The sequence below is a fragment of the Rattus norvegicus genome, chromosome 1 (assembly GCF_021556685.1).
Source record: "Rattus norvegicus strain SHRSP/BbbUtx chromosome 1, alternate assembly SHRSP_T2T, whole genome shotgun sequence".
Classification (NCBI taxonomy): Eukaryota; Metazoa; Chordata; class Mammalia; order Rodentia; family Muridae; genus Rattus; species Rattus norvegicus.
The window spans coordinates 175,309,960-175,382,048 of record NC_141534.1 but is presented as its reverse complement, the minus strand read 5'-3'; the positions used below and the strand labels follow the sequence as shown (position 1 = coordinate 175,382,048).

At 38.1% G+C, this 72,089-nt stretch overlaps 1 protein-coding gene and 1 pseudogene across 1 annotated transcript; both read right to left on the bottom strand.

Annotated features, from left to right (window-relative positions):
* Or5p75-ps1 (olfactory receptor family 5 subfamily P member 75, pseudogene 1) lies at positions 33,311 to 34,254 on the bottom strand (annotated as a pseudogene).
* Positions 50,809 to 51,754, bottom strand: Or5p78c (olfactory receptor family 5 subfamily P member 78C). Its single transcript, NM_001000733.1, is given in 2 exon segments — positions 50,809 to 51,209; positions 51,211 to 51,754. Coding segments are annotated over 2 exon segments (945 nt in total).
* Between the last annotated feature and the right edge of the window lie 20,335 nt (positions 51,755 to 72,089).

Sequence of the window (72,089 nt, the reverse complement as noted above, 5' to 3'; positions counted from 1 at the left end):
TTTACAGGTATCCAACACTCAGATTATGTTGTATTTGGGACCTAGCATATGACTGTATGCATGTCAGGCAGGTATTCTACCAATTGGGCTACATTCACATAGACACACACACACACACACACACACACACACACACACCCCACGTCACAATCTTCTGTTTTACAGATGAGAGTGAGCAGAAATTGAGGAGCTTAAAGTATTTTTGTAAAAGTAAATTTATGGGTTACATAATAATTTAAGATTATGTCTCAGGGGGTTGTGGATTTAGCTCAATGGTAGAGCGCTTGCCTAGCAAGCACAAGGCCCTGGGTTTGGTCCCCAGCGCCGAAAAAAAGAAAGAAAAAAAAAAGATTATGTCTCAGGTCATATTGGATATCAAAATGTATAGTTTGGTTGACTCTTAACAATGAGGCTTCACAACCAGATATGAAAAAAATCATTCATCCATTCCTTTAAAAAATATTTGTTGTGTTCTAGAAACTAGATGAACAGTGTAAATAGGTCAAGTGAAGTAGGTATTTTAGGAAATTTTCATTTTGTTAGATAAGCCACAAGAGAATAAATTAACACATTACATACCTTGACATTTCACTTGGTAGCCCCAGATACCACACCAACCCAACACCAAGTTTGACAGTCTCATCGTGTTATTAAAATCAATGTCAGACATATTGATTCTCATTAAGCACAGCCCCTTTGATTTAAAATAACATAACCCAAAGAAGAAAATGCATAAATAAGCAAATATAATCTGCTGAATTCCCTTACTGTTGATCTGTGTATATTATTTTATTGCTGACCATTTTATATTGGGACTACTTTTTAGGAGAGACTAAGTCTCTCTTTAGTAACAGCCTAATCAACAGAAGCAAACCACTTCTGTATCAGAAACTTGTGTGGCTTACAACTACTACAACTACTACTACTACTACTACTACTACTACTACTACTACTACTACTACTACTACTACTGCTACATTACTAGATCAGAATAACTCCTAATTATATTCTAAAACTCATTATTGCTCCAACAGATAACTGACACTCTCATTCTACATCAAAGAAACTTCTCTTTGCAGCAGGTGAAGACTATTACAGAAACCACAACTGGTGTTAATTCAGAGATCTAATGATCATGGGGAAACCAGCCCAATGGTTTTATTTATAACACAAGTCTTTCATCCAAGGTTCAGGAAATGTCTTGAAAGGGGATAGGAAGGATCAAAGAGTAAGAGGACTAATAAGTCAGCTGTGATAATCTGTCTCCTAGAACTGACAGGGAAACTATATCCATAATATCAATTCAGAAATGTGACTGACTAGGTAATATATGAACACAGACAGCACCAGTTCCTCATGCCCAAGTGGAGGGGTGAATTTCATAGGGTTCCACCCTTAGACATATTTTTAATTAACTTTTTGATACTTTCTATACACAAGTACATTGATTACATTATTTCCAAATAAATCAAAGTAGAAAGATTCCTGGAAATAAAATTCTTCATGCCCTCCTCTTAGTCCATTTCTACCTTCTTTGTAATTAGCCAAATGGTGAATACCAAGAATTCCCTTATATCTTCCTCACTATCATTTCAACCATTTCATCTAATACATCTCCATTCCTTTTTGACTATCTGGTAAACAGCAGAACATATTTTTATCAAACATCTTTAAGTCATCTCTTAGCTGTGACCTGAGAAAGCTAACTGTGTCCTCCATCCTCATTTCTTTCTGCTCTTTCCAGACTATTCTTAAACCTGTTGTTTGCTTGTCTGAGCCCTTCTCACAGACCATCTTCATCTTCTTGGCATTTGAATACTTGTTACAGGCACAGGTTTCCCTGATTTTCTCTATACCACTTCTTTCAGCCATTTCTTCTAGCCCATCTCCATCTCTTTGTGGTTACATTGTGCCCCATTGAACATCTCTTTCCCTGAGACAACACAGACACTTCAGTTACACAAGACTCAACCATTCCTTCAACCCAATGCCATTGCTTGGTGAGTCAACACTAACCAGAAGAACTTCTCTCTACCAGGGGACCCCACAGATTGACAAAGTAGGAACCACATTAGAGCAGCCTCAACCAAAGAAGAAAGCATCTGCTGCACAATTATGAGACTAGATAGCTACACAAAGAAACATAATTGTCCTAATTCCAGATGCCTCAATTCCAGCACCAGTGAAATATAAGTAAACAAGACAACATGGATTCTACCAGAATCAACAACCCTCTTCTATAAATGCTGAGAAAAGTAATTTAGCTAAAACATAGCATAAGAACCTCAAATCAGCAATTATGAGTATTTTCGAGAACTTTAAAGATGATATTAATAAATGTCTTAATGAAGACTGAGATTATACAAGTAGTTAAATGAAACAAAATAATTCATGTTATCAAAGTAAATTTTAACAAAGGAATGGAATTGCCAAATAAAAGCCAAACTGAAATAATGCTTGAAATGAAAAAATCATAGGATGTCAGACAAAAAGCTCTTAGTTGGGTCTTATGAACTGATTAAAAGATGATGTGAAAGAGAAAAATTCATGGGTATAGATATGGATTTGACTTAATTATTTACATGCAGCTATTTAGGAAAGCCCCTACTTCCAGGAATGGGTTACATCTTGTTGAGTCTTTAGCCAAAGGGGTACCATAGATCTTCCTCAAATATTGCAAACTATTGCCAAGGCTATTGATTACTTTCCACAAACTGACAGGAAGTCCCTATTGTTGGCATGCCTAAAGTGACCAAGAATTTGTGACTAAGATAAGTTTTGGTGTCTTTTTTTCAGTAATTTTTTAAAATTTTATTCACTTTATATCCTGATCACAGTCCCCCATTCTTCTCTCCTCCTAGTTCTGCCTTTAAAAATTCTTCCTACCACTTCCCCCTCCCATTCTCCTCAAAAAAGAGAAAGACACCTACCCTTGGGTACTACCCTGTTCTGGGACACTTAGTTCCAGCAAAACTAAGCATATTCTTTCCACTGAGCCCAAACAGAACCAGCCCAGTTATAGGAAGAGAATCCAATGGCAAGAAACAGAGTCAGAGATAACCACAACTCCAATTCTTAGGGGACTCACTTCAAGACCAAGTTACACATCTGCTCCACATGTTTAGGGATGTCTAGATCCAGTCCCTGCATGCTATTCGGCTGATGACTCAGTCTCTGTGAGCCCCATAGGGTCAGTTAGTTGACTTTGTAGATCTTCATGTGGTATCAGTGACACCCCAAATCCCATTCAATTCTATTCCCCACTCTGCCACAAAATTCCCAGAGCTCTGACTAATGTTTGGCTGTCGTTCTTCTATTTCCATCTGCTGACTGATGAGGCCTCTCAGGAGACAGTTATATTAGGCTCTTGTCAGAAATCATAGCAAAGTACCATTAATAGTGTCAGAAGTTGGCCCTCAAACATGAGAAGGGACTCAAATTTGGGCAGTCATTGGTTCGCAGTTCCCTCAATCTTCGCTTCATCCCTATGCATGTGCATCTTATAGCCAGAACAAATTTGGTGTTGTAAGTTTTATGGTTGGGTCAATGTCCTTCTTTACTCACTGAAGTCCAGCCTAGCTATAGGAGGTGGCCACTATATACTCTGATCTTTGCAACTCTTTGACTGCAGGATAGAAATGATTTTGCGTATTCTTCCTTCCCATTGTTTATCCTAGAGTTTTTTCTATATTGCCTGTTGTTTGGTATCTAGTACAGCTATGTTCATGTAAGTAGCTTTTTTTCTCTGTATATTAGAGGCCTCTTCTAGTCAAATTTTACTTTGTAATTTGTTGTCTAGATAGGTACTTTTACCCTGTGGGGAGTCTCCAGGTTTTACCCAGTCAGCTGCATAACATTTTAGCTTGAGGATTCTTTAGAAGTGGGAGAAGGAAGAAAAGGACTGAGATCTGTACAGATAAAAGACTTGTTTTTATAATTTAAAAATCTATGTATTAATCAGAGAAGAACATACATGTGTGTTCATGGGATCTACAGCAGTGTGTTGCAGAGGTTGATCCAACTGTTGATTTCAGGCTCAATTGATAAGATTTAAATCAGATCATCAAGGGTGGTTATGCATTTTTCTGTCAGAGGTGAGACTCCTGCAACCTGCCCTTTTTAGCTTGTCACTGTTTTATCTGTCTTCTTCTTACAACTGTATTCCAAGGCTGTCTCTCACTCTAAACTATGAAAGGTTAAATTCAACATCTCTAACTTGTTGTTGTAGCATGTTCTCAAGGCTCCAAGAGCACATTAGTTTTAAGCAACTGGTTGCTTGTCAAGATGCTGCCTAGCTTCTGTTTTCTCATTCCTAAAGAATGAAAAATCTTATTTCTCTCTACTGGTAATCCATCTGTCAGAGATATCAGTCTTACTAAAACCAATAACTGTATTTAAAGTCTTTGAGGGCCATGGGCTTATCTTGAAGATAGAACCATCCGTTCTTTTCACCAGGGCTGCCTTACTCATCTGTTAAAAGAGTTCCTCCTTTTCTCTGGCTGGTTATCTAACTGCTGGAAATATGCTCCGAATAGTTAATAAATAGCTTTTAGGTATAACACCTGCTTTCAAAATTATTTAATTTATTTTTTTTGTAATCCTCATATTATTTCATAATGTTCCCTTTTGTTCTTCTCTCCAGATCTCCCCAAATAATGTTGCTTGCTCTCTTTCAAATTCATTTTTTTACTTGTTTCCCTATGTATATGTATATGGCTATATCCTGTATAATGTAGGCAGAATCCTGCCTATTCTGTATAATGTTTCTTATAAGTATGTTTCTGAAATGACCATTTTATATTAGACAACCAATTGGTTGCTCATTCCTGGGGAAGATTATCTCTTTCACTCTCAGCATTTCTTAGTTGATTGTACTTATTCAGGTGGAATTGAGGCCTCAGGGGCTACTCTCCATCATCTTTACCAGGACTATTGCTATTTTCCTTGTTCATCTCATGTTTAGGCAGAAACAAAAGAAAGAATAAGAAGCATACATAAAATAAAATAAAACTGCAATAATAGACTAATACAACAGCAGCAAATACCAAAACAAATTAAAATGAAAACTTCCATAGATAAACACATATATGAAGACACTATAAGTGAAGTTAGAAAATACTGGGGGAGACAGAGTCACAAATAGCCATCTCGGGTAACTTAAAGAATCATCTAGAACTGGGATTGGGTTATATATAATTGGGGTTGCTGGCAAAAGGGATCCCATGGGAAACCCCAAATTACCAAGGATGTTTCTAAGACTATAGGTGGCTCTCCACAAATTGAGAGCAAAGCTACTTTGCTAATGAGAATACCTATATTGTACATGGAGATGTCTTTCTAATGCCTACATGGAGTCTTCACCTCTATGTTCTAGCATATTTGATATAGGAATATATTCTACATGCTATGGTTAATGTAAACTTGAATCTAGACATAAAATTATTATCTATAATGTTGTATCTCCTATCAGATATGGGATGGTAATAGTGGCATAAAGTTTACAGGAGTAACTAACCAATTGTACTGACTGGTTGTGTCAACTTGACACAAGCTGGAGTTATCACAAAAAAAGGAGACTTCCTTGAGGAAATCCCTCTATGACATCCAGCTGTAAGGCATTTTCTCAATTAGTGATAAAGAGTGGGAGGGCCCATTGTGGGTGGTGCCATCCCTGGGCTGATAATCTTGGGTTCTATAAGAAAGAAAACTGAGTGAGCCAGGCAAAGCCAACCCGGTAGTAACATCCGCCTATAGCCTCTGCATCAGTTCTTGCTTCCTGACCTGCTTGAGTTCCAGTCCTGACTTCTTTTCGTGATGAAAAACAATGTGGAAGCGGCAGCTGAATAAACCACTTCCTTTTCAACTTGCTTCCGGGTCATTTTTTTTTTTTTTTTTTTTTGGTGCAAGAATAGAAACCCTGATTAAGATATCACGGTAGGCTTAGATTTTTCAAAACCTACTTTAATTATGATTATTTAACCCTCAGTCTCCCTTTCAGCCAATCACACACCAGAGGTAGCAGAAAGAAAAGGTAAATAGAAAATGGGTGCTGTAGACCTATTTAGAAATAATTCTTTGGAGTGATCCCAGTCTTCATTGTCAGCCATCCAGTCTACTAGCAAGACAGCAAACATGAATCAGCAGTAGTGGCTTAATGCAGAAGAAAGCACAAGGCTACCCTGATCATCATGAGTCTGCAGAAGTGCTAAGAAACAGCAGGAATACCACCAGAACTTCTTTTTTTTCTATTTTTTTTATTATTAACTTGAGTATTTCTTATTTACAATTCGAGTGTTATTCCCTTTCCCGGTTTACGGGCCAACATCCCCCTAACCCCTCCCCCTCCCCTTCTTTATGGGTGTTCCCCTCCCCAGCCTCCCCCCATTGCCACCCTCCCCCCAACAATCACACAGAACTTCTTTGGTGTGTTTCTCTCTCTGAAAACATGACAAGTGAAGATCAGTGAAGAAAACAAGCCAAACCAATGCCAGAGCGTTATCGGTGAATACCAGCATCAGGGAAACTCAATAAAGACCAGCAAAGAGTTGCAAAGCAAGCAAATGCAAGGGTATCATCTACTGTCTGCTGGGTTATACTTACATTATTTCCAAACATCCCATGTCTTCTCAGATGTCTGTTCCAACAAAGCATCACATGCCTTTCACCAGGCCATTTTGAGAAAAACACCATGTGTCTTCTTTAGCAAAAAACTTTCTCATGTGTCTGCTTCAGCAAAATATCCTCTTGTATGTCTGCTTCAGACACATGACACAACTAAGTCTCTAATGAAACCAGAAATTTCCACTTTAGACCAATGTCTAAGATATCTTAAAGCCCACTTCACAAGATAAAAGGCAAATATGTTACTTCTTGGGTGACCAAGAAACAGACCAGATTGCCCACGAACCTAGAAGTAAAGTATATTGGTTTAAAAGAAGAAAACATGTAGTGATAAAATGATTCCTAATAATCTATTTTATACATAGATCAATGTCTTATTCAGCTATTATCAGAGAAGATGCCTCTTGCCACAGATGGGAACAAATATAAAGACACACAGTAAAATATTTTGCAGAGTGAGAGATCTTGGCTACAGATAGGCTATATCCATCAAATTTCTCCCTTTAGAGCTCAGAAAACACCACAGAAAAGGAGGCAGAAACAGTATAAAAGTAAGAGGGAAAGAAGGACTCTGAAAAAATAAGACCCTTTAAATTAAAAGTAGAAAAGCTCATATGAACTCATAGAGATTGAAGAAGTACGCACAGGACCTGCATAGTCTTTACCAGGTCCTTTATTTATGTATTATGGCTTTTAGTTTAGTGTTTATCTAGGATTCCCTAGTAAGTAAAACAAAAATGTCAGCAAGCCAGTGATGGTCAGGACTAGTTGAGCAAGGAGGATCAGTTGAGATAGCAACCAAGGTGGGTTACTATAGATGGCAGTGAGCTGCAGGAGAATTACTCTACAGTGTTCCCTCTAAGGGAATAAAGCTTCATTCATTGGGCCAGCACTCCCTGTGACTGGGGAGAAATTCTCTGAATTCCTTAAATTTGGTGTGAGGGGAGGCTGAAGAGAAGCCCCTGTGGCTTACCCTGTGGGGTAAGCACAGTCAAACTCCCTTGTTCCACCTCTGCAAGTGGCCACGCCCTGTGGCAGAGCAGATGCATGACTTGAAACCCTACAAAGAACCATCTCTTTCATCAAGGATCACCATGGGAGGGAGTGAGCTTCATAGCAAGGAGCCTTGCTTAAATCTCTCTGAAAATGCCTTCTGTCCTCTAACTGCTCTGTACTCTCAGCACCAAACCAGGTTTTGCCCCTGTCCCTGGGCTTTTCTGCCTGGCTCCTAAACTTCGTGGGAGGGGAGCATGAACCCTCAGACCCCTGTACCCAACTTGCTGCAATACACCAGTGGTCTCTCGGGATATAGGATACTGAGAACCAGAGCATCTGTCGCAGACCCTGCTGTTTCTCATCTGGGGAAACATGGGCTGGGCCCTGTTCTGCTTCCTTTGAGTGGCTTGTTGGTGGGAGTTAGGCACTCCAGTGGCAAGGCAGACACAGCCCAACAACAACAACATATATATATATATATATATATATATATATATATATATATACACACATAGAACCATATATACAGATATACATACATGCATATATACACATATTCACATATACACCCCTTTGGTGGATGAATGGAGTAAACGCTAATGAAGTGTCTCAAACTACTTCACTTACTCATACATGCACATGTTTGGTGAGTGGAACAAAGCTTCAACAAGATCCAACAATTTTTTTTCTCCCACAGCTTATATAGTCCAGAGAAATCTGTCAAGAAGTATAGAGTTACAATGTGATTATATTCTATTTTTGTTTCAGAGAATGATTATTAAAAATAGTATGTTCCCTAATACCTTTACATGAGAAAAATTATATAGTACAGGTAAAAAAAATTCTCAAGAACCCATGTACATTGGTAACTAAGCAACTTGTTACAGATTAACAAAGTGTGAGCAAGTAATTTTCTCAACTAGTTTTTCTTTCTGGCAGGTGGCAATTTTCAATGACAAAAAAGAGATCAATTATTTTATTATTTATCTTTAAAAGATATATATATATACATATACATATATATGTACATATATTCAGTCATTTCTACTTTAAATACTTACATTGCACATATACTCATGAGCAATTTTTATTAAATCTTATCTGGAAGCTGAGGGCAAAAATAGGTATGCATATTACCTTGATCACAAGCCCAGTTTCAGCAAGAGTCATGTCAGACAGTGCTGCCATTGTTCATGTTCCATGACCTCAGAAGTTTCCTAGCTCAACTAATAATATTGTGTTTTTCTGAACCTTATATTGTTCTCTAAGATTTTTTATACCAGAGCCTCTAGAAAAAAATTTTAATCTAACTTCACTAACAATTTATTTTTCCAAATGCTTTCTAATTTGGGTGGTAATTGCTGGCAATTGACCTTTTCCTAGTGTGGCGATTGAATTATTAATCTTCCTCAGCAGTGATTCTTGAAAAAGATCAAGCACTATTATTGTGAGTTTCAGTGATACTGCTCAGTGAGAGGCTGAGAGCCGACTTAGAGTTTTCATATAATTCTTACATTGAGAGGAATTGTGAAGGCAGTAAATACAACAAACTGCACAGCAGCATTAAGTCCTCAGGACTCATAATCCTCAGAGCTCTGCCTCTCTGAGTCACAGCCATCATGATTGTGCTATTGGATCACATCCCCTGAGTTCTAGAGTCATTTATTGTTCATCTTGCAGAGCCCTTGACAAAACATTATGATCAAATATTTTAAAAGATTATTATAATTTAATTATAGGCATTTAGACTATAATGTTAAAATACTAACATAATTTTGGGAAGGGGCAATACCTCCTGGACTCTATTTCCTATATTGGTGACTCTGCCTTCCCACCCTTCATGGCTCCTGGCTCCCACATGAGACTGTGTATTCTGATTTAGTTTTACTTAATTCATACTGAAAATTGTACAATACAATAACCCAAACTGTGGGTGAAATAATTCAGTTGGCATTATAACCTAATCTTCCTCATGGTAGATCAACTTTTCATCAAATGATGAAGCAGATTTGTTAGGACGGAGTGTAACTGATTTCTTATGTTGGTATTCAGATTTATTTTGAATAGAAGTCATGAGAAAGAGTAATCATTTTATAGAGTAAAATATTCAACCCATGAGCTTTATAGAATACTGCCTTCCCAGACAAACTCATTTCTCTTTTGTGAAATAGAGGGAATACTCATTCATTGCTGTGGGAGTACAAACTCATACAGCCACTATAGAAACCAGTGTAGCAGTTCCTAAGGAAGATTAGAATCTGTCTCAAGATCCAGATATATCACTTTTGAGCATTTTCTTGTCAGTGTTCTATTGTTGTGAAGAGACAACATGACTACAGCAGTTCTAGAAAAAAATATTTCCTTGGGGCATACTTATAGTTTAAGATATTTACTCCATTATCATCATGTTGAAGCACATGGCAGCATGTAGGCAGACATGATCTTAGAGAAGTAGCTCTGACTTCTATATTCAGAGCTTCTGGGAGAAAAAAGACAGTGATGCTAGGCCTAGTTTGAACTGTTAAAAACCAAATCCCAGCTCCAGTGACACCTTGACAGGGCTATATCTACTCAAAAATGGCCATACCTTCAAATCCCTCTCAGATAGTGCTACCCAATGACCATGCATTCAAATACGTTAGCCTATGGGGGCAATTCTTTTTCAAACCACTATAGGCATATACTCAAAGATGCTCAGAGACACTTGTCAACCATGACCATTGCTACTCTATTGCCAGATATTGTGAGCCCCAAGATTGTGATCTTTAAAAACTTTTATAGTATGGCTCAGTAGCACACACCTTTAACCCAAAATTGTCCTCTTTTTTATAAACAAGTCCTTCTTGTGTGGCTAAATCCTAAAACATACTTTTAATTCTAGAGCTAAATAAAACCAACCCTAAGTCAAGAGACAGAGTAAATTACCAGCAAACAGAAAGTGAGCTTAAGTAAATAGAAAGAAGAGTCTTGGAGTAGAAGGAATTTTAATACAGTTTGGAGAAGGAAAAAGAGCCTTTTCCTTCTTGAACAGCTGTGGAGTTTTTTCCTTCCAGGTTATTAAAAGGATAGAAAGGTCAGCTAGGTTCTTTTTCTGCCTTTCTTAGCTAGCAGGCTTTTATGAGAAGCATCTAGCCCTTCATTCTTCATTTGGTAAACTGAATGGCTGAGTTTTTTTTTAAATGCAATACTGCTCTATTCATAACAGCCAGAGATTGGAAATCACTTGCCTTAATTAGGGTTTCTATTATTGTAAATGACCATTGAAACTCTTATAAGGAAATATTTGGGTGGCCGACATATCAGAGATTTAGTCTGTTACCATCTTGCTGGCAAGTACAGGAATATGCAGGGGGACATGGTGCTGAAGACGTAGCTACGAATTCTGTACTTGGATCAATAGGCCAAGGAAGAGAGTGAGACACTTGGCCTGGCTTGAGTGTTTGAGAACTCAAAAACTGCCTCCAGTGATAGACTTCCTCCAACAATGCCATACCTATTCCAACAAAAACTGTACTTACAAATAGTGAGGTTCTCTGTGAGCTCATGAGGGACATTTTCACTCAAATCACCATTCAAGCAATATGTCCCTCAAGAAAGAATGAATAGAAAATTGTAGTATATTCTCACAATGGAGGATTGCTCACCAGTTAAAAACATGACATTATAAAATTTGAAAGTAGTTGAATCAATATAGAAAATATAATCTTTCTTTAAATTTTTATTTTTTTTTGTTTTTAAAAATACAGTATTTTTATTAATTAGTTGTGCTATTTATTTACGTCCCAAATGTAGTTCCCTTCCAAAGTTCTTCTGCTTCTCCCTTCACCTCTGAGATTGTGCCCCATCCCAGACCCAGTATCCCCCTTTTCTGGAGCATGCAATTAGGCACATCCTCTCCCACTGAGGTCAGGCAAGGCCGTTCTCTACTTCATATTTGCCTGGGGCCTCAGATGAGACCACTGGTCTTTGATTGGTCACTTATTCTCTGAGAGCTCCCAGAAGTCCAGGTCAGTTGACAATATTGGTATTCCAATGGTGTTACCATCTACTTCACTTCCTTCAATTCTTCCCTAATTCTTCCATAAGGGTCCCCACCTTTGTCCAGTGCTAGTGTGTGAATATTTGCATCTGTCTCTGTCAGCTTCAGGTAGAGCCTCTCAGAGGACAGCCACGCTAGGCTCCTGTCTTCAAGTACGACATAGCAGCAGTTAATAGTGTCAGAGTTTGGTGTTCACCTATAGGATGAATCCTGTGAGGTGGGTCACTGGTTGGCCATTTCTTCAGTGTCTGCTCCATTTTGGTCCTGTATTTCATTTATACAGAAACAATTTTGGATAGAAAAATTTGAAGGTAGGTTGATTTCCCCCTCCTTCCCCTGGGAGACTTGTCTAACTATTGGAAGTGGTCTCTTCAGGTTCAATGTCCCATTGTTGGATATTTCAGCAAAGGTCACCTACATTGCCTATTGGGAACTTCTCACATCCCATGTCTGTGGGACTTTCTAGAAATTCACCCTGCTCCCCAACTCCACTCCTTTTAATAAATTTGTATTTATTTTTATTGGATATTTTATATATTTTAAATTGTATGTATTTCAAACATTTCTAATGTTATCCCCCTTCCCCCCTCTCCCATCTTCCCTCTCCCTTTCCTTGCTTCTATGAAGATGCTCCTACTCCCACCCACCCACTCCCACCTCAACGCCCTAGTATTTCCCTACACTGGGAAATGAGCTTTCACAGGAATTAGGGCTTCTCCTCCTATTGATGCCAGACAATGCCATCCTCTGTTACATATGTGGCGGGAGCCAAGGGTCCCTACATGTATACTCTTTGGTTGGTGGCTTAGTCCCTAGGAAGTCTGAGGGGTCTGGTTGTTGATATTGTTCTTCATCCTATGGGGTTGCAAACACCTTCAGCTAATTCAGTACTTTCTCTAACTCCTCCATTGGGATCGCAGTGCTCAGTCTGACAGTTAGGTGCAAGTATTCTCATCTGTAACAGTAAGGTTCTGGCAGAACCTCTCAGGAGACATCCATATCAGGTTCCAACTTCACTCCTAACGCCTATTTCCATTCATTCTCCTGTCACTCCAGGCTTCTCTCCTGCCTTCCATAACTGATCCTCCTCTCATTTACCCCTCTTTTCCCCGTCTCATACCCAGGACAATCCCTCCCTCTGTCGTCCATGACTGGTTTGTTCCCCCTGCTAAGTGGGAATGAAACATCCTCACTTGGGCATTCCTTCTTTTTTTTTATAAGTATTTATTTTCCATGGATATGCAGTATGTAAGCCTGCCCTGAAGTAGGGGAAATGCCTGCACAAGACATAGATAACAGAAGGCTTGAACCTTTTGTTTGTTTGTTCAGTCAGTTTGGTTTGAGGGGGTTGGTTTTTGTTTTGTTTTTGTTTTTGTTTTTGTTTTTGTTTTTGTTTTTTTTACATTTTATTTTTTTATTAACTTGAGTATTTCTTATATACATTTCCAGTGTTATTCCCTTTCCCGGTATCCGGGCAAACATCCCCCTCCCCCCTCCCCTTCCTTTTGGGTGTTCCCCTCCCAACCCTCCCCCCATTGCCGCCCTCCCCCCATAGTCTAGTACACTGGGGGTTCAATCTTAGCAGGACCCAGGGCTTCCCCTTCCACTGGTGATCTTACTAGGCTATTCATTGCTACCTATGAGGTCAGAGTCCAGGGTCAGTCCATGTATAGTCTTTAGGTAGTGGCTTAGTCCCTGGAAGCTCTGGTTGCTTGGCATTGTTGTTCATATGGGGTCTCGAGCCCCTTCAAGCTCTTCCAGTTCTTTCTCTGATTCCTTCAACGGGGGTCCTATTCTCAGTTCAGTGGTTTGCTGCTGGCATTCGCCTCTGTATTTGCTGTATTCTGGCTGTGTCTCTCAGGAGCGATCTACATCCGGCTCCTGTCAGTCTGCACTTCTTTGCTTCATCCATCTTGTCTAATTGGGTGGCTGTATATGTATGGGCCACATGTGGGGCAGGCTCTGAATGGGTGTTCCTTCAGTCTCTGTTTTAATCTTTGCCTCTCTCTTCCCTGCCAAGGGTATTCTTGTTCCCCTTTTAAAGAAGGAGTGAAGCATTCACATTTTGATCATCCGTCTTGAGTTTCATTTGTTCTAGGCATCTAGGGTAATTCAAGCATTTGGGCTAATAGCCACTTATCAATGAGTGCATACCATGTATGTCTTTCTATGATTGGGTTAGCTCACTCAGGATGATATTTTCCAGTTCCAACCATTTGCCTACGAATTTGATAAAGTCGTTGTTTTTGATAGCTGAGTAATATTCCATTGTGTAGATGTACCACATTTTCTGTATCCATTCCTCTGTTGAAGGGCATCTGGGTTCTTTCCAGCTTCTGGCTATTATAAATAAGGCTGCAATGAACATAGTGGAGCACGTGTCTTTTTTATATGTCGGGGCATCTTTTGGGTATATTCCCAAGAGAGGTATAGCTAGATCCTCAGGCAGTTCAATGTCCAATTTTCTGAGGATCCTCCAGACTGATTTCCAGAATGGTTGTACCAGTATGCAATCCCACCAACAATGGAGGAGTGTTCCTCTTTCTCCACATCCTCGCCAGCATCTGTTGTCCCCTGAGTTTTTGATCTTAGCCATTCTCACTGGTGTGAGGTGAAATCTCAGGGTTGTTTTGATTTGCATTTCCCTTATGACTAAAGATGTTGAACATTTCTTTAGGTGTTTCTCAGACATTCGAATTCCTCAGCTGTGAATTCTTTGTTTAGCACTGAACCCCATTTTTTAATAGGGTTATTTGTTTCCCTGCGGTCTAACTTCTTGAGTTCTTTGTATATTTTGGATATAAGGCCTCTATCAGTTGTAGGATTGGGAAAGATCTTTTCCCAATCTGTTGGTTGCCGTTTTGTCCTAACCACAGTGTCCTTTGCCTTACAGAAGCTTTGCAGTTTTATGAGATCCCATTTGTCAATTCTTGATCTTAGAGCGTAAGCCATTGGTGTTTTGTTTAGGAACTTTTTTCCAGTGCCCATGTGTTCCAGATGCTTCCCTAGTTTTTCTTCTATTAGTTTGAGTGTGTCTGGTTTGATGTGGAGGTCCTTGATCCACTTGGACTTAAGCTTTGTACAGGGTGATAAGCATGGATCGATCTGCATTCTTCTACATGTTGACCTCCAGTTGAACCAGCACCATTTGCTGAAAATGCTATCTTTTTTCCATTTGATGGTTTTGGCTCCTTTGTCAAAAATCAAGTGACCATAGGTGTGTGGGTTCATTTCTGGGTCATCAAGTCTGTTCCATTGGTCTATCTGCCTGTCTCTGTACCAATACCATGCAGTTTTTATCACTATTGCTTTGTAATACTGCTTGAGTTCAGGGATAGTGATTCCCCCTGAAGTCCTTTTATTGTTGAGGATAGCTTTAGCTATCCTGGGTTTTTTGTTATTCCAGATGAATTTGCAAATTGTTCTGTCTAACTCTTTGAAGAATTGGATTGGTATTTTGATGGGGATTGCATTGAATCTGTAAATCGCTTTTGGTAAAATGGCCATTTTTACTACATTAATCCTGCCAATCCATGAGCATGGGAGATCTTTCCATCTTCTGAGGTCTTCTTCAATTTCCTTCTTCAGTGTCTTGAAGTTCTTATTTTACAGATCTTTTACTTGCTTGGTTAAAGTCACACCGAGGTACTTTATATTATTTGGGTCTATTATGAAGGGTGTCGTTTCCCTAATTTCTTTCTCGGCTTGTTTCTCTTTTGTATAGAGGAAGGCAACTGATTTATTTGAGTTAATTTTGTACCCAGCAACTTTGCTGAAGTTGTTTATCAGCTTTAGTAGTTCTCTGGTGGAACTTTTGGGATCACTTAAATATACTATCATATCATCTGCAAATAGTGATATTTTGACTTCTTCTTTTCCGATCTGTATCCCCTTGACCTCCTTTTGTTGTCTGATTGCTCTGGCAAGAATTTCAAGAACTATATTGAATAAGTAGGGCGAGAGTGGGCAGCCTTGTCTAGTCCCTGATTTTAGTGGTATTGCTTCAAGTTTCTCTCCATTTAGTTTAATGTTAGCAACTGGTTTGCTGTATATGGCTTTTACTATGTTCAGGTATGGGCCATGAATTCCTATTCTTTCTAGGACTTTTATCATGAAGGGGTGTTGAATTTTGTCAAATGCTTTCTCAGCGTCTAATGAAATGATCATGTGGTTTTGTTCTTTCAGTTTGTTTATATAATGGATCACGTTGATGGTTTTCCATATATTAAACCATCCCTGCATGCCTGGGATGAAGCCTACTTGGTCATGGTGGATGATTGTTCTGATGTGCTCTTGGATAAGGTTTGCCAGAATTTTGTTGAGTATTTTTGCGTCGATATTCATAAGGGAAATTGGTCTGAAGTTCTCTTTCTTTGTTGTGTCTTTGTGTGGTTTAGGTATAAGAGTAATTGTGGCTTCGTAGAAGGTATTCGGTAGTGATCCATCTGTTTCAATTTTGTGGAATAGTTTGGATAATATTGGTATGAGGTCTTCTATGAAGGTTTGATAGAATTCTGCACTAAACCCGTCTGGACCTGGGCTCTTTTTGGTTGGGAGACCTTTAATGACTGCTTCTATTTCCTTAGGAGTTATGGGGTTGTTTAACTGGTTTATCTGTTCCTGATTTAACTTCGATACCTGGTATCTGTCTAGGAAATTGTCCATTTCCTGCAGATTTTCAAGTTTTGTGAATATAGATTTTTATAGTAAGATCTGATGATTTTTTGAATTTCCTCTGAATCTGTTGTTATGTCTCCCTTTTCATTTCTGATTTTGTTAATTTGGACGCACTCTCTGTGTCCTCTTGTTAGTCTGGCTAAGGGTTTATCTATCTTGTTGATTTTCTCAAAGAACCAACTTTTGGTTCTGTTGATTCTTTCTATGGTCCTTTTGTTTCTACTTGGTTGATTTCAGCTCTGAGTTTGATTATTTCCTGCCTTCTACTCCTCCTGGGTGTATTTGCTTCTTTTTGTTCTAGAGCTTTTAGGTGTGCTGTCAAGCTGCTGACATATGCTCTTTCCTGTTTCTTTCTGCAGGCACTCAGCGCTATGAGTTTTCCTCTTAGCACAGCTTTCATTGTATCCCATAAGTTTGGGTATGTTTTACCTTCATTTTCATTAAATTCTAAAAAGTTTTTAATTTCTTTCTTTATTTCTTCCTTGACCAGGTTATCATTGAGTAGAGCATTGTTCAATTTCCAAGTATATGTGGACATTCTTCCTTGATTGTTATTGAAGACCAGTTTTAGGCCGTGGTGGTCCGATAGCACGCATGGGATTATTTCTATCTTTCTGTACCTGTTGAGGCCCGTTTTTTGACCAATTATATGGTCAATTTTGGAGAAAGTACCATGAGGAGCTGCGAAGAAGTTATATCCTTTTGCTTTAGGATAGAATGTTCTATAAATATCCGTTAAGTCTATTTGGCTCATGACTTCTCTTAGTCTGTCTACATCTCTGTTTAATTTCTGTTTCCATGATCTGTCCATTGATGAGAGTGGGGTGTTGAAATCTCCCACTATTATTGTGTGAGGTGCAATGTGTGTTTTGAGCTTTAGTAAGGTTTCTTTTACATATGTAGGTGTCCTTGAATTTGGGGCATAGATATTTAGGATTGAAAGTTCATCTTGGTGGATTTTTCTTTTGATGAATATGAAGTGTCCTTCCTTATCTCTTTTGATGACTTTTAGTTGAAAATTGATTTTATTTGATATTAGAATGGCTACTCCAGCTTGCTTCTTCTGACCATTTGCTTGGAAAATTGTTTTTCAGCCTTTCACTCTGAGGTAATGTCTGTCTTTGTCTCTGAGGTGTGTTTCCTGTAGGCAGCAGAATGCAGGGTCCTCGTTGCGTATCCAGTTTGTTAATCTATGTCTTTTTATTGGGGAGTTGAGGCCATTGATGTTGAGAGATATTAAGGAATAGTGATTATTGCTTCCCGTTATATTCATATTTGGATGTGAGGTTATGTTTGTGTGCTTTCATTCTCTTTGTTTTGTTGCCAAGACGATTAGTTTCTTGCTTCTTCTAGGGTATAGCTTGCCTCCTTATGTTGGGCTTTACCATTTATTATCGTTTGTAGTGCTGGATTTGTAGAAAGATATTGTGTAAATTTGGTTTTGTCATGGAATATCTTGGTTTCTCCATCTATGTTAATTGAGAGTTTTGCAGGATACAGTAACCTGGGCTGGCATTTGTGTTCTCTTAGGGTCTGTATGACATCAGTACAGGATCTTCTGGCCTTCATATTTTCTGGCAAGAAGTCTGGTGTGATTCTGATAGGTCTGCCTTTATATGTTACTTGACCTTTTTCCCTTACTGCTTTTAATATTCTTTCTTTATTTTGTGCGTTTGGTGTTTTGACTATTATGTGATGGGAGGTGTTTCTTTTCTGGTCCAATCTATTTGGAGTTCTGTAGGCTTCTTGTATGCCTATGGGTATCTCTTTTTTTAGGTTAGGGAAGTTTTCCTCTATGATTTTGCTGAAGATGTTTACTGGTCTTTTGAGCTGGGAGTCTTCACTCTCTTCTATACCTATTATCCTTAGGTTTGATCTTCTCATTGAGTCCTGGATTTCCTGTATGTTTTGGACCAGTAGCTTTTTCCGCTTTACATTATCTTTGACAGTTGAGTCAATGATTTCTATGGAATCTTCTGCTCCTGAGATTCTCTCTTCCATCTCTTGTATTCTGTTGGTGAAGCTTGTATCTACAGCTCCTTGTCTCTTCTTTTGGTTTTCTATATCCAGGGTTGTTTCCATGTGTTCTTTCTTGATTGCTTCTATTTCCATTTTTAATTCCTTCAACTGTTTGATTGTGTTTTCCTGGAATTCTTTCAGGGATTTTTGTGACTCCTCTCTATGGGCTTCTACTTGTTTATTTATGATTTCCTGATATTCTTTCAGGGATTTTTGTGTCTCCTCTCTATGGGCTTCTACTTGTTTATTTATGTTTTCCTGGAATTCTTTCAGGCATTTTTGCGATTCCTCTCTGTAGGCTTCTACTTGTTTATTAATGTTTTCCTGTGTTTCTCTAAGGGAGTTCTTCACGTCTTTCTTGAAGTCCTCCAGCATCATGATCAAATATGATTTTGAAAATATATCTTGCTTTTCTGGTGTGTTTGGACATTCCATGTTTGTTTTGGTGGGAGAATTGGGCTCCGATGATGCCATGTAGTCTTGGTTTCTGTTGCTTGTGTTCCCGCGCTTGCCTCTCGCCATCAGATTATCTCTAGTGTTACTTTGTTCTGCTATTTCTGACAGTGGCTAGACTGTCCCTATAAGCCTGTGTGTCAGGAGTGCTGTAGACCTGTTTTACTGTTTTCTTTCAGCCAGTTATGGGGACAGAGTGTTCTGCTTTTGTGCGTGTAGTTTTTCCTCTGTACAGGTCTTCAGCTGTTCCTGTGGGCCTGTGTCTTGAGTTCACCAGGCAGGTCACTTGCAGCATACAAGTTGGTCTTACCTGTGGTCCCGAGGCTCAAGTTCGCTCGCGGGGTGCTGCCCACGGGCTCTTTGCGGCGGCAGCAACCAGGAAGACCTGTGCCACCCCTTCTGGGAGCTTCAGTGCACCAGGGTTCCAGATGGCCTTTGGTGTTTTCCTCTGGCGTCCGAGATGTATTTACAGAGAGTAGTCTCTTCTGGTTTCCCAGGCTTGTCTGCCTCTCTGAAGTTTTAGCTCTCCCTCCCACGGGATTTGGGTGCAGAGAACTGTTTATCTGGTCTGTTTCCTTCAGGTTCCGGTGGTGTCTCAGGCAGGGGTCCTGCCGCTCCTGGGCCCTCCCCCACGGGAGCCCAGAGGCCTTATACAGTTTCCTCTTGGGCCAGGGATGTGGGCAGGGGTGGGCAGTGTTGGTGGTCTCCTCCACTCTGCAGCCTCAGGAGTGCCCACCTGACCAGGCGGTGAGGTCTCTTTCCCACGGGGTCTGGGAGCAGAGAGCTGCTGTGGGCCGGGATCCGTGGGTGTGGGACTTCCGGTAAACACAGGACGTGCCCGGTCTTAGGGGAATTCTGCCTCTGTGTGTCCCGATTTTACCAGGCAGCTTTTTTGCAGCAGACAAGTTGGTCTTACCTGTGGTCCCGAGGCTCAAGTTTGCTCGCGGGGTGCTGCCCACGGGCTCTCTGCGGCGGCCGCAACCAGGAAGACCTGTGCCGCCCCTTCCGGGAGCTTCAGTGCACCAGGGTTCCAGATGGCCTTTGGTGTTTTCCTCTGGCGTCCGAGATGTATGTACAGAGAGCAGTCTCTTCTGGTTTCCCAGGCTTGTCTCGCATTCCTTCTTTTCAAACTTATCATCCAGTGCATGATAAGTATTGTGCATTTTTGGACTAATATTCATTTATAAGTGAATACACACCATGCATGTCCGTTTAGGTCTGTGTTACATCATTCAGGATGATATTTTCTAGTTCCATTCAATGACTACAAAATTCATGATGTCCTTGTTTTTAATAGTTGAACAGTATTCCATTCTGTAAATCAATCCCCTATTCTGTGTCCATTCTTTTGGGTTGCTTCCACTTCCTGGCTGTTATGAATAAGGTTGCTATAAACAGAGTACAGCATGTGTCCTTGTTCTATGATGGAGCATCTTTTTGGTATATGCCCAGGATGAACTATTCCCAATTTTCTGAGGAACCACCAGATTGATTGACACAATAGTTGTACAAGTTTGCAATCCCACCAGCAATGGAGACATGTTTCCCTTTCTACACATCCTCATCAGAATATGCTGTCAATTGAGTTTTTGATCTTATGATCAATTTTATGATTGATATAAGGTGGGATCTCATGGTCATTTCAATTTGCATTTCCCTGATTGCAAGATGTGGAACATTTCTTTGAGTGCTTCTGGGTTATTTAAGATTACTTTGTTGAAAAGTCTCTATTTAGTTCTGCACTCCATTTTTTTAATTGGAGTATTTGTTGTTTTGGAGTCTCACATCTAATATTCTTTATACATTTTGGATATTATCTCTCTATTGGGTATAAGGTTATTGAAGATCTTTCCCCCAAACTCTAGATTGCTGTTTTGTATTATTGACAGTGTCTTTTGCCTTACAGAAGCTTTTCAGTTTCAAAAGCGCCCATGAATCAATTGTTGTTCATAGAGGCTGAACCATTGGTGTTCTGTTCAGGAAAATTTTCTCCACACCAATGAGTTCCAGGCTATTTACCATTTTCTCCTCTATTAGATTCGGTGTATCTGGTATTATGTTGAGGTCCTTAATGTTTTGTGCAGGGTGATGAATATGGATCAATTTCCATTTTCCTACATGCAGACTGTCAGATAAACCAGCACCATTTGTTGAAAATGCTTTCTTTTTCACACTGTGGTTTTGGCTTTAAGAGTCCTTGGGTGTGTGGGTTTATTTATGGCTCTTTGATTCTATTTTCTTGCCTGTCTCTGCACTAGTTCCATGCATTTTTATCATTGTTGCTCTGTAGTACAGTTTGAGGAGAGGCTAGTGATTTCCCCAGAGGTTCTTCTATTATTCAGAATTGTTTGTCGTATCCTAGATTTTCTGTATTTCAATATGAAGTTGAGAATTTCTCTTTCCATGTTTGTGAAGAATTGTGTTGGAATTTTAATTGAGTCTGTTGATTGGTTTTGTTAAGAAGGCCATTTTTACTATGTTAATCCTACCCATCTGTGATCATGGGAGATCTTTTAATCTTCTGAGGTCTTCTTTGATTTCTTTCTTCAGGTACTTTAAGTTCTTGTTATACATATCTTGCTTAGTCAGAGTTACATGAAGACATTTTATACTATTTGTGGCTATTATGAAAGGTGCTGTTTCCCCAATTTCTCTCTTAGCCCATTTACCCTTTGTGAAGAGGAAGGCTAATGACTTGTTTGCTTTATAATCAGTTACTTCGATGAAGTTGTTTATCAACTGTAAGAATTCTCTGGTAATATTTTGGGATCCCTTATGTATACTATCATATCATCCACAAATAGTGTTAATTTGTCTTCCTCCTTTCAAATTTTTATCCCCTTGATCTCCTTTTGTTGTCTAATTGATCTAGCTAGAACTTAGAGTACTAGTATTACATTGAATAGATAGGGAGAGAGTAGGCATCCCTAATTTTAATGGGATTGCTTCAAGTGTCTCTCCATTTAATTTGATACTGGCTGTTGTTTTGTTTTTATTATGTTTAGGTATGTGCCATGAATTTTTCATCTCTGCAAGACTTTTAACATGAAGGGGTGTTATATTTTGTCAAAAGCTTTTCCAACTTCTAATAGGATGATCATGTGATTTTTTTCCTTTGAGTTTGTTTATATAGTGGGTGAGGTTGATTGATTTTCATATATTGAACCATCCTTTCATCCCTGTGATGAAGGTTACTTGTTAATTGTGATGAATGATGGTTTTGATGTGTTGTATTCGATTTGAGAGAATTTTATTGAGAATTTTTGCATCAATATTCATAAGCACAATTGGTCTGAAGTTCTCTTCCTTTGTTCAATCTTTCTGTGGTTCAGGTATCAGAGTAACTGTGGCTTCATAGAATGAATTAGGTAGTCTTTCTGTGTTTCTTATATGGAAAGAAGTTTTAAGGGGTATTGGTATTAACTCCTCTTTGAAGTTCTGGTAGAGTTCAGCACTAAAACTTTCTGGCACTGGGCTTTGATTGGGAATTTTTTTTTTGGATAAATTATTTACTTTTTTTTACATTTTTTAATTTTTATTTTTATTAACTTGAGTATTTCTTATTTACATTTCGAGTGCTATTCCCTTTCCCGGTTTACGGGCCAACATCCCCCTAACCCCATCCCCTCCCCTTCTTTATGGGTGTTCCCCTCCCCATCCTCCCCCCATTGCCGCCCTCCCCCCAACAATCACGTCCACTGGGGGTTCAGTCTTAGCAGGACCCAGGGCTTCCCCTTCCACTGGTGATCTTACTAGGATATTCATTGCTACCTATGGGGTCAGAGTCCAGGGTCAGTCCATGTATAGTCTTTAGGTAGTGGCTTAGTCCCTGGAAGCTCTGGTTGCTTGGCATTGTTGTACTTTTGGGGTCTCGAGCCCCTTCAAGCTCTTCCAGTTCTTTCTCTGATTCCTTCAATAGGGGACCTATTCTCAGTTCAGTGGTTTGCTGCTGGCATTCGCCTCTGTATTTGCTGTATTCTGGCTGTGTCTCTCAGGAGCGATCTACATCCGGCTCCTGTCAGTCTGCACTTCTTTGCTTCATCCATCTTGTCTAATTGGGTGGCTGTATATGTATGGGCCACATGTGGGGCAGGCTCTGAATGGGTGTTCCTTCAGTCTCTGTTTTAATCTTTGCCTCTCTCTTCCCTGCCAAGGGTATTCTTGTTCCCCTTTTAAAGAAGGAGTGAAGCATTCACATTTTGATCATCCGTCTTGAGTTTCATTTGTTCTAGGCATCTAGGGTAATTCAAGCATTTGGGCTAATAGCCACTTACAAATGAGTGCATACCATGTGTGTTTTTCTGTGATTGGGTTACCTCACTCAGGATGATATTTTCCAGTTCCAACCATTTGTCTACGAATTTCGTAAAGTCATTGTTTTTGATAGCTAATGGGTCCAAATAGGTTGCTACCTCCTGCTTATTTGGACCAATCAGAATAATATCACCAATATAGTGTGAGTACATTGATGTGATAGAAGAGAAAAATGTTAAAGTTTCATCCCATGGATCACTGATAGAAAGCTGAAAATGAGTTTTAAGGTTGGTGAGCATGGTGATGCCTTGGGCAGTGATTTCCATTCTGCAGCTCCAATATCCACAACCTCCATATGTGGAGACCTCCTGAAGACATTCACTTGTGTTTTGGTAAGGAAGGCAGAGGAAAGGGCTGGGGTAGTGCAGTCATTCCCATTAACATTTCCCTTCATGAATTCCATGGAGCCTTAGCCACAAGGAAAGCACCTACCCCTCCCCCCTTTGCCTTGTACAGCCCCCCTCAAAACCCTACCTTACATGTGCCCATGACATCACCATCACCAAGTCAGTATGTGATAACCCTTCTGCTCTACTCTGATGTAAAAGCACTACAGGTGCCTATATGAACCCCCCTTTTCAAGGTTCCTGCACCCCTGTGATAATTGTCATCTTAGTTTATCTCTACAAACCTGAAGAACTCACCTTGCAGATGGAAGGAAGCCCAAAGAAGAGAGAGATCTTTAGACAAGTTTGACCAGACAGTGACCTCCACTTTAGTCTCTTCAATGCCAGATAACCTCCCTAGCAGAAATCGTTCTCTAAAACTGGAGAGCCCTAGGCTTACTGACTGCTGAACAGAGAGGGAGTTGTATTTTTCTTGGGCAGAAATGTTTCTATGTTAATGAATTTGGGCTTGTAGAACAAGATATACAGATGCTCGAAGAGCTCCAGGGGAACCTCTGGGCATATTATGCTATGTATAAGATCCTATCCAGAAGGAATAAAGGTGTGTGAGAATTAATTACTCCATTGTGTGAGAGCATCTGTCACAAGAGCTGCAACACTGCCTGGGAAGAGAATGCTCTGCAGAAACTTTTGCCACTTCCCCTGCACTCTGCTCACTAACCAGCCCTTGGCTTGACTCAGTGCAGGCAGTGCAGCATCTCAGAGCAAAAAAGGCTGCCAGGGCAGCTGTGATGGCAGCAGCTGCAGCAGCAGCTGCAACAACAGACCAGGCACTTCCCCCTCCCTGTCCATACCCTTTCCTCTTTCCTTGAACCCTTCCACCAGGAAGGGTTAGAGGTCTCCCCAGCCTCTGATATGTAGACCAGACATATAGGGGCCCGCATACAGACACTATGTAGAAAATGGAGAAGCTACCAAAAGTGAAAGGAAAATGAGCAAACAAGCTAAACTGAATGGAATGTGCCCACAGCTCATCCAAAGTAGTCAGCCCACTGTAGCTGCTAAAGGCTGTGCTGTGGTATATTCTTCCCAACTCCAAAAGATAGAGCAAGGATATCAGATACTCAAAAGTCAACACCTGATGTCTTCAGGAATGTTTAGGGCAGGAAAACTTGGGAAAAGTCACCAATTGCCTACTGTTGGATGAAGGGAGCAGGCAATAGAGGGTCCTGAACATGTGAGAACAGTATTAGAGAGCTTGAAGATCCATGCAAGTTATGATCCAAGACACAGTACCAATGCACAGGGAGGGAAGCTGCTCAGTGCTAGTACAGAAAACACCCAAACACAAAATTCTCAACACAAAGGAGTTTTGTTACCCTGAAAAGGCAATGGGGTGCTATCTCTGTATCAGACAAAGACAGACAGCAAATGGCAGATTTTATTTGATTTTTGGGGGTGTTAGCAGAAAAGGGGGGGATATCTTCTAGAGTGAGTTGGAAAGTCCTGATCGGACAGGTTACCCAGTGCAGCCAAATAATGAATTTTGATTGTTGGACTTTGGTGTTTAGTCTCAGAATTGAATCAGTAAATAAGAGGATAGAACTTGAGTGGGAGGGGAGGGATATAGATTTAGGAATGTAATGTAATGTAATGTAATGTAATGTAATGTAATGTAGGGGATTAGCCAGGCAGAGGAAGTGGGGTGAGCAAAAACCTGCCTGTAGTGATTGGGCCTGCTAGAGAGCCTTTCATCAACCACTCCCTGATAGGCCTTTGTTCAATAGTGAACCAACACATAATGAACTCTGTGGGTTTTTTGTGTGCTTTAATTTGGTTACAGTCTGGTTTGTTTGTGCTCTCTCTCTCTGTGTGTGTCTCTCTGTGTCTCTCTCTGTCTCTGTCTCTGTCTATCTCTCTCTCTTGTTCCTCTTGTTCTCTTTCTTTCTTTCTTCCTTTCTTTCTTTCTTTCTTTCTTTCTTTCTTGTTTTTTCTTTTTTCTTTTGTTGTTGTTGTCATTATTAGGGATGATTTGACTTTTTTCCCTACATTTTGGAGGGTTTTGTTCTTGTACTGAGTTTGTTTTTTTTTAAAGAGAACACTTAAAATCTAGAAGAACTTGGAAAAGTATAATAATATGATCAAAATACATTTAATTTAAAAATATTTTAATAATAAAAATGTTAAAAATTAGTTTATCCTTTTATAATTTACTTGTATTACTTATAATATATTATTACTTATATATATATTTATCATAACTTGGAATCCATAAATCTCACTAAATAAAAAATATAGTTACCTTATGGTTCCTTTACATAACCCTCCTTTACTTTATTTCCTCTCTGATCAAGAGCATTAACGACTTGTGATCAACCCTTTAAATGATGACAAATATCCATCACCCATCAAATGACCAAAAGTCACCCACTTCACATCATGGGGATGGGGGTTGGAGGTGTTGTATTCTTTCAATTGCTTCCTGCTGTTTGGGGCCAATGGCATCTTCTGGTAAACCTAAGAGAATTAGGATATAGGTCAAGACTTAGGAGAGCTAGCTGTATCATTTGATGTCCAGGTCTTGTGGGGTGGGCTTAACTGAAGTCCTGGCTGGAGCAGTCTGTGAGGCTGGACCATTTCACCTAGCCATTTTTGAAGTGATCCTGGGTGCAACAAATGAGCTACTCTATGTAGAGCAAGTGTGCTGTGCCACCAGTCAGGCACCAGAACTGTTGAGGTCGAGTGAGCTCAAACACTGGGTATCTCAAAGAATTGAGAACTGCAGGAATAGAACCACTTCCTACCTGTCTCTGTACCTGCTCTGGAACACATAACCACAACACCCATTTCAGAGGACTGTGGGCAGTCAGTCACATAATGTAGCACTGGAATCCTTTTCTATGCAAATGAAGCATCACTCATGTCTCAAACTCAGACAATTCCAGCCCACTTCCTAAAGTTCTTATAGTTCCTGCCCACATGGAATAAAGTGCACAAGTTACGTCACCGAGGCTTCTCTGAGAGTGGCTGTCCTTGCTGAGCTTTAACATTTGGGGAAGAGTTCTCTTTCTAGGGGCATTGGAGCTTGGACCATCCTGGGAGAGCCTCACAGCATCAGTTGGCTTTAGTGGCTCCAATCAGAGCCAGTGGCAGCTCATGCCATCACCAAGACTCCCACCGACACCAGAACCACTGCAGCTACAGCTGTGGAAGAACCCAGGACCCTAGATACCTGCCCTGTGTAAAAACCACTCAAACCTCTTTGATTTTCTTCTAAGAGCTATAACATTGGTGACCAGACTAGAGTTCTATGAAACCTATTTATCCCAGGCTCCCTTTTACCCTCCTTGGTTGGTCTGGTATACAGAGACATCTGAGGTCCAGAAAGAAGCAGGGGGACTGTGTACAAGTCTGTGAGACTCACCTGGGCAACTTCTCTTGCTTTCATTGGTGTCTGGTCCTTTTGTTCTGAAAACATATGAACTTTTAAAGGTAATATACACTTCTGCATAATCACATTATGGAATGTGAGGCATGGGAAAATCAGCTAAAGATGATTCTCAGCTCTAACTTTGAGTAGGTGAAAGTCATCAAACTTAAATCTGTTTGGACTGTGTAATCAAACTGTAATATCAATCACTCTCCATGCAATTTGAGAGGATGACATGTAATTATAAGTCATGAGGACTCTGGTGACAACATGATTTATTGGCTACTGCAGAAACATTCATGTCTCAGTCAGTCTCAGTGCTGTTCTCATGTAGAGGTATCATATTTGCATCATCTGTTTTGTTTTTCTTCTGGGTCTTTTCCTTCATGTCTGCAGCCAGGCTTTTCTGGGGTCTCCCCCAGTTAAATAAAATCTTTATTAACTTTGAAGGAATCCATAGCTTCTTACTTTCTTCTGAAACAAAGCCATAACCTCTCTCCCAGTGCAACACATTCCTTGATTTCTATTCTGAAGTTAACATATCCTTATAATATATGAGCTGGTTTAATTCAGCAGTCTTTACTAAAACCCAGTGTGTTTCAGCAGCTGTGATACTTATCTAATTGACATTAAAAAATTTAAAGTTCATAAAGCATTATTTTATCTATCTTTTCTACATATAATATCCCCCTTCTGTTTTAGGAGAATTTGCTTTAAAGTACTAATAGATCTCTCAACAACTGCTTGAACTATAGATCATTTCTCAGTGTCAGAATTTTCTCTTATTTATGTCATTGCTACTTACACCAACTGGATAATAACAGTTTCAACTAAGATCTATTAATTACAAATCCTGTCAGCTTATGTTTTCTTTTAGCTAAAGAAAGCTCTACTTGATGGGGATGGTAAGGCAGTCTTACCAGACTAGACCCTGAAGGATAGATAAGGTGTAATATTTGGCTAGGTATAAAAGTTGTATGCATTGCTAACTCCATTAACATTCTTTCTTCCCCTTCCATTTTTCTCCCTCCCCTCCTTCCTTTCCTCCCTCCCTCCCTCCCTTTCTTCTTATCATCTCTTTCTCTTTTTCTTTTATTGAAAATTGATTTTTCTCATACTATAATCAGTATATACTGATTATAGTTTCCATCCTTCTACTCCTCCCAGTTTCCCTCTAAATCCCCTATGGAGCCACTCCTTTTGTGAATTTATAACTTTCAAAATGCCTCATAATCCATTGAGTTATTTTAATTTAGCGACGCATACAATAATGTTTCCATTTAAAATTTTACCCACTAGTTTCATTAGTAAAATATTTTCCATATTTCTGAGTAAACATCACCAAAGAAATACTGCATCAAACACATGAAATATCTATTCAGTAGCGATAAAAATATATAAGGAAACATACATTGAACAAGGAAATAGACTACAGATGTTGTCCACTTGAACTAGGTTTCAGGAAATTGAAAATTCCATACAAAGGTATATTTATAGTAAAAGGATTCATGCAGGATAATAAAGTAGTTAGATGTCTTTAGATAATTTTTAACAACTATCATTCCAGGAGGGTGGCTAAGTCTGCAGGAGACAGACACAACATAAATCAGTTTTGTGAAGGTATAGAGAATAAGAAAATTACAGATTGGAAAATATTAGGAAATAAAATGTTCTATTAATATGGATCAATAAAAGAGGAGGGTCTGTCATAGTCCACATAGCCCAGATATTTTGAATGGGTGCTATCCTCTACACTATTCTCCTTTTGAGATTCCCAGGTAGAATAGGAAAACATAGGCTAAGGCACATGTCAGTAAAATCTGTTACTAATACTTTGGCCATTGGTAGCATAGGAATAGACACTGTATTTTTAATACTGAGTAAAGGATAGAGATTCCTTAAGTTCATATAAACTAGCTTGCTTTAATAACCGTTTGTTTTATTTTTAAAGGGATTAAATTTCTTTTACATTTTATGCATTCAAGTGGTTTATTTTCAAGGATGTGCACTATATGCATTTCTGGTACATTAAAAAGGCAGAAGAATGTGCTGAATCCTGTAGAATTGCTATTGTAGATTGTTTTGAGTCACAATTTAAGTTCTGATAGCTGAACCCAGATCCTCAGCAAAAGTAGAATACATTCTTATTAACTGAAAATTCTCCAGTCCATCTAATCTTCCAAAATACTCCTAATTTCACCCTATATCCTTTCTCCTTCATTCAATATGTGTGTGTGTGCATGTGTGTGTGTGTGTGTGTGTGTGTGTGTGTGTGTGTGTGTGTGTGTGTGTGAATACAACTTACAGGAGTTAGTTCATTTCTTGTTTCATGTAGTTTCCCTGGGATCAAAGTCAATCTATTTGGCTTCGTGTTATTGACTTTTCCCACTGAGTCTCTGCTTTTCCATCCTAAGAACACTCACGCTGGGAGCTGTATACAAATCTCTTTGAATAGCTTGTTCTATAGTCTTTATCACGTGATAAACATCTCAAATTATCTGGTAAAATTTAAAGTGAATCTGATTACATAGGACCTTAGAACTTTAGTCAGGTCAACCCCAAATTCTTGAACATGAAGATTAGCTTCCTCATAAATAGCAAATCTACATCCCTGATGTCATAATATTCGAGTGCTTTCTGTATTTTATTTTATATAGTAGTTCAGGCTAGATTATTGAGAAACAAGAAGTTAATGATCAGCAAGGGACACATTAACAATGATTTCTAGTTCTTTCTTGACTTGTTTCAGTAGAGTTTAGGAAGAAGACTGGGGAAAGACATAAAAACAATGAGTGGGGTCTGCCTTTATAACTTAAAATTCTTTCTGAAATATTGTGTAAGAGTGGACTTGTTTTATAGATAGTTACAGAATGACCACTGGACCATTCATTCCATCTAGAAGTATTGTTGAATATCTACTATATCTTAGGAGAAAATAGATGCCAAAGAAATGTTATAGAATGAAAAATCAACCTTTAAAAATGTAACACAGTAGAAAAGAACAAATAGAACTGAAATTAGTGGTGAAAGTAGCTATGGTGGGAATGGGTCATAGTACCTTGTATAGAGTAACAATGAAATTCCCATGGGGCAAATGATATCAGATCCAGAAAATGAGAAGGGCTTTATAAAACAGAGAGCCAAATAACCCTCTTTAAAAATGAGGTACAGAGTTAAACAAAGAATCCTCAACTGAGGAATGTCGAATGGCCAAGAAGCACCTAAAGTGTTCAAAATCCTTAGTCATCAGGGAATGAAAATCAAAACAACCATGAGATTCTACCTCACACTAGTTAGAATGGCTGAGGTTACAAACTCAGGTAACAGTAGATGCCGGCAAGGATGTATAGAAATAGGAACACTCCCCCATTGTTGGTGGGATTGCAAGCTGGTGCAACAACTCAGGAAATCAGTCTGATGGTTCCTCAGAAAATTGAACATAGTACTACCTGAGGACCCATCTATACCACTTTGGGGCATACATCCAAAGATACTCCAACATATAACAAAGACACATGCTAAACTATGTTCATAGCAGCCTTATTTATAAAAGCCAGAAGCTAGAAATAAGCCAGATGTCCTTCAACAGAGGAATGAATACAGAATATTTGATACATTTACACAATGGAGTACTACTTAGCTATTAAAAGCAATGACTTCATGAAATTCTTAGGCAAATGGATGGAACTAGAAAATATCATCCTGAGTAAGGTAACCCAGTCACAAAAGAACATACAAGGTATGCACTCACTGATAAGTAGATATTAGCCCAAAAGCTCAGAATAGCCAAGACACAATTCAGAGACAACATGAAGCTTAAGAAGAAGGAAGACAAAAGCCTGGATACTTCAGTCCTTCTTAGAAGGGGGAACAAAAATACTCACAGAAGAAATACAGAGAAAGTGTGGAGCACAGACTGAAGGAAAGGCTATCTAGAGACTACCTATGTGGGAATCCATCCCATATATAGTCAACAAATCAAGACACTATTGTGGATGCCAAGAAGTGCTTGCTGACAGGAGACTGATATAGCTGTCTCCTGAGAAGCTTTTCCAGAGCATGACAAATACAGAGGCAGATGCTTGTAGCCAACCATTGAAGTAAGAATGGGGTTCCCAATGAAGTAGTTAGAGAAAAAACTGAGGTAATTGAGGGGGTTTGCAAACCCATAAAAAGAACAACAAAATCAACCAAATAGCCCCCCCACTCCAGATCTCCCAGGGACTAAATCACCATCCCAAGTATACACGGAGAAGGACCTATGGCTGAAGCTGCATATGTAACAGAAGATGGTCTTCTTGGGCATTGATGGGAGGAAAGGTCTTTGGTCCTGTCAAGACTTGATGACTCAGTTTAGGGTCAGGGTGTGGAGGTCAGATGGAAAAATGGGTGGTTGGGGGAGCATAGAAGCAGGACAGGATAGTGGGTTTCTGGAAGGGAATCCAGGAAAGGGGATAACACTTTAAATGTAAATAAATAAATGAATAAATAAATAAATAAATGTAGAAAGAAGAACAGAGTATGAGTAAAATGTTTACAGAAGAAAAGCAACAAGTGCACTCATTCTTATAATCTCAATAAAGAAAAAGCAAGTCAGGTTAATTCAAGGAAGGGTTCATGTAAGGTAGAAATGTAATTGAATTATAATTTTGAATGGAATGGACGGTATAAAAAATTTCAATAAGAGTAACCTATTATAAAAAATGTTTTTAAATTATGTGTTATACAGAGAACTTGTCTCACGAATCACAGAATCTATAATAACTTCCACCCTGGAAAGACATGCCTACTATTGCTACTGTCAGGAGCCATCTAGGAGAAGCTAAAACCTAGCAGGTGATCTTCTTGAGCTGCTTCCACCATGGACTGTAAAGCTATGACAGATATGCTCCTTTCGACAAGGCTGAGAAAATTACATTTGAAGAAAGATTCCTACTATTAATATGGTTTCCCTGTTATTATTATTTATATAACAATCCTTAGGTATAAGTACTGAGAACAAAGAGATCTCAGAGAACATTTTAGAGAGCAAGAGAAGAACCTTTTAGAGAGAACTTTTGGGAAACTTTTAGAGAGCAAAGATATCAGAGAATGTTTTAGATATTGAACTTAGAAATAAATATTAAAATCACTTTTCAAAAGTGTTCTTTATTTCCTGTGACTTTCACTAGCAGTCTGGGAGTTCAAGCCAGCAAACTTTCCTCAGAGAAGGAACATATAATACTTTATTTAATCCCCTGATATTAGGCTACAGGTGTTAGTTGCCGAAGCCAGTTATTTTCAATACTCAGAATGAGTAAGAAAAATTTTAGGACCTTTTAGAAGTTATCAGTAAGTATTCAGTATAGTTAGAGAGCTAGAAGATCTGAGACAATCAGTCTTTAAGGCTAGATCTGAGACAATTTTGTCTTTAAAGTTAACTCTGAGACCAGAAGTCTTTAAAACTATGTCCAGGACCAGCAGTCTTTAAGGCTACACTTATGTTCAACTCTGTGTCCCATTTCAACCCATTCCAGACTGGGCAGGCTCCCAGCATGCTATAGTGACAAAAATCTTATAGGAGTAACCAACTACTTTCTAACTTGATTTAATGCTAGCTCCAGATGGTGAAACCTATATCTAACATTCCTCAGGACCAAACTTGTGGTATAAAGGTTAAATGCCCTAGCAAAAAATCTACCACCATTTTATTACTAAATAGATGTAGTGTTAAATCACTTTTAAATGAATGGCAATTATACCAGTAGATTAGCATATATCCAAAACTTCATTAAAGAATTGTCATATTTTTGTCATTATACAGATAATTAGAGAGTGTTGAAGGTACAACTCTAAATAGAAAAACCATTTCACTTCCCTACTCTACAAGCAAAGGAGTCATTGTTAAAGAGTAGGTACAAGATTACAAGAGACATAATGATTGCAGAAACACTTTTCAATGACTATAAAAAAACTTTTAAACAGACACAACAGAATGGTTGCAGATATGAACTCATGGAAGCTGTGTCAGTGTTTCTGAGCTCATCCATACAAAAGCCCAACATTGATTTGGGAGGAGAAATTGACAATTCATATTTGCCAGGAAAAGGAATCTCAATTGTCTTTAAGGCATTGTCCTTGCCTATATACAAGAGAATATAAAGGCACCACAAGTATTATCTGACTAAGAAACATGGAGTTATGAGAGGAAGCTATAGATTTAGGATGAGTTAGGGAGAGAGGGGGAAAATGGTACAACTATATTGTGAATATACTCAAAGATAGATTTAAGAATACAAAAAATATCCTGGTAGGAAAAGGATATGAGGGAGAAAAGAGTAGTGAAAAGACTAATAATCAAATCTGGGATGGTAGTGACATGGATCTTGCACAACTGCTAGTATTATCTTAAATTTTATAAAACAACATATTACTTTAGGAAAATGTTTTCTTACCAAGCTGTCTCTTCAGAGCATCTTTAATCTCATTATTTCTAAGGCTGTAGATGAGGGGATTCAACATGGGTATTATTACCATGTAGAATACAGACATCACTTTGTTCTGGTTAGTAGAGTAGCTAGACTTGGGCATCACATAAATAAATGTGATGGTCCCATAGAACAGAGTGACTGCTGTGAGATGGGAGGTGCAGGTGGAGAAGGCCTTCTGTCGACCCTCAGTTGAATGCATCTTTAGGATCGTGATGAGGATGTAGGAATAGGAGACAGCTATGAAAAACACTGTGATCATAGTAACTGAACCAGCAGAAAATGAAACAACAACTACGAAGATACTGTCATCAGAACAGGAGAGCTCAGCTAAAGGAGCAAAATCACAGAAAAAATGTTCAACTCTATTTGGGCCACAGAATAGAAAAGAAAAAAAGGCAGCCATAGCAAAGGAAGCATTAAAAAGACATCCTATATAAGATCCCATAACCAACTGGACACAGACTTGTGTGGACATTTTGGTGGAATAAAGCAGTGGGTTGCAGATTGCCATGAAGCGATCATAAGCCATGGCAGTCAAAAGGAAGCACTCAACTGACCCAAAGATATCACCTAAGCTGAGCTGTATGCCACATCCAAGATAGGAGATGGTATTTCTCTCTACCAAGAAGTTGACAAGCATATTGGGTGTGACAGAAGATGTAATGCCTATGTCAACAGAAGCCAAGTGGCTGAGAAAAAAGTACATGGGGTATGAAGCTGAGAGGAGACTCTGATGAGAAGGATGGTGCTGAGGTTCCCAGACACAGTCACCAGGTAGATGCACAGGATGATGGTGAAGAGGACAATCCTAAGGACTGGGTCATCTGTTAAGCCTACCAAAATGAACTTTGTCACTGAAGTGTGGTTTCCATCCTCCCAGAAAGCCATGGGATGTTGTAGCTGCTGCCAGATCAAGGCTGTGATAGATATAAGAAAAGGGAGAATTTATAGATCTCACTTCTTATCTTTTAATACAGACATGGAGAACATTACAAGCTAATATATTATTTTACTAATTGAACCAAAAGGTATCTTTGCTTAGGGTTTTTATTGCTTATAATTTTGGGCAAAATACAACCTTGAAATTTAAGGAGAAATGCCAGAAATATGTTATAAACTATATATAACCTTTATTTACATTTATTTATAATAAAACATACTTAATTGTCATTAAAATGTAGATATAAAATTACTAGACTTTTCCTGGTGAGGTTGCTTTCCATATAAAGCTTCTCACCACCAAGCCTGATACCTCACAGCCAGGGTTCAATTGCTGGAACTCAGATGATAGGAGGAGACAACTCCTGAATGTTGTCCTTTGACATCACACATATATGTTTTCTGTACCATTCTATTTACACAAATAAACAGATATATGTTGATATATATGTATATATACAATAATACGAATCTTGATAACAATATTTCTTATAAATGTAAGAAATGATTAAAGTCTAAAAGCATATTATTTAAAAAAGACTTAAATCTTTGCTAACTTTTACTGAATACTTTCTAAAATATGAGCACATGATTTAAATTTTATGTATTACTGTTTTGTTGTCTTCCACCCATTAATTTATTTTCTTATTTCCATTTTATAGAAGAAAATAATTTATCTATATCTATATCTATAACTATTATCTATCTATCTATCTATCTATCTATCTATCTATCTATCTATCTATCTATCTATCTATCTATCTATCTATCTATATCTTGGTGTACTTGAAGAGAATCCGGGTCTGATCCCTAGTACTCACCGAGTTTCTCACAGCAGTCTATGGTTCCAATTCTGGGGATCGAATGATCTTTTTTGGTGTTCATGGGGACCATGCATGCATGAGATGCACATATATATGTGCATGCATGCAACATTGATACACACAAAAATATAAAAGTAACAAATCTTTTAAAAGGGAATTAGAAATGAATATGAGGGAGGTTTGACTCAGTCTATTCCTGTTAGTAATAACACTATAAATGATTGGTGGCTATGAACTTGAAGGCACGTACAAATTTAGGACAGAGAGCAGGGTAGCATTTCAGTTTTCCAATGGCTAACAGAGATGTGCTTTGCTGTTGACACTGGTCATAAAGTTATCATTTCTGTAAGTAAGATCATGTCTTCATCAACTTTTAAAAAGATAAAACATCTTCTTTTCACAGTTGAGAAGAAATAGAATAGATATGTATTGTTGCACTAAATTTACAAATGGCACTTCCTGTTGTAAGTTCATTAAATATTGTAATTCTAAATTCATCACTATTTTAAAGTAATTTGAAATATCAATTTCATCGCCATGTGAAATATGAATGCTATTATCACATTATCATCATTTTTTATTAAACCACACCAAATCCTTTCCCAATATCATAGCATTTTAAAGCTAAAGTGGTATGGAATCGATTCACATGATTTTCATCAGAGGACCCTGCTCAATAAATATCCAAACTAAGACGTTAAGAGGTTTATCAATGTTCACCCAACATGGAGCAGATTGATTATCATCTCTCGCATTCTCTATTTACACTTTCATTTGTCACTGTGGTATCTGTGATGCTGGAAAATTCACTCCACAAACAAAGCAGGTCTTTGCATATGATATTCACTGACATAAGCATTTCGCAGTGTCTGTTGCCTAGATGCTTTCTGTGTACACCTTTGAGGGTCGTCATAGATTTGGGTCTTACCAGTGAGTGGATAAATAACAAATCTTTGAGAACTGGAGAGTACCTGGGAAGAGTGGAAGGAGAAAAAACTGTGACTGGGATATACTGTATGAGAGAAAAATATCTATTTTCAATAAAAAAAATCTTAGTTTTATACCCAATCATCCAGAATAATTTGCATATGTAGATATATGATGATTCCATAAAGTGTGTTTATTTTTCTTCTATTACATGCATCTGACTTCTTTACATACAATGCTTGGGAATGTATTGCATTTTCTAAGAAAAAATACAATTTTACCAACAAAGTAAAAAAAATCTTACCTCTTGAAATAAAAATTCATTTCAAAGTAAGAAGTCCAAAATTATTATGATTTTATAGCTGCAAAGTTGTCCTTATTGTATTTTTCACTGAATATAAGTCCCTGCTGAGACTCTGCCAGTATGAATTCAAATCATCAGGGATCATTACCTCATTCCCAGTGAGTACTGAGCAGTGCATTTTAACAAAAACACAATTAGATTTTTAGGAGTCTGTCAATCTCATACAACATTTGTTTTTCTCTTTATGTGGGTACTGATGTACTTGTGAATCATGAGAGGTACATGATAACTAATTATCTTAGGTAATTGTTCAAATTGATATTTGATTAAACTTAGTTCATACTAAAAGATTAAATGAGGTAAAAAGTGAACTATTTTGGCTCTTTTCATTCACATATGTGAATTTTTCTTTTAGTGTTTTAGTAGTTGATATAACATACTCTTTTAGGTAAGTGCATGGTGAATATAGGGAGAGATAAAATACAAAGTTGAATAATTATTTGAGTCAAATACAATTTTTATAGGCAAGAGTGCAAAATATAATTGTAACCTAGAATATAGTCCAAGAAAGGTATGGATGTTTTCCAAGTAACAATTAATATTTTATAATTCATATCCTCAAGTAAGTGACATATGGGAAAAGCTTATATGCTATAAAGGCAGATAGAATGCACACTGATATTCCTGAGGAGTCATCTCAACTCTACTGCTAATTTTTCTTTCACTAAGTTCTACATTGTACCCTTGATGTAACATTAATAAAAGTGTTTGGCCACTAAACATCAATTGATTTCCATTCAAAATGTCTCCTGTCCCTGCTGGCATAGGAGAGGTATAGACAGGATCATCACTTAAAACTACGTGTCTACTAATGTGGAGTATAAAGCAGTGAATCACAAAAAAGACCCTACATCAAAAGATTGGCTAACCAGGAAAGACAGTCTTATTGAATTCTGATCTTCCTACATGTTCCATGACATGCAGGTACATCAACTCACGTGGACACATGAACAACCATGCATACATAAATCACACATACAGCAGTAACAGTCAAAGCTTCCTTTGCTAAGATATATAGTTAATAATCTGTATAAATTATTCGCTCTCTTTTAAAGATGGTCTTGTGTAACCCAGGTTGATTTTGTAATTCCTAGGTAGCTAAGAAAGATTCTGAATGTCTGATTTTCTCTAACTATTTTCTCAAGTATTTAACTGACAAACATCTAACACTCAGTTTATGTGGTATTGGGGTTCTAGCAGAGAACTATAACTATTTGAGGCAAAGATTTGTATCAATTGGGTTATTTTCATAAGCTATATATTATATATATTATCTTATCTTAGATTAATACTTAGTTTACACACACACACACAGACACACACACTCATACATGCAATCTTCCTTGTGCAGAGGAAAGTGGGTAGAAGTTGAAATTAAACTATTTTTCTAAATGTATTCATTTGTCACATTGAATGATAGAATGTATAGTGTGAATGACTGTCCCCACGATTGCCTTATGAAAGGCTATGAGAAATTCATTTTTCATCCATTTCTTTCAAAAATATGTGTTGAATATTTTTTTGTATGCTAGAAATGGAGTGATCACTGCAGATAGGTTCAGGAAAATGAAACTCTTAGGAAATTTAGACTTCAGTGGAGGAGCCATTAGAGAATGAATACCCAACATAGAAAGTAGTGTAGAAGACAAATTACATTTACACATTACTCAGGAGCCATAGATACCACGCCATTGCAGAAGCAAGACTGACTTTCACCATCATGCTATGGAAATCAAGGTCAGGCATGTTGATTCCCCCTGAAGCATGGTTCCTTTGATTTGAGGTCATATGAGCTAGAGAAGCAATTCTCCTGACAGTTACTATTGAGATGCAGGAAGAAGCTACACTCCATGCTCTCATTTGCAATTAATTTTGCATTTTATTTCACATTTTCCAAGTATTTTTTAAATAAAATATGACCGTGTCACTTCCCTCTCTTTTTTCTCCTCCCTCTGACCTCTTCAATGCCCTTCCACTTTTTTCTCAAACCAACAACCTGTTTCTCTTTTATTTTTGTTGTTAAGTTATATTTAAATGTATAAATATGAAAAATAAGCTACCGAGTTCACTTAGTGGTGCTTCTATATATATAATCTCAGCTGGCAAATTTGATTTGGATAACATATTAGTAGCCTCAGTCCTTGGAGGAATTATTTCTCTATCTACCAACAGACTGACCATCAGGAGTCAAATTATACCTGATATTAAAAACATAACCAAGTACTAGGTTATGTATCTTAGAGGAGAACTTCCTACTGTTCCTTTGCTAGATCAGCATAATTCCTAATTGCATTTTAAAGTTTATCTTTATAAACTGCGGAGAGCTGGTCTCACACCTCACTTGGTGTCAGGGGCCAGTCCTGGCAGGGGTCTTCTTTTTTGTTGATTCTTTTGAGGCAGTGGAGAGGGAAGAGCATCAGCTGAGGATAAGACTTGGTCTTACAAGAAACACAGGTATGATAGGATTTGTCTTACAAGATATTAGGGTTGCTGTATAATAATAAAATGTTTACTTATCTAAGTCTGAGTTACTATGCTACTGTAGCTGATTTACTTATCTACATCTAAGTTACCATGCTACTGTAGCTGATCTGCCTTCTGTGTTCCTCTGAGGCAGTTTCTGGCACTTAGCACCTCATCCTGAAATAGCAGGAGATGAAGAAAAAGATTAATTGCTAGAGCATTTTCCCTTTTGTCCAGATGCCTCTTGCTTGTCAGGCTAGGGGGAAGTTTTGAGCAATAAACTTCTACTGAACCAAGAGAAGAGAATAGTGTTTGCAGAACGAGGAACTTTTACCTAGGCCAATATGCATAAGCTCAGATATATTCATATAGAGATTCATGAATGTGCTTTTATGCATTTCCATTCAAGCTAGTTGTGTCCAGTTTGCGTGGATTCTCACAATTACATACTTACACAAACACACCGAAATTTACATGTGCATAAGGAGCAATAGATCAAGCACTGGTACAGAAAGAACTCACTTATTCTGTATCAAAAATGAGCTCCAACCTTTATTGAACAGAGTAAGAAAAAGCTTCTACCCTTTTAGTGCTAAATGAATTAAATCCAAGTTTGTAAGATAAAAAGCTTTTTTCTTTTAATAAGACTAACCCTGCCTTGTTATTAAGAGAGGACCTGTTCTGTCCCATGGTAAGGAAAAGCCTGCCTGCTTCTTCTGCTCTCCGCAGCTTCTACTTTTTCCTTTCCCTCTGCATGCTGCAATTTGCTTTCTTAGTTTTTTTTTTTTTTTTGGTTCTTTTTTTCAGAGCTGGGGACCGAACCCAGGGCCTTGCGCTTCCTAGGCAAGCGCTCTATCACTGAGCTAAATCCCCAACCCTGCTTTCTTAGTTTTTTTTGGGGGGGGTTTCCTATAATCTCTACATTATTCCACTCTGCATTCTCCTTCAAATCTTGCTCCCTCTTCCTGCTCTGATGTCGCAATAATGCTCTTACTCTCAATGCCTTTTCTCACAATTCTATGCCTATACTTCTAAGGTCTTCTTGAGTTCAGTCCAGTCTAAAAAGTGTTCTGTCAAAAAACTTCTCCTCAGCTCTATTCCCTTTCTCAGTTAGTTCTGTTTTTCTCAGTTCAGTTCTGACTCTTCTCTTTGTCCTCAGCACTTAAACATCTTTCAGAATACATGATCACATCTTAAAAATTCATCACAGGTTCACGCAAAACTCAAGTCATAAATTGAAATATAAATTTACAACAGAGAATGGTTTTATATGCATATCCATTAGGAGTAATTATCTGACTAAATATCCATCACCTGTCACAGTTCCACAGGTTCACTGAAGGTTTAAAACCATAAGTAAGTTATTAGTAAAATTTTGTATAGATAAGCCCAGTCAATACTTTATCTTCTTCCCTAGAACCTATAATAAATCATGACTTCCCTTTTTATGGCCTTTGGTTAATTGTTTTACAACCTCTTAGAATGTGTTCTAAGTAGAAGAAAGTCTAGTTACTATCTGAGAGCAATTAATTGTTGACAATTTAGAGACTAACAGAGTTCTCATTGCAGTTTTGACTATCAAAGAGCTTAATAATCACTGATATAATTTTAGAAATTCTTTTAGAATCATCATTATGACTTAAGAAGTCATCTATTTGTCTATATAGCATCACTACAAGACAGTATATCTTCATGGATCTTCAGAGATCTGCTCCAAAGGGATGTGCTCTTACTTAGTGATTGTTATAATAATAACAGGAAAAGCATATTAATAACAGGAATCTTTCCTGAAATGAATTCCCTTATGGTTTTGTCCTATAAGGGTGAACCTGTTACAGATTATATAATAATCTGAAGCAGGCCATCTCAGGAAGATCACCTGCTAGTTATTCGCTTGTTCCAAAAAGGCTCCTGTGAACTTAGGTAGCACAATAGAGCTGGTCCTGGTGGCAAACCAAGGGCGAGTTTTCCTGGGGCAGTGATGGAGAACTTGCCCTGGTGATGTGCGTGTGAGAGAGGTGGCAGACTGTCTAGGTCAGCTACCACCCAGGCCCAGATCCAGGGTTTGATTTGGACTACCTACCCCAGCATCCTTCATCTTCTTAGACTTGAGCTTTGTAGAAGGAGATAAAAATGGATGAATTTAAATTCTTCTACATGAAGACTGCCGTTTGAACCAGCACCATTTGTTTAAAATGCTGTATTTTTTCCACTGGATAGCTTTAGCTTCTTTGTCAAAGATCAAGTCACCATAGGTTTGGGGCTTCATTTCTGGGTCTTCAATTCAAATGCATTGATCTACTTTCCTGCCTCTGTACAAATTCAATGCCATTTTTTTCACAATTACTCTATAGTACAGCTTGAGGTCAAGCCTGGTGATTCCCATAGAAGTTCTTTTTATTGTTAAGAATAGTTTTAGCTATCCTAGGTTTTTTGTTATTCCATATGAATTTGAGAATTGCTCTTTCTAACTGTATGAAGAATTGAGTTGGAATTTTGATTGCATTGTATCTGTAGATTGCTTTTGGAAAGATGGCCATTTTTACTATATTAATTCTGCAAATGCATGAGCATGGAAGATCTGTCTATCTTGTGAGGTCTTCTTTGGTTTCTTTCTTCAGGGATTTGAAGTTCTTGTCAAACAGACTGTTCACTTGCTTTGTTAGAGTTATACTAAAATATTTTATATTATTTGTGGCTATTGTGAAGGGTGCTGTTTCCCCAATTTCTTCCTCATCTTGTTTATCCCTTGAGTAGAGGATTGTTAGAGTTAATTTTATAACCAGCCTCTTTGCTGAAGTTCTTTATGAGCTGTAGGAGTTCTCTGGTAGAATTTTTGTGATTGATTATGTATACTTCATATCATCTGCACGTAGTGATATGCTGACTTCCTCCCTCCCGATTTGGATCCCTTTGATCTCTTTTTGTTGTCTATGTTCTGGCTAGATGTTCAAGTATGCTATTGATTAGGTAGGTAAAATGTGGGCACCCTTGTTTTGTCTCTGATTTTAATGGGATTGTTTTGAATTTGTATTTAGTTTAATATTGGCTATTGAGTAGCTATATATTGCTTTAATTATATTTAGGTCTGTACCTTGAATTACAGATCTCTCCCATACATTTACGTGAATGGATGTTGAATTTTAAAAAAGGCTTTTCAGTATCTAATGTGATGATTATTTGGGGTTTTTTCTTCCAGTTTGTTTATATAATGGATTACATTGATGGATATCCCTATATGGAGCCATCCCTGCATTCCTGGGATGAAGCCTATTTGATCATGAAGGATGACCATTTTGATGTGTTTGCATATTCAGTTTGTGAGAATTTTATTGAGTATTTCTGCATCTACAATTATTAGGAAAATTGCTCTGTAGTTCTCTTTCTATAATGGATCTTTGTGGTTTAGGTATCAATGTAACTATGGCTTCATAGAAAGAATCTGTTTCTATTTTATGGAATAGTTTGAGGAGTATTGGTATTAGAACTTCTTTGAAGGCCTCATAGAATTCTGCATTGAAACCATCTTGCGCTGGACTTTTCTTGGTTGGGGAACCTTTAGTGACTGTTTCCATTTCGATGGGAGATACATGACTGTTTAGATGATATATATGATCCTGATTTAACTTTGATACCTGGTATCTGTCTAGGAAATAATCCATTTCATCCAGGTTTTCCAGTTTTGTTGAATATAGACTTTTGTAATAGGGTCTGATTTGTTTTTTTAATTTCCTCAGTTTCTGTTGTTATGTCTCCCTTTTAATTCCTGATTTTATTTGGATAATGTTTCTGTGCCCTCTTGTTACTCTGGTTAAAGTTTTATCTAACTTGTTGATTTGTTGATTTTTTGTATAATTCTTTTTGTTTATACAGGGTTGATTTGAGCCCTGAGTTTATTTCTTGTTTTCTACTCCTCTTGGGTATATTTGCTTCTTTTTGTTCTAGAACTTTAAGATGTACTCTTAAGCTTCTAATGTATGACCTTTCCAATTTCTTTATGGAGGCACTCAGAGCTATGGATTTTTCTCTTAGCACTGCTTTCATTGTATTCCATAAGTTTGGGTATGTTGCACCTTGATTTACTTTGAATTCTAAAAAGTCTTTAATTTCTTTATTTCTTCCCTGTCCAAGTAATTATTCAGTCGATACTTTTTCAGCTTTCACATGTATGTGGGATTTGTTTTTGTTGCTATAGAAGAGTAGCCTTGGTCTGTTTTGGTCTAATAGAATATGTGGCATTAATCCAATGTTCTTTTATCTGTTGAGGTTTCTTTTGTGTCTGAATATATGGTCCACTTTTGAGAAAGTGTCATGAAGTTCTGAGAAGAAGGTATATTACATTTTAATGGTTATCTTCATCAAACCATCTTTCAGAGCAATTATTTTTTCTCCCTTAATTGGTAAGTCCTTTTTCTTCTCTTGTATACTTCTGTCTTTAATTTCAAAAATTTAATCTGTCTATGGCATGTTCTGTGTATCTGGAATCAAACGTTGCACAAAGTTCTCTAAACCAGTAACTACAAGGACCTGGATGATCAACTCAGTGTTTGCCTTTCTTGGTTTTTCTTAATTTAAAATAGAATAGTATCAACTGTATGATTCCATCTTGTCTACTCTTTCACTGGACTTCTTTTTTCATTTTTCACTTTTGTTGGGATGATTCCTTACAAATTTTTCTTTGACTGCTTGCTCACCATATCACTGCTGTTGTTCTTCCTTTCTGTAGCAACAGTTGCTATGGTGAAATACTGACCAAAACCAAGTTGTAGTGGAAAGGTTTTATCTGGCCTTTACTTCAATGTCACTGTCCATCATTGAGGTGGAAACTCAAAGATGGAAACTGGAGTCAGGAAGTGAAGCAGAGACCATGAATGTACAGTGCTTATTGGCTTGCTATCAATGGCTTCTTCAATTCCTTTCTTTATAACACATAGATAAGACCATCTGCCCAGAAGTGATACTGTCTACAATGAGAAGGACCTTCCTCCATTTATCATTAAGCAAAAATGTTTACAGAAGCATTCACAGGCCAGTCTAATGGAGGCACTTTCTTAAATGCTAAGCCCTCTTCCCAGATAACTATAACTGATTTCAAGTTGACAAAAATTCACTTATCATGTCACTCAGCTACAGAATGATAGCAGTGCTCATTTACCCAGTTTATTTGCTGGCCTGAAATATAAAGTAGGATAGTGTGAGTCAGTTTCCCACTCCATAGAGTCACTGGAAATAGATGAGTGGGAAGGTCCTACTTCTTCATTTGTGTTTGTGTAAAGTATGGCAAATGTTGCCCAAGGAGTTTCTGTTGGGCTACAGCTACAGTCTCACCATTTCTTCTTAACAGCTTTGGTATCTGTATCTTCCTGGGTTTTGAAAGCTCTTCAATATCATTAGAAAATAAAACCATAAAATTCAAGAAACTCACTGCTGTGTTATCCCATTAGTTCTGAGGTACCGAAGCAGTTCCTCTCCTTTCTTTTGTAAATGTCCCATAATTACTTTTTGAAATAATGTATACCAAAACTCTTTACTACAATTCTCACTTATTTTAAAGAATGTTAGCCTAATACAATTAAGCATGATAGCTAAGAGTTGGAGGTCTCCATATTTATAATTGAAAAAGCTTTCTAAGAACAATGTGTCACCTCATAGCTGATTCTAGATCCTGTCTAGATCACAATCTGTACTACCATGATGACATTTCAGTAGTTTCTAAGACATAGTAAGTAATGTAAATCTTTTGAGGTTTTGAGAAAAAAAGTATTTTCTTTAGATTTGTATGGCTGAGGCTGATGTGTGAAGAATAAATTAGGAGAGAGTAAGGACAGGAGAAAACCTTTTTATGGTTGTCTAGGCTTATCCATATAAAAAGAATAAACACAGAGATATACATATATAAGCATAGTCATATATGCAGACATTCAAGAACATAATGCAAAGGAGATTTGAAATAAGTGGGCCTCAAGCTATAGAAACAAGCAGTACATAATATTGGCATATAAACACACATATCAACTTATGGAATCAAGTTGAAGGCCCAGACATGAATTCAGACACTTATGAACACATTATTTTTGATGAAGAAGTTAGAGAAATTGGGTAAATGCATCTTCAGCAAATGGTGCTGATCATACTGGGGTCTGCATGTAGAGGAATACAAATAGATTCATGTTTACAACACTTCACCATACAAAAATCTAAGTAATTCAAATATTTCAATATAAAATCAGACACACTGAACCTGATAGAAGAGAAAGTGTGGGACAGCCTAGACTGCATTGATACAGGAAACAACATATTGAATAAGAATGCTGGTGCTCCTGCACAAAGATCAACAATTAATGAACAGGACCTCTGAAAACTTAAAAGTTTCTGTAAAGCAAAGCACACCTTCAATTAGACAATGATATAGTCTATGGAATTGGAAAAGACTTTTATCAACGTTATATGTGATAAAGGCTTAACATACAAAATATATAAAGAACTCAGGAAACTGGAGATTAACAAGTCAAACAGTACAACTTATAAACATGGTGCAGATCTAAAGAGAGAAATCTCAATAGAGAAATCCCAAATGGCTAATAAACACTTAAAGAAATTTTCTACAGACTTAGCTATCAGAGTAAAGCAAATAAAAACTACTTTGAGATTTTACTTTATACTTGTCAGAAGGATTAAGATCAGTAATATAACTGATAGCTCATGCTGCCAGTGACATGGAGCAAGTGGAATACTCCTCCATTGCTCACAGGATTTCATATTTGTACAACCACCATGGAAATCAATATGACAGTTCCTGAGATAGATCAGAATAGATCTACTTAAGTGTGGGTTTCACTTTTCCTTGGGGGTCTTTGACCACTGCCCCACTAGGGCTCCAACCAGAAGTAACAAGGAGGGTTCTGACAACTGTATGATGTACAGTCTTCTGGAGACAGTTTCAGTGAGACAGGTCTACTTTATTTCTCCAGTGGTAGGATATATAAAGATTTTTATGGGTATTAGTGAAAAGAGATAATTGGTCACAATACAGTACCTAAAGATGAAAGAGTGATATTCATGTAGTAAATCATGAGGCACTTTCAGGAAACACAACAGTTTCCTGTATAATTAAGTTTAAGCCGAAGCCAGTGTCAGGAAAGAAAAGGTTTACAAGTTGGGGAAAAATACTGCCAAGGTCCTTTGCTGTTATTTGTTCCTTGGGCTGAAAGGAGGGGGCTGCTGGAGGCTTGCCAGAGCTCAGTCAAACTGAAAGCGAAGGGTATGTATTCCAAGAGCCAATGATTTTTGTTTTCTTTTTAGTGTTTTAAACCTTCAATTCATTATAGATAGAAAACATCAGAAATATATATCTCATTGACATTATATTGCATTAATTAATAGATGTATTTTTAAACAAAACCCTTCTGTTATCATATTTATTATTTTTATCATCATATCTATATCCATAATAATAGAGATTGCCTGAGCCTTTCTTATCATAATTCTCTCCCCTCCCCCATAAGGTTTCAACCTGATGGGTGTTGTTCAACAAAACTTTTAAAGTCATGATTATTTTGTAACCATCGGTTATTTTTGTTAGTTACTTTTTTCTAGTAACCATTATACACCAACAAAGGCATTTCAATTATTTAATAAATTTTGAAGTGTTTACATACATATATATATATATATATATGACAAACCCAATTATTAACAGTTTAAACAATTCAGCACTTATGAAATCAGTATCAAGTGCTTTACCTTAATGCTATAAAACTTGACTGCTAGTAAGAAAAGCTCCCACATGTGAATGCATGAAAGTGTATCTTCAAAACCTCATCAGAGAACAATTTATAATCCTATCTTTTACAAGTCTGATTTTTAGGACAGGAATTAAATAACATTTTATCCCAACTCAAACATATCTCCAGAGACCCTGGTTAGCTCGTACCATATGCACTGGTTCAGGATGATTTTAATCCTGAGTTGTTTTATATAAACTTTTTATTAATGATATTATAGATTATTAATCATATATCATAAATTATAAATCAATATTTTATAATGAAGACATACAAAATGCAGTAACCTAATAACTTGACTGATCAGAAATAACATTTTTTTATTTTTTTAAAATTTTTTTAGCTATAATATTAAGGGAGGGGCTCCTTGCTACCCGTTAAATCCAATTCTCATAGGCATGAATGTTTTATAGTAAAATTGGTCATCCTGCTTTCTTACTAAAACATTTGAGAAGCTGATGGACCTTTTAAGAGCAGCCTACACAGAGCCTCTTGATCCAGACAGATGGCTGGGCTCCAAGGCAGCTCCACTTTATCAGTTTTTGTTGTCCCAATTCATCTTCTTTTTTTCCTTCTTAAAATCCTTAAAATGAGTTAAAGCTAAGTTAAAGAGGCGATCAATCAGGAAATGAAGTTTTAACCGTTTTTCTCCAGACCAAGATGTCCCACCAAAAGCCCCTAGATGTTCTTTCTACCGTGCAGGAGGTACAATTAAAAAGAGAGTTGATTGATCCGCTGGCCATTCGTTCCTACAAAAGATAGTTTACCCAGTTAGGTAGAGTTATGCTTCGATTCTCTGCCAAGCCTCTTAACTCCTTGAAGTGTAATTGGACTAGGTCCAGTGGAGTGGAGCTGGGTGACTGCCCCATGGTGTCTCTCAAGGTAATAGGCGAGAACAAGTAATCCACAAGCACATAAAAGACACAATAAGCCTATAGGAGTTTGAAAGGGAAACCAATTGAAGCTGATGGCAGCCTCTCCTATGCGAGCAGTCCAGTCTATCAGGAAAAACTAGCCTCCACCAAACCATGGGTTTGGTCAGAGTTCTTTGCCTCCCACTGCCACTGAGAAGGATCAGGAGACAGTGATTTCTCTTGCCCTCGAACATGGCTACTACAACCTGTCAGCCTCTACCAAAGTCTGGGTCAAATCATACAAATGGGAGCTTTTCATCTCTACCACAGGGAGTTCAGAAGTGTCTCTGGAATGAATCAGCCAGGAGGAAGTCTATAGCACAACTGTCCTGGGTCTGGTAGGCTCCAGGTTGTGTCAGTCAAAGAAATGGAGAAGGAGAAATGAAAAGCTCACCCTATATTGAATAGAGCAGACTTCCCAAGCAAGACAGGGTAAGAGACAAAAGCACAGAGGGCCTCAACTCGCTTATAGTTGTAGATCAAATTGCACCCCTAAAATGCTCTATTATCACATTGGGGGTCCTCAGTAATCCTACTGGATGAGCCCCCAAATATTAGGATCCAAGAGTCACTGAAAGAAGACCCCAGAGTCAAATAGTATGCAGACACAAAGAACATTTGTTGTGCAGAAATTACCAGAATGAAGTCAACCATTCTTCAAAATAAAGACCCAGACAAAGTTGTACAGGTCTTTTTTTTTTAGAGAACTAGGAGGATTTTAGCTAGGATTAGGTAATCTGAATCTTCACTGGTTGGTTCAGAGAATGTTACACTAGTCGACTTTTGATTGACTGTTATATTAGTTTCACTATATTTGGTGAGAAATTCCAGGGACTGACCCAGCTCCAAGCTTATCCTTCCATTGTGAGAGCCATTAATGCTATGGACAGTCCATTGTCCATAGCTCCCTCTGAGATGCCCAATCTGTTTCCCTGAGAAACTGAAACTTTTTCCATTCCCAAGGTTTTTAAACTTTAAGGGGATCTCTCAACATAGGTTTATGATTTCATGACAAATATCTTGTAGACTTTGTTTACTGATGAAATCCTTTAACATCACAGGTTCTGGGTACCATGGAACAACAGAATATAGGGCTGTAATTCTCAAGATATGAGAGTCAGCCTGCTTCTAGCTGGGTGAACATGGATAAAACTAATATTTGAGGTTGAATATTCATCCTTGGTCTCTGTGGGCAATCACATTATTTCCTTTCAATGTGCTACAGCTAGAAAACATCTTTCTGTTAGGAAAGGATTTGATGAGTGTATGAATAAGCACTTCCTAACATTATGGTAAGTAGTAATCACATAGCAGCTGGTGATTACACTGATAGTACAATGTACTGATAGTAAAGCATTGTTTTAATTACCGAGTGTCTAAAATACTTAATATGTTTCTCATTAGTCTTCCCATTTATAATTTTAGTATGAGTTCTTATTAAATCTTCCAATATCTTATTTCTTGCTATAAAAATTGGTCTAATGTATTCAGGCAGCTGATATTCTAGATGGCCCATGTCATAAACAAGGTCTCTTGTTGGTAGCAAAACGCTGACCTGATACATCTCCCAAATGAACACATGCTCTTCACTTTATTGTCAGTCTTAACATATAGTATACAGCGTACTGTACAGAGTAAATATATATAGAAAACTCAATTCATTCTGCCTGTGGTTCATAGTCTTCTCTTTTTTAATTTATCCCCCTGTCCATCCCATAATCCCACCCCCTGTCTCCATGAGGACGTCTCCACCCCTTATCCTCTACCACCAGCCCTTCTAGAGCTCCCAACTCCCTGGGGCCTCCAGTCTCTTGAGGGTTAGGTGCATCCTCTCTGACTAAACACAGACAGGGCATTCATCTGCTGTATATGTGTTGGGGGCCTCATATCAGCTGATATATGCTGCCTGGTTGATGGTCCAGTATCTGAGAAATCTTAGGGGTCCATGTTAGTTGAGACTGCTGGTCCTCCTACAGAGCTACCCTCTTCCTCAGTTTCTTCCAATTTTCCATAATTTAAGTGCAGGGGGCAGCAGCTTCTGTCCATTGGACTGGTGTAAATATCTGCATCTGACTCAGCTGCTTGTTGGGTCTTTCAGAGATCAATCATGATAGCCCAGGGATCCACCTGGGGATCCATCACATATACGGCCACTAAAACCAGACACTATTGTCAATGCCAAGAAGCGTTCGCTGACAGGAGCCTGATATAGCTGTCTCCTGAGAGGCTCTGCCAGAGTCTGACAAATGCAGAGGCAGATGCTTGCAGCCAAACATTGGACTGAGCATGGGGTCCCCAATGGAGGAGTTAGAGAAAGGACTGCAAAAGCTTAAGGGGTTTGCAACCCATAGGAAGAAAAACAATATCAACCAACCACATGCTCCAAAGCTCCTAGGGACTAAACCACCAACCAAAAAGTATACATGGAAATATCCAAGCATCAGCTATGTATGTAGCAGAGGATGGCCTTATCTGGCCTCAATGTGAGGAGAGGCCCTTGGTCCTCTGAAGGCTAGATGCCTCAGTATAGAGAAATGCCAGATCAGGGAAGCAGGAGCGAGTGGGTGGGTGGGTGGGGAGGTGAGAGTGGGTGGGTGAGTTTGGGAGCACCTTCGTAGAAACAGGCGGAATGAGGATAGGATAGGGAGTTTGCAGAGGAGACACCAGAAAAGGGCAATGTAACTTAAAAAAATAATCCAATAAAAAAAGGAAATGTATGGTAAAGCAAAACCACTCTATCTATGATCAATAAAGAGAAAAGACAAAGATTATTCTGGGTGCAAAAACTCCTTTATGGCATGTCTCTAATGCAGTAAAAATTGCCCTCTAGGTTTAGCCTCTCTGATACTAACCCTCAAAACAGCACTAGGGCACCCATATTTACCAAACACATAAAACATTGGGAGAAGAAGCAATCCTTATTTGAATTGATGATTATTTTTTTTAAATATGAAAATAAATCTAAACTTTTCAGCAGATAATATTTTACAAGTTTCAATTTACATTCTTAATTAGAACATTTTATTTATTTAAAGTAACTTAGTATGTCCCTGTTATGTTTTTGCTAATTTGAAAATTGTATTCTGATATATATCATGATTCTCATTCACTAATAACATCAGAAGACTTCTTAAATCATAGACACTCACTTTCCTTTTAATATTATTATATCTTAGAGACTTTTTGGCTATAGCAATCCCATAGCATATTTCCCATAACAGATTTCTCTATGAACATGTTTTCCTGCCTATATGTCTCTTAAGAGCATCTTTAATTTCATTATTTCTGAGGCTATAGATGAGTGGATTCAACATGGGGATCACCACTATGTAGAACACAGACACCACCTTGTTCTGGTCTGTAGAGTAGCTAGACTTGGGCATCAGGTAGATGAGTGTGACAGTACCATAGAACAGAGTGACTGCTGTGAGGTGGGAGGTGCAGGTGGAGAAGGCCTTGTGGCGGCTTCCAGTGGAGCGCATCTTCAGAATGGTGATGAGGATATAGATATAGGAGACAGCTATGATAAGCACTGTGATCACAATGACAGTACCACTAGAAATTGTGACAAGAACAATAAAGACACTGTCCTCAGAACAGGAGAGCTCAACTAAAGGAGTAAAATCACAAAAAAAAATGGTTGATTCTATTTGGTCCACAAAAGAAGAAAGAAAAAAATGAAAGGGTAAAGGAGGAAGCATTCAGAAAACCACTTATGTATGCTACTACAAGCAACTGGACACAGACTTGTGTTGACATTTTGGTTGAATAAAGCAGTGGACTACAGATTGCCACAAAGCGATCATAAGCCATGGCAGCTAGAACAAAGCACTCAACTGTCCCAAAGAAAGCACCTGAGCCAAGCTGGATGCCACACCCTAGGGTGGTAATGGTATTTTTCTCCACCAGGAAGCTAACAAGCATATTGGGTGTGACAGAAGATGAGTAGCCTATATCAGCAGAACCCAAGTGGCTGAGAAAAAAGTACATGGGGTGATGGAGCTGAGATGAGACTCTGATGAGAAGGATGGTGCTGAGGTTCCCAGACACAGTCACCAGGTAGATGCACAGGATGATGGTGAAGAGGACAACTCTAAGAACTGGGTCATCTGTTAAGCCCAATAAAATGAACTCTGTCACTGTTGTGTGGTTCCCATCCTCTTGGAAAGCCATGGGACAGTGTAGGTGCTGCTAGATTAAGGCTATGATGGAGACATTATGGAAAGGTATTTTCATTTATGTAGCATCATTTTCATTCACACAAACAAGAAGATATCACAAATAAATATATCATTTAAAGAGAATGTAACAGTTAAATCAGACAAAGTTTTATTTAAGTCTCTTGGTATGCATACATTTATGTGTAATTTATGTGTTAATATAATTTTATTTATTTTTATATGTTTTTTGACTTGCTTCATTATAATTTTATTGAAAATAAATTTCTTTTTTCATACAATACATTCTGACCACCATTTTTGCTTCCTTTGTACCTCCTAGATTGCCCCTCACACAGGCACACCTTCCTTCTCCCCCAGATCAACTCACTTTCTGTTTTCCTTGAAAAGTTGCAGGCTTCCAAGAAACAACCACACATGAAAAAATAAGTTACTGTAAGAGAATACAAAAGAGTTCATAATGACGCTGGACAAGGCAGGAGGAAGAAAAGAGTCTCAAAGCATGGAATAAAGCCAGAGACACACATGCTTTTACTATTACAGTCCAACAAAAACACTAAGCTAACATCTGTAGGTTCACAGAGGCCATGTTGCAGACACATGCAGGTCCTGGTGTTTACTGCTTCAGTCTCTGTGAGCCAATATGAAGCCTGCTTATATGATTATAAACACAAATACTAGAAACCTTCCTTCATATAATGTATCTCTTATTTTTTAATTTACATGGTAAATATGCCTATGTGTTTTTTTCTAAAGTTTTAAAAACTTCAGACATATAAACAGCAAAATTATAAATACCACAAACAATTAAAATACAAAATACCAGAATTATATAATCGTGACTAATTTTAACTGATAGTTCACTAAGCACCAGGACACAACATAGAATTTAACATAGAGGTTTTTGATTTGTAATTACACCTACAATTTCTGTTTCATTGAGAATATTTAGTTTGATAACTAATAAATGGCTTAAGACTACTTAAGAATTTGACAATGATGATATAAACTGCAGACAGGCTAAACTTGATCTAACTTTTAAGTAACTATTATTTATGAAAGAGTCAGAATGAAATTAAGAGCACATACGAATTTGAGACATATGTAGTAGGATGGTTTTGCTTAATACACAAAGTTCAGGTATCTTAATACATAGTTCATATTGTCTGTTAGTGAAGCATGGCTACACTGAGACAAATTTTCTTATTGGAACTTGGAAAACCAGAAAGAAACCAGGTTTTTTTCTAACTGGAGCATGATGGAATAAAATCACATGGTTGTCTACCAAGAACCATTGTGAGTAATTATTCAACCTAAAAATTTAAGTTTACCCAGGCTCATACAATGCAGGCCTACATGCACTTTTATCTCAGGATTTTTAACATTACACCTTCTCTTCATCTAAAATATCTGGTGGTTGTGACACCAGAACATTGAGTCAGTAAGCAAAGTATGTATTTCCATAACACAATACCAACAGTATGCCTTCAAAGCACTTCAAAAATAGGGGCTTCATTTGCCTGAGTAGTACTGGCTTCTGGATTCATCAGTGAATAGATAAATAATAACCTTTTAACAATGGAGGTTACCTGGATATTTATAGGCATTTGAATGTAGAAATACAAATTAATTCGGCTAGTTTTTGGTCTAGATTATTGACTTTTCCCTCTTGACTTGTATGCCCCCTAAAGTTTATAAATTTTAATACCTCTTCAAAGGATAAAGTATTCTGCAAAGACAAAGGCCAGATAGTAAACCAGATTTGCCCATAAAACTCAAAACTTACCTTTTTGAACTAGTATTCATTGCACAGTAACAAGATCAAGGTCACTTTGCTTTTGTAGCTACTCAGCTGTCTCCTGGTATCATTGTTATTGAGTAAGGCCCTGCTGAGACTGTGGATTCAACTGTGAATTCAAGTCACTGAGGATCATTATCTCATTTTCAGTTATTTTCACACAAACACAACTACGTTTCAAGGAGTTTGCAGTCTCTAGTGGTATTTTCCTCTTATGTAACAATTAGCATGCTTCTTTATCTGATAATTATTCAAAGAATATGTTAAAATTATGTTAAAATATGTTAAGGAAAAGAAAAAAAAAGAAAAAAAAACCCAGTAACTTTTTAAGAACATCTCTCCCTTGATACTGATGTGAAAGAATTCCAAGACTCAGACTTTAAAAATATGTCACTTCCTGGTTACCCAGAATGTATGGGTAAATAACAACAAAGCAAACTATGTTTTGTTATACAGAAAAACTCATTTCTTAAAAACATTTTTCTTTCAATTTCGCTCTGGACATCTCTGCACATAACCCATTCTAAAGCCTTCGATGAGAGGAGAGGCAACCGTTGCACAGCCTGTCCTCCCATTCCCTCTTTCTCTGAGACAGAGTCTCATGATGTAATCCTTGAACTCAGAAATCTGTGACTGACTCCTGGGTACTCCTGGGAATCAGAGACGTGCACCACAGTGCTTGTCTGCATACGATTTCCTCCTGCTGATGGCAATACTGGTTTTCAGTTTGTCTTCTAGTTCATCTTACTGTAGGGTAGCCCATAACACAAGATGAGTCACTTTAGCTTCTTTCATTTAATGCCTGTTCAGTTTATGACTGCTTTGTTATGTATGAAGTAACACACTCTTTTTTCAATTCTCCCTGAATCTTCTACAAGATAAAATAGATGTCAGATGTTTTCTAAGTATATCTTAGCAGTGTTCCACTCATTTTCAGGGGCTAACTGGTTGTTACCTTCTCTTTGGGAAAAAAAAAGTTATTTTAGTGCTCAGTAGAGTGACAGCAGTTATAATCTGGGGCATGAGCACATTTGTTAGAATGCAATTTGACAGTCATACCACATGTACTTAAAAGAATAATGTTAGTTGCTTCTTCGGTGGGCTCTCTGTTCTCACCTATTATTAACTTTTGGCTTGTCTTAGAGTAACCAGATGTCAGAAAGTAATTCAGTGCATGCATGTCTCTCCTGTCCTATTGAACCATTGTGTACATATTACCTGCCTTAGAGGTACTACAGTAGCAACCAGGAACCATAATCAACCAGTAATATATAAGTAAAGCTTTCTCTCAGAACCTTTTATGGTAACTTCTAGTAGTATGAAATTTAACCAGAAAAGAGAAATCATCAAGTTAGGTACCAGCCTTATTTCTGTATGTCCTGTGGTCAACCATGGGATGTCTTCAGAGAGGAACTCACCATCTAGCTCTCACATGCAACTCAGTGCAATAGCAACAGTCTTTAAGTTTGTAGTGCCTTGGGTGCTCTTAATGTGACATAACTCTTAGATAGTGAACTCAATCATTCACTGGGACTTTCACCAAACAATCTTTTGGCTTCTGGAAGTTCCCTTTTCTACTCATCCCTGGCATTTTTGTGTAAACTATTTAACTCTTCTTTACTTTTTTGCAATGAACTTATAAATATATAAGAAATGGAAAGTTAACCTGATGGAATAGACTTACTACAAATGGTGGGCAGGACCTCTAAATGTTGCTATCATGCATTCCAAGTATGTGCTCATTGATTTATCAAACCTGGGTGGCTAAGGAGGTACAACAAACAAACAAACAAACAAACAAACAAACAAAAACAGGAATGTTGTTATGGTCCAATACTATATGGAAAGGTCTCATGTCAATTCTGTAAATTGTTCTACTGTTGGATTGATATTTATTGAAGTAGCATGCATGGCAGCCCTTACCTCATCTTTAATCCACAATTAATTTTCATGAACTATTTGGCTTTTTCATCCTGTGTGGTGCTGCTGCCATGGGATTTACGCTCATCCTCCTTTTTCCAAGGCCTCAGTACGCTCTAGCCTGATGTGCTTATCTTTGGAACCAGTTCACTGTACTTCTGACTTATTCTCTGACAGCATGAAAGCTTTGGTGTGTTCATCCACTATTAGCATCTACCTAGATGTTGAAAGGATTGAGTGAATAATCTCTCTTCCTAGTATACTTTGTTTCAGGAGAGAAATGCACACTGCATACCCAGCTGAGGTAATTGCCTAACTGTAAGGGCCAAGTTAACAATTTGCATTTCATTGTCATTAATGCCTTCCTGAACTGTAGTGCAAGCTTTAAAGTTTTGTTTTTATTTTATTTTATTTTATTTTATTAACTTGAGTATTTCTTATTTACATTTCGAATGTTATTCCCTTTCCCTGTTTCCAGGCAAACATCCCCCTAATCCCTCCCCCTCCCCTTCTTTATGGGTGATCCCCTCCCCATCCTTCCCCCATTGCCGCCCTCCCCCCAACAATCACGTTCCCTGGCGGTTCAGTCAAAGCAGGACCAAGGGCTTCCCCTTCCACTGGTGATCTTACTAGGATATTCATTGCTACCTATAAGGTCAGAGTCCAGGGTCAGTCCATGTATAGTCTTTAGGTAGTGGCTTAGTCCCTGGAAGCTCTGGTTGCTTGGCATTATTGTTCATAAGGGGTCTCGAGCCCCTTCAAGCTCTTCCAGTTCTTTCTCTGATTCCTTCAACGGGGGTCCTATTCTCAGTTCAGTGGTTTGCTGCTGGCATTCGCCTCTGTATTTGCTGTATTCTGGCTGTATCTCTCAGGAGAGATCTACATCCGGCTCCTGTCGGTCTGCACTTCTTTGCTTCATCCATCTTGTCTAATTGGGTGGCTGTATATGTATGGGCCACATGTGGGGCAGGCTCTGAATGGGTGTTCCTTCAGTCTCTGTTTTAATCTTTGCCTCTCTCTTCACTGCCAAGGGTATTCTTGTTCCCCTTTTAAAGAAGGAGTGAAGCATTCACATTTTGATCATCCGTCTTGAGTTTCATTTGTTCTAGGCATCTAGGGTAATTCAAGCATTTGGGCTAATAGCCACTTATAAAGGAGTGCATACCATGTATGTCTTTCTGTGATTGGGTTAGCTCACTCAGGATGACGTTTTCCAGTTCCAACCATTTGCCTACGAATTTCATAAAGTCGTTGTTTTTGATAGCTGAGTAATATTCCATTGTGTAGATGTACCATATTTCTGTATCCATTCTTCTGTTGAAGGGCATCTGGGTTCTTTCCAGCTTCTGGCTATTATAAATAAGGCTGCAATGAACATAGTGGAGCACGTGTCTTTTTTATATGTTGGGGCATCTTTTGGGTATATGCCCAAGAGAGGTATAGCTGGATCCTCAGGCAGTTCAATGTCCAATTTTCTGAGGATCCTCCAGACTGATTTCCAGAATGGTTGTACCAGTCTGCAATCCCACCAACAATGGAGGAGTGTTCCTCTTTCTCCGCATCCTCGCCAGCATCTGCTGTCACCTGAGTTTTTGATCTTAGCCATTCTCACTGGTGTGAGGTGAAATCTCAGTGTTGTTTTGATTTGCATTTCCCTTATGACTAAAGATGTTGAACATTTCTTTAGGTGTTTCTCAGCCATTCGGCATTCCTCAGCTGTGAATTGTTTGTTTAGCTCTGAACCCCATTTTAATAGGGTTATTTCTTTCCCTGCGGTCTAACTTCTTGAGTTCTTTGTATATTTTGGATATAAGGCCTCTATCTGTTGTAGGATTGGTAAAGATCTTTTCCCAATCTGTTGGTTGCCGTTTTGTCCTAACCACAGTGTCCTTTGCCTTACAGAAGCTTTGCAGTTTTATGAGATCCCATTTGTCGATTCTTGATCTTAGAGCGTAAACCATTGGTGTTTTGTTTAGGAAATTTTTTCCAGTGCTCATGTGTTCCAGATGCTTCCCTAGTTTTTCTTCTATTAGTTTGAGTGTGTCTGGTTTAATGTCGAGGTCCTTGATCCACTTGGATTTAAGCTTTGTACAGGGTGATAAGCATGGATCGATTTGAATTCTTCTACATGTTGACCTCCAGTTGAACCAGCACCATTTGCTGAAAATGCTATCTTTTTTCCATTTGATGGTTTTGGCTCCTTTGTCAAAAATCAAGTGACCATAGGTGTGTGGGTTCATTTCTGGGTCTTCAATTCTATTCCATTGGTCTATCTGTCTGTCTCTGTACCAATACCATGCAGTTTTTATCACTATTGCTCTGTAATACTGCTTGAGTTCAGGGATAGTGATTCCCCCTGAAGTCCTTTTATTGTTGAGGATAGCTTTAGCTATCCTGGGTTTTTTGTTATTCCAGATGAATTTGCAAATTGTTCTGTCTAACTCTTTGAAGAATTGGATTGGTATTTTGATGGGGATTGCATTGAATGTGTAGATTGCTTTTGGTAAAATGGCCATTTTTACTATATTAATCCTGCCAATCCATGAGCATGGGAGATCTTTCCATCTTCTGAGGTCTTCTTCAATTTCCTTCTTCAGTGTCTTGAAGTTCTTATTGTACAGATCTTTTACTTGCTTAGTTAAAGTCACACCGAGGTACTTTATATTATTTGGGTCTATTATGAAGGGTGTCGTTTCCCTAATTTCTTTCTCGGCTTGTTTCTCTTTTGGATAGAGGAAGGCAACTGATTTATTTGAGTTAATTTTATACCCAGCCACTTTGCTGAAGTTGTTTATCAGCTTTAGTAGTTCTCTGGTGGAACTTTTGGGATCACTTAAATATACTATCATATCATCTGCAAATAGTGATATTTTGACTTCTTCTTTTCCGATCTTTATCCCCTTGACCTCCTTTTGTTGTCTGATTGCTCTGGCTAGATCTTCAAGAACTATATTGAATAAGTAGCGAGAGAGTGGGCAGCCTTGTCTAGTCCCTGATTTTAGTGGGATTGCTTCAAGTTTCTCTCCATTTAGTTTAATGTTAGCAACTGGTTTACTGTATATGGCTTTTACTATGTTCAGGTATGGGCCTTGAATTCCTATTCTTTCCAGGACTTTTATCATGAAGGGGTGTTGAATTTTGTCAAATGCTTTCTAAACGTCTAATGAAATGATCATGTGGTTTTGTTCTTTCAGTTTGTTTATATAATGGATCACGTTGATGGTTTTCAGTATATTAAACCATCCCTGCATGCCTGGGATGAAGCCTACTTGGTCATGGTGGATGATTGTTTTGATGTGCTCTTGGATTCGGTTTGCCAGAATTTTGTTGAGTATTTTTGCGTCGATATTCATAAGGGAAATTGGTCTGAAGTTCTCTTTCTTTGTTGTGTCTTTGTGTGGTTTAGGTATAAGTGTAATTGTTGCTTCGTAGAAGGTATTCGGTAGTGATCCATCTGTTTCAATTTTGTGGAATAGTTTGGATAATATTGGTATGAGGTCTTCTATGAAGGTCTGATAGAATTCTGCACTAAACCCATCTGGACCTGTGCTCTTTTTGGTTGGGAGACCTTTAATGACTGCTTCTATTTCCTTAGGAGTTATGGGGTTGTTTAACTGGTTTATCTGTTCCTGATTTAACTTCGGTACCTGGTATCTGTCTAGGAAATTGTCCATTTCCTGAAGATTTTCAAGTTTTGTTGAATATAGGTTTTTATAGTAAGATCTGATGATTTTTTGAATTGCCTCTGAATCTGTTGTTATGTCTCCCTTTTCATTTCTGATTTTGTTAATTTGGACGCACTCTCTGTGTCCTCTCGTTAGTCTGGCTAAGGGTTTATCTATCTTGTTGATTTTCTCAAAGAACCAACTTTTGGTTCTGTTGATTCTTTCTATGGTCCTTTTTGTTTCTACTTGGTTGATTTCAGCTCTGAGTTTGATTATTTCCTGCCTTCTACTCCTCCTGGGTGTATTTGCTTCTTTTTGTTCTAGAGCTTTTAGGTGTGCTGTCAAGCTGCTGACATATGCTCTTTCCTGTTTCTCTCTGCAGGCTCTCAGCGCTATGAGTTTTCCTCTTAGCACAGCTTTCATTGTGTCCCATAAGTTTGGGTATGTTGTACCTTCATTTTCATTAAATTCTAAAAAGTTTTTAATTTCTTTCTTTATTTCTTCCTTGACCAGGTTATCATTGAGTAGAGCATTGTTCAATTTCCACGTATATGTGGGTATTTTTCCTTGATTTTTATTGAAGACCAGTTTTAGGCCGTGGTGGTCCGATAGCACGCATGGGATTATTTCTATCTTTCTGTACCTGTTGAGGCCCGTTTTTTGACCAATTATATGGTCAATTTTGGAGAAAGTACCATGAGGAGCTGAGAAGAAGGTATATCCTTTTGCTTTAGGATAGAATGTTCTATAAATATCCGTTAAGTCCATTTGGCTCATGACTTCTCTTAGTCTGTCTACATCTCTGTTTAATTTCTGTTTCCATGATCTGTCCATTGATGATAGTGGGGTTTTGAAATCTCCCACTATTATTGTGTGAGGTGCAATGTGTGTTTTGAGCTTTAGTAAGGTTTCTTTTACATATGTAGGTGCCCTTGTATTTGGGGCATAGATATTTAGGATTGAGAGTTCATCTAGGTGGATTTTTCCTTTGATGAATATGAAGTGTCCTTCCTTATCTTTTTTGATGACTTTTAGTTGAAAATTGATTTTATTTGATATTAGAATGGCTACTCCAGCTTGCTTCTTCTGACCATTTGCTTGGAAAATTGTTTTCCAGCCTTTCACTCTGAGGTAATGTCTGTCTTTGTCTCTGAGGTGTGTTTCCTGTAGGCAGCAGAATGCAGGGTCCTCGTTGCGTATCCAGTCTGTTAATCTATGTCTTTTTATTGGGGAGTTGAGGCCATTGATGTTGAGAGATATTAAGGAATAGTGATTATTGCTTCCTGTCGTATTCATATTTGGATGTGAGGTTATGTTTGTGTGCTTTCATTCTCTTTGTTTTGTTGCCAAGACGATTAGTTTCTTGCGTCTTCTAGGGTATAGCTTGCCTCCTTATGTTGGGCTTTACCATTTATTATCCTTTGTAGTGCTGGATTTGTAGAAACATATTGTGTAAATTTGGTTTTGTCATGGAATATCTTGGTTTCTCCATCTATGTTAATTGAGAGGTTTGCAGGATACAGTAACCTGGGCTGGCATTTGTTTTGTCTTAGGGTCTGTATGACATCTGTGCAGGATCTTCTGGCCTTCATAGTTTCTGGCGAGAATTCTGGTGTGATTCTGATAGGTCTGCCTTTATATGTTACTTGACCTTTTTCCCTTACTGCTTTTAATATTCTTTCTTTATTTTGTGCGTTTGGTGTTTTGACTATTATGTGACGGGAGATGTTTCTTTTCTGATCCAATCTATTTGGAGTTCTGTAGGCTTCTTGTATGCCTATGGGTATCTCTTTTTTTAGGTTAGGGAAGTTTTCTTCTATGATTTTGTTGAAGATATTTACTGGTCCTTTGAGCTGGGAGTCTTCACTCTCTTCTATACCTATTATCCTTAGGTTTGATCTTCTCATTGAGTCCTGGATTTCTTGTATGTTTATAAGCTCACTTCTAATAGCAAAAGTAAAAGGAAGCAGTAATCACTGGTCATTAATATCTCTCAACATCAATGAACTTAATTCCCCAATAAAAAGACAGAGTCTAACAGACTCGATTTTGCTGCATACAAGAAGTGTACTTCAGTGACAGAGACAAATACTGTCTTAAAGAAAAATGCTGGAAAATTTTTTCCAAGAAAATAGTCCCAAGAAACCAGCTGGAGTAGCAATTCTAGTATTCAATAAAATACACTTTCTACTAAAAGTTATCAAAAAAGATGGGGAAGGATACTACATATTCACCAAAGGGAAAATCCAACAAGATGAACTCTCAAACTTGAACATATATGTCCCAAGTGCAAGGGCACCCACTTTTTAAAAGAAACATTTATAAAGCTCAACACACATTGAACATCACATAATAGTAGTGGGAGACATCAACACCCCAACCTCAATAATGAACAGATCATGGAAACAGAAAGTAAAGAGACACAGTAAAGCTAACAGAAGTAGTGAAACAATTGGACTTTACAGATATCTACAAAACATGTCACACTAAAACAAAAGAATATAAATTCATTCCAGCACCTCATGGTACTTTCTCCAAAATTGACCATATAATCAGACACAAATAAAGCCTCAACCAGTACAAGAAGATTGAAATAATCTGATACTTCTTATCAGATCAACATGGATAAAGGCTGATCTTCTTAACAACAAAACAGCAGAAAGCCCATGTACACATGAAAGCTGAACAACTCTCTACTCAGTGAAAACTTCGTCAGGTAATAAATACAGAAAAAAATTAAAAACTTCTCTTTTGTTTTTAATTGGATATATTTCTTTATTTTCATTTCAAATGTTATTCCCTTTCCCAGTTTCCTGTCCATAAGCTGCCTATCCCATCTTCCTCCCCAATAAGGGTGTTCCCCCCATCTGCCTCCCCTTACCGCATCCCCCAACCTGACATTCAGCAGAACATACCCAACTCGTGTGACCCAATGAAACCAGTGCTAAGAGGAAAACCGATAGCTCTGAGTCCATCCATAAATAAATAGTGTAGGAAAGATCCTACACTAGCAGATTAACAGACACCAGAAAGCTCTAGAACAAAAAGCAGCAAATACACCCAAGAACAGTGCTTAAGGTAAAACTCATAGCTCTGAGTGCCTCCAAAAGGAAACTGGAGAGACGATACACCAGCAGGTTGACAGCACACTTAAAAGCTCTAGAACAAAAAGAAGCAAATACACCCAAGAGGAGTAGAAGGCAGGAAATAATCAAACTCAGGGCTGAAATCAACCAAGTAGAAACAAAAAGAACTACACAAAGAATCAACAAAACCAGGAGCTGGTTCTTTGAGAAAATCAACAACAGAGATCAAGCCTTAACAAGACTAATCAGAGGACACAGAGACAGTATCCAAATTAACAAAATCAGAACTCAAAGGGGAGACATTACAAAGGAACCTGAAGAAATTAAAAAAAATCATCAGATCCTTCTACAAAAGGCTATACTCAACAAAACTGGAAAATCCAGATAAAATGGATGGTTTTCTAGACAGATACCAGGTACCAAATTTATACCAGGGTCAGACACGTTATTTAAACTGTCCCCAATCCCCTAATGATATAGAAGCAGTCATTAAGAGTCTTCCAACTGAAAAGCCCATGACCAGATGATTTTAGTGCAGAATTCTATCAAACCTTCAAATAAGACCTAATACCAATACTTCTCACACTATTTCACAGCATAGAAGCAGAAGGAACATTACCCAACACATTCTATGAAGCCACTGTTACACTTATATAAACTACATAAAGAACCAACAAAGAAACAGAACTTCAGACTTCAGGCCAATATCTCTCATGAATATTGACTCAAAATACTCAATAAATTTCTTCCAAACTGAATCCAAGAACACATCAAAATGATCATTCACCATGATCAAGTACCTTTCATCCTATTGATGCAGAAATGTTTAAATATATGGAAATTCATCAATGCAATCCACTATACAAACAAACTCAAGGGAAAATATCTGACTATCTCATTAGATGCTGAAAAAGACTTTGAAAAAAAAATACAACACCCCTTTATGATAAAAGTAATGAAATTCAAGGTCCATACCTTTTTTAGTCAGGGCTATTATTCCTTCACCAAACCTATGAACAAAAAGCAAGTTGGGGAGGAAAGTGTTTATTGAGCTTATGATTCCATATTGCTGTTCATCAGCAAAGGAAGTCAGGACTGGAACTCAAGCGGGTCAGGAAGCAAGAACTAATGCAGAGACCGTGGGCAGATGCTACTTACTGGCTTCCTTTGCCTGGCTCACTCAGCTTTCTTTTTTATAGAACCCAAGACTACCAGACCAGGGATGGTACCATCCACAATGTGCCCTCCCACCTTTGATCACAAATTGAGAAAATGTCTTGTAGTTGGATCTTATGGAGGCATTTTCCTCAAGAGAGGCTCCTTTCTCTGTGATAACTGTAGCATGTGTCAAATTGACACACAACAGCATCCAGCATCAGAACATAATAAAAGGAATATACAGAGAACAAATAGCCAACATCAAACTAAATAGAGTGAAACTTAAAGCACTTCCTCTAAAATCAGGGACAAGACAAGGCTGCCCAGTTTCCTCCTATTTATTCAATATAGTATTTGACATTCTAGCTAGTGCAATTAGGCAACAAGAGAGATCAAATGGATACAAATTAGAAAGGAGAATGTCAAGATATCACTATTTGTGGATTATATGATAGAATATGTAAGTGATCACAAAAATTTATGAGAGAACTCCTATAGTTGATAAACAACTTCAGCAAAGTGACTGAAATTAACTCAAACAAATCAGTAGCCTTCCTCTACTCAAAGGATAAAAGGGTTGAGAAAGAAGTAGGGCAATGTTACCCTGTACAATAGTCACAAATAATAGAAAATATCTTGGTGTGACTCTCACCAAGCAAGTGAAAGATCTGTATGACCAGAACTTCAAGTCTCTGTAGAAAGAAATTAAGAAGACCTCAGAAGAGGGACATATCTCCCATAATCATGGATCAGCATTTAACAGAGTAAAAATGTCACTCTCACCACAATATATAATAAAAAATATCTTGGTATGAGTCTAACCAAGCAAGTGAAAGATCTATATAAATAGCTATTTTGCCAAAAGCAATCTACAGATTCAATGCAATCCCAATCAAAATTCCAACTCAATTCTTCATAGAGTTAGAAAAAGCAAATTGCAAATTCATTTGGAATAACAAAAACACTAGGATAGTGAAAACTATCCTCAACAATAAAAGAACTTCTGGGGGACTCACCATCTCTGACGTCAAGCTGTACTTTAGAGCAGTAGTGATAAAAAAAATGCATAGTATTGGTACAGAGACAGTCAGGGAGATTAATGGAATAGAATTGAAACCACCCTGAGATTCCACATCAATTCAATCAGAATAGCTAAGAACAAAATATCAGGGGACAGCAGATGCTAGCAGGGATGTGGAGAAAGGGGAACATTCCTCCATTGCTGGTGGGATTGCTAACTGGTAAAACCACTGTGGAAATCAATTTGGAGGTTCCTTAGAAAATTGGAAATAGATCTACCTAAAGACACAGCTATCCCACTCCTGGGCATATACCTAAAAGATGCCCTACTATGCCACAGGGGCACATGTTCCACTATGTTCATAGTGGTCTTATTTTTGATTCTAGAAGCTAGAAACAAACCAGATGTCACACAGTTGAAGAATAGATACAGGAAATATGGTTCATTTACACAATGGAATACTATTAAGAATGAGGATACCATGAGATTTTCAGGCAAATGAATGGAACTAGAAAATACCGTCAGTGAGGTAACTCAAACCCAATAGGACATGCATGGTATATATTCAACAACAAGTGGATATTAGCCTAAAAAGTATATAATCTCCAGAACTCAAGAAAGTTAACAAGCCAAAAGGCCCAAATGAGAATGCTTCAATCCCACTTGGGAGGGTAAAGAAAGCAGTAATGGGGAGCAGAAGGAGAATGTCACTTGCACAGAAAAGGAGACAAGGAGGTGAAGTGGGAAACATGATCAGGTATTGGCTGGTGGAGTGGGGAGATGACTGAAGCCCTTAGGGCCAAAGGAAAGAATGCAAACCAGCAACCTCAGGAGGTGAGGAGACCCTCTAGAATGTACTGGAGACTTGAGATGTGAGAAACTCTCAGGACTCAAAGGAAGCAACCTTGGGAAAAGTATTCTACAGTAGAGAGTGGGAACTTCTAGAGTCCAGTGAAGGGACAGAACATCAAGTGGAGGAATGGGTTTGTCATCCCACAATCAAAAGCTCTGACCCAGAATTGTTCCTGTCTGAGAAAGGTGGAGGGAAAAAATTGAAGAAGAGCATAAGAGAAAGGACGTTCAGTGACAGGTCCAAATTGGGATTTAGCTCAAGGGGAGGCCCAGAGGCCTGGCATAGTTATTGATGCTGTGGTGTGCTTGCAGACAGTAGCCTAGCATGGCTGCCCTCTGAGAGGCTCAGCAAGCAGCTGAAGGAGTCGATACAGATACTAGGACCTAACCAATAGATAGAAGCCAGAGAACTCTGTGGTTGAATTGGGGAAAAGCTGGAAGAAGCTGAGGAGGAAAGTGGCCCCATGGGGAAACCAGCAGTCTCAACTGACACCCCCGAGATCTCTTAGACACTCAGCCATATACCACCTGATATGAGTCTCCTGCGCATACAGAGCAGAGGACTGCCTGGTCTGGCCTTAGTGAGAGAAGATTTACCTAACTCTTGAGAGATTTAAGGACCCAGGGAGTGGGGAGGTCTGTTGAGCTGGGGGTGGAGGGTGAAGACATTCTCTTGGAGACAGGGGGAGGAGGTATGGGATGGGGAGTGGACAAGAGACAGACTGGGAGGGGGGTGAAGACTGGACTGTAAAAATGTTTAAAGAATAAAAATTTAAAAATAAGGAGAGCAGGTTGAGCAAGCCATGGAAAACAAGCTCATGAAGAGTATCAGTCTATGACTTCTGCTCCATTTTCTGCCTTTACTTTCCTACTCTGACTGCTCTCTGTGATAAATGACCTGAGATTTATAAAACTTTCCTCTCCCCCTTACAAGATGTTTTGTATTAAAACATGAAACTTTCAAATATTAAATAATAAAAGTATTATTAAAACTTTAAAAAGAATGAAAACGAGGACTGCAAGATGGCTAAATTGAATATAAATGTTTTCCACTAATTCTCTCCCTCTCCTTTTCCCTCCCTCCTCTCCCCATTTCTCTTTCTCACAGAAACACCACATGCATACACACATGCACATGCACATGCATACACAATCACACACAGAGAGACCAATACTAAGTTCCAAAGTAAGAAAAAAATAAATATAAAGAAAATTGTACACTATAGGGACAGAATCAACACATATTGGTACTCAAATGTCTTCTGCCCCAACAATGAAAGCAGAAATGTCTTATTTTCCCCTGCAATTATTGATATAATTTCTATATTCATTTATGGACTGCAGAGCAGTAGTCATATAGAAGTCTCTCCAACCTGGGAGAGAAATTCTCTCTATTCTTTTGGAAAGCATTTTGCACATTAGTTTGACAAAAAGTTCTCATGGTATAATTTTTTTTAAACAGTTCAATTCCACTCCATTATTTACTTAGCATTTAGTGCTCAGTAGGCATTGTGTGGATACCAAAACACACAAATCACCATCTGACTTCAAACTAATATGAAAGTGTATAATCCCATTTACTTCTTTTTCTAGAGGTATGTTGGTAACTAAGTTAAAATGTAGGAGTTGCATCAAAAAATGTAGGCTAGGGCATTCAAGCAGCAGGTTCCCTGCGGTCCAGACACCATGTGGAGCTGAAGGGACCTGGTCTACAGCTCCCTGCACACAAATCCTGTGGGAAGGAGAGCTGAACCTTCAGAGGGGCAGACATGCCTGGGAAGCCAGAAGAGACTACACTCTGCCTGCATTTCTGACTCCAGAGGAAAACACCTAATGCCATCTGTGACCCTGGTGCACAGGGGCACTGGGAAAAGGCAGTGCAGGCCCTCCTGGTTGCCGCCCTCACAGAAAGCTCAAAAGCAGCCACACAGGGGCAACTTCTGCCACGGGACCACAGGTAAGACCAACTTTTCTGCTCCAAGCGTCCTGCCTGGTGGACTCAGGACACACGCCCACAGGAACACCTGAAGACCAGTAGACAGGAAAGACTACACGCCTGAAAGCAGAACACTCTGTTTCCATGACTGTCTGAAAGAAAACAGGAAGACAGGTCTACAGCATTCCTGACACACAGGCTTATAGGACGGTTTAGCCACTGTCAGAAATAGCAGAACAAGGTAACACCAGAGACAACCTGATGACGAGAGGCAAGCACAGGAACATAAGCAACAGAAAACAAGACTACATGGCATCATTGGAGCCCAATTCTCCCACCAAAGCAAACACTGAATATCCAAACACACCAGAAAAGCAAGATCTTGATTTTAAATCACATTTGAACATGATGATGGAGGACTTCAAGAAAGATATAAAGAACTCCCTTAGAGCAATGCAGGAAAACATAAATAAACAAGTAGGAGCCTATAGAGAGAAATCACAAAAATCCCTGAAAAATACCAGGAAAACACAATTAAACAGTTGAAGGAATTAAAAATGGAAATAGAAGCAATAAAGAAAGCACAGAGGGAAACAACCCCGGATATAGAAAATGAAAGGAAGAGACAAGAAGTCATAGATACAAGAATCACCAACAGAATACAAGAGATAGAAGAGAGAATCTCAGGAGCAGAAGATTCTATAAAAATCATAGACACAACTGTCAAAGATAATGTAAAACGGAAAAAGCTACTGTTCCAAAACATACAGGAAATCCAGGACTCAATGAGAAGATAAACCAAAGGATAATAGGTACAGAAGAGAGTGAAGACTCCCAGTTCAAAGGACCAGTAAATATCTTCAACAAAATCATAGAAGAAAACTTCCCTAACCTAAAAAAAGAGATGCCCATAAACATACAAGAGGCCTACAGACTACAAATAGATTGGACCAGAAAAGAAACTCCTCGGGTCACATAATAGTCAAAATACCAAGTACACCAAACAAAGAAAGAATATTAAAAGCAGTTAGGGAAAAAGGTCAAGTAACATATAACAGCAGACCTATCAGAATCACACTGGACTTCTCACCAAAGACTATGAAAGCCAGAAGATCCTGGACTAATGTCATACAGACCCTAAGAGCACACAAATGCCAGCCAACGTTACTGTATTCAGCAAAACTCTCAATTAACATAGATGGAGAAACTAAGATATTCCATGACAAAACCAAATTTACACAATATCTTTCTACAAATCCAGCCCTACAAAGGATAATAAATGGTAAAGCCCATCATAAAGAGGCAAGCTACACCCTAGAAGAAGCAAGAAACTAATCGTCTTGGCAACAAAAGAAAGAGAAGAAAAGCACACAAACATAATCTCACATCCATTAACGACTATAACAGGAAGCAACAATCACTATTCTTTAATATCTCTCAACATCAATGGACTCAACTCCCCAATAAAAAAGACATAGATTAACAAACTGGATATGCAATGAGGACCCAACATTTGGCTGCCTACAGGAAACACACCCCAGAGAAAAAGACAGACACTACCTCAGAGTGAAAGGCTGGAAAAAAACTTTCCAAGCAAATGGTCTGAAGAAGCACACTGTAGTAGCCATTCTAATATCGAATAAAATCGATTTTCAACCAAAAGTCATCAAAAAAGATAAGGAAGGACACTTCATATTCATCAAAGGAAAAACCCATCAAGATGAACTCACAATCCTAATATCTATGCTCCAAATACAAGGGCAATACATACATAAAAGAAACCTTACTAAAGCTCAAAGCACACCTTGAACCTCACACAATAATACTAGGAAATTTCAACACCCCACTCTCATCAATAAACAGATCATGGAAACAGAAATCAAACAGAGACATAGACTAAAGGAAGTCATGAACCAAATGGACTTAACAGTTATTATTGAACATTCTATCCTAAAACAAAAGATATACCTTCTTCTCACCACCTCATGGTATTTTCTCCAAAATTGACCATATAACTGTTCATAAAACAGGCCTCAATAGATACGGAAAGATAGAAATAATATCATGCATCTTATTAGACCACCAAAGGCTAAAGTTGGTCTTCAACAACAATAAGGGAAGAACTCCCACATATACATGGAAGTTGAACAATGTTCTACTTAATGATAACCTGGTCAAGGAAGAAATAAATAAAGAAATTAAAGACTTCTTAGAATTTAATGAAAATGAAGGTACAACATACCCAAACTTATGGGACACAATGAAAGCTGTGCTGAAAGGAAAACTCAGAGCTCTGAGTGCCTGCAGAAAGAAACAGGAGAGAGCATATGTCAGCAGGTTGACAGCACACTTAAAATCTCTAGAACAAAAATAAGCAAATACACCCAGGAGGAGTAGAAGGCAAGAAATAATCAAACTCAAGGCCAAATCAACCAAGTAGAAACAAAAAAGGACTATACAAAGAATCAACAGAACCAAAAGTTGGGTCTTTGAGAAAATCAACAAGATAGATAAACCCTTAGATTAATGAGAGGACACAGAGAGTGTGTCCAAATCAACAAAACCAGAAATGAAAAGGGAGACATAACTACAGAATCAGATGAAATTAAAAAAATCATCTGATTCTACTACAAAAGCCTATATTCAACAAAACTTGAAAATCTGCAGGAAATGGACAATTTCTTAGACAGATACCAGGTACAGAAGTTAAATCAGGAACAGATAAACCATTTGAACAATCCCATCACTCCTAAAGAAATAGAAGGAGTCATTCAAGTTCTCCCAACCAAAAAGAGTCCGGGTCCAAATGGCCTCAGTGCAGAATTCCATCAGACCTTCATAGAAGACCTCATACCAATACTATCCAAACTATTCCACAAAACTGAAATAGATGGAGCGCTACTGAATTCCTTCTATGAACCACAATTACTCTTATACCTAAACCACACAAAGACCCAACAAAGAAAGAGAACTTGAGACCAATTTCCCTTATGAATATCGACAGAAAAATGCTCAATAATATTCTTGGAAACCAAATCCAAGAGCATATCAAAACAATCATCCATCATGATCAAGAAGGCTTCATCACACGCATGCAGGGATAGTTTAATATATGGAAAAACATCAACATAATTCACTATGTAAACAAACAGAAAGAAAAAACCACATGATCATTTCATTAGATGCTGAGAAAGCATTTGACAAAATTCAACACCCCTTCATGAGAAAAGTCCTGGAAAGTCTAGTAATCCAAGACCCATACCTAAACATAGTAAAAGCCATATACAACAAACCAGTAGCTAACATTAAACTAAATGGAGAGTAACTTGAAGCAATCCTACTAAAATCAGGGACTAGACAAGGCTGCTCACTCTCTCTCTCTACTTATTCAATATAGTTCTTGAAGTTCTAGCCAGTGCAATCAGACAACAAAAGGAGATCAATAGGTACATATTGGAAAAGAGGAATTCAAAATATCACTATTTGCAGAAGATATGATAGTATATTTAAGTGATCCCAAAATTCCACCAGAGAACTACTAAACCTGATAAACACCTTAGCAAAGTGGCTGGGTATAAAATTAACTGAAATAAATCAGTAGCCTTCCTCTACACAAAAGAGAAACAAGCCGAGAAAGAAATTAGGGAAACGACACCCTTCATAATAGTCCCAAATAATATAAAATCCCTCGGTGTGATATTAACCAAGCAAGTAAAAGATCTATACAATAAGAACTTCAAACCTCTGAAGAAAGAAATTGAAGAAGACCTCAGAAGATGGAAAGATCTCCCATGCTCATGGATTGGCAGGATTAATATAGTAAAAATGGCCATTTTACCAAAAGTGATCTACAGATTCAATGCAATCCCCATCAAAATACCAATCCAATTCTTCAGAGAGTTAGACAGAACAATTTCATCTGGAATAACAAAAAAACCCAGGATAGCTAAAACTATCCTCAACAATAAAAGGACTTCTGGGGGAAATCACTAACCCTGAACTCAAGCAGTATTACAGAGCAATAGTGATAAAAACTGCATGGCATTGGTACAGAGACAGACAGATAGACCAATGGAACAGAATTGAAGACCCAGAAATGAACCCACACACTTATGGTCACTTGATTTTTGACAAAGGAGCCAAAACCATCCAATGGAAAAAAGATAGCATTTTCAGCAAATGGTGCTGGTTCAACTGGGTGTCAGCATGTAGAAGAATGCAGATCGATACATGCTTATCACCTTGTACAAAGCTTAAGTCCCAGAGGATCAAGGACCTCAACATCAGACCAGATACACTCAAACTAATAGAAGAAAAAGTGGGGAAGCATCTCGAACACGTGGGCACTGGAAAAAATTTCCTGAACAAAACACCAATGGCTTATGCTCTATGATCATGAATCAACAAATAGGATCTCATAAAACTGCAAAGCTTCTGTAAGGCAAAGGACACTGTGGTTAGGACAAAATGACAACCAACAGATTGGGAAAAGATCTTTACCAATCCTACAACAGATAGAAGGCTTATATCCAAAATATACAAAGAACTCAAGAAGTTAGACTGCAGGGAAACAAATAACCCTATTAAAATGGGGTTCAGAGCTAAACAAAGAATTCACAGCTGAGGAAGGCTGAACGGCCAAGAAACACCTAAAGAAACGTTCAACATCTTTAGTCGTAAGGGAATTGCAAATCAAAACAACCCTGAGATTTCACCTCACACCAGTGAGAATGGCTAAGATCAAAATCTCAGGTGACAGCAAATGCTGGGACGGATGTGGAGAAAGAGGAACACTCCTCCATTGTTGGTTTGATAGGAGACTGGTACAACCATTCTGGAAATCAGTCTGGAATTTCCTCAGAAAATTTGACATTGTACTACATGAGGACCCAGC